This window comes from Ursus americanus, chromosome 24 (assembly GCF_024610735.1).
Source record: "Ursus americanus isolate L20-20 chromosome 24, mUrsAme1.1.p, whole genome shotgun sequence".
Lineage (NCBI taxonomy): Eukaryota > Metazoa > Chordata > Mammalia > Carnivora > Ursidae > Ursus > Ursus americanus.
In genome coordinates, this window is record NC_142150.1 from 43,799,593 (window position 1) to 43,868,858 (window position 69,266).

Consider the following 69,266-nt stretch of genomic DNA (forward strand, 5'->3'; position numbering starts at 1 on the left):
ATAGTGAATGTGTCCTGCTGTCCTTCCCATACAATGCTCCTCACTGATGGAGATGGAAAAGAACACATTCACTGTATCAATAGAGGCATTTCATCCAAATTCCATTCCTGGCTCCAAGATGGAGAAGTCACTACCAGAGTTACCTTCCCACTATAAACAACTATATAATTGGAGGGGGATACCAAACAGTTGTGTTTGAGCTTTGGATAACAGGGAGCAAAGATTGTGATTCCCAAGAGAGGAAAAACCCGTGAGGTGATCCCACCAATTTCCCTTTGTCCTCTGCCTATGGGAAATTTCCCGACTGCAGTGGCTGGAGCAGAGCAGAGTGGCAAGCTTACTGAGCTGAAGAGGCTGCCAAAATAACCCAAATCAGTGATTAGGACACCAGAGGAGGCAGCTGTGCCAAGCGGGGACACCTCAAACATTTGTGCGGTTACCTGCCAGTCCTTGGCCAAGGGTGGGGCTGTGCATATGCAGAGAAAGATACCCAAGAATTATACAAGAGCAGCTTCTATGGAGTTGGGAGGCCAAACAGTGTTGAGACATACTGGAGTTCCAGGCCAGCCAGAAAGGAGAGATTTCCTTTATATTCTAGACATAAGAGACATCAGAAAAGTCATGCCTTAGGAGTAAAGACCATAATGTAGAGTGAGGTTTCGTCTAAGTCTCTAACAGAGCCTAAACCAAGTCCCGACAAGGGCCTTTTATGTGGCTAGAAAGCAGAATCTAGAGAATGAGTCAAGTCAACTTAGAGGGGAAACACCAGAGCCAAGTCTATGCAAGTTCATGTTATCAGCCAAGAATCCAACCACCCACTAGAATAAACACCAGCAATACTCAGAGACAAGTATAAGAATCTCAGATATCTACAATGTGTCATAGGCAATGCCATATACAAAATGTAGCTCCATATAACGGAAAATATTCTAGTCTAGACACGCCAAACAGCAAGAAAATGTGACTCATACTCAAGGGCAAAAGCAGTCAATTGAAAGTGATCCTGAGATGTCCCAGATGTTAGAATCAGTAGATACAGACTTTAAAGCTATTATTATAAATATGTTCAACGTGTTAAAGGAAAGTATGGTCCTAATGAGTGCATGGAAAGGAAATCCCAGCAGAGAAATCAGAACTTGAAAAGACAACTAAAGGAAATTCTTGAACTTAAAAGCACAACGATAAATGGAAAAGTAAATGGATTTACTTTAAAGAAGATTAGAAATGACAGAAAGCATGATCTGAAGACAGATCAATAGAAACTATCCAATCTAAAAAAAAACAGATCAGGGGCGCCTGGGTAGCACAATCGTTAAGCGTCTGCCTTTGGCTCAGGGCGTGATCCTGGTGTTCCATCGAGTCCCACATCAGGCTCCTCCGCTGGGAGCCCGCTTCTTCCTCTCCCACTCCCCCTGCTGTGTTCCCTCTCTCGCTGGCTGTCTCTCTGTCACATAAATAAAATCTTTTAAAAAAATAAATAAATAAAAATAAAAATAAAAAATAAAATAAAAAAAAGATCAAAAAAATGAAAAGAAAATTAGCAGAGTCTCAAGGACCCATGCAAAAAATCCAAATGGCCTGGCATATGCGTAGTCACAGTCCCAGAAAGAAAAGGCTGGACATGAGGCAGAGAAAAATGTTGAAGAAATCAAGTAAAAAATGTCCCCAAGTTGATTATTTCCATTTAATGGGGAGGGGGGAAGCTATTTACAGATCAAGAAACTTACTTTTCTTCCAAATAAGATAATGACAAAACAAAACCAAACAGCACACAAACTGCACCTAGGTGTGTTACAGTAAAACCACTGAAAGCCAAAGATAAAGAGAAAATCTTAAAAGCAGCCACCGGAAAAAAGCACATTATACACAAGGAACAAATGATGGTTGGTGTCTCATCAGAAACACTAGAGATCAGAGGACAGTGGAAAGAGATAAAACATACTTCAAGTATTAAAAGAAAAGACTTGTCAATTCAGAATGTGATATCCAGTGACGATGGTTCTTTTTTTTTTAAATAAGAGAATTGAAATAAGGCATTTTCAGGTCAGGAACGCCTGAGACACTTTACGGCCCGCAGATCTTTACGACCAGGACGTTCGTGCTGAATTCGCACCAGTTGGAAGCAAGGCTGCAGGAAAGAACGAGAAGTGTCTGACCTGGTAAGTCAGTGGGGAAATAGCCACATGCCAGTGTCAGATTTACCGTCTTCACCAGGAGCGGGTAATTCCATTTGACTTTTCCCACCAAGGGCTCTTTTTCCACAAGTGGGGGAATCCAAGCCAGGACCTCCAACACAGAGGTCTGGCGAGTCCAAGGACACAATAAGGGGCCACGGAAATGACCGCAGGCCGAGTCCTCGGATCTGCTGTGAGATGGACCTGGGCAGGAGCCCCATTTCTCACCTGACCTCCACAAGCCCCCCACTGGAAGTGCTGGAGTTTCAGCTCTCCTGGTTTCAGACCCTACATCCAACAGTCCCGGAAAGTCTTGGCACTGCCCTTTTCTCCGTGCACGGGCGCCCCAGCAAACAGCTGCATGTCACTTTGGGGAAGGGCCGGAGAAACGATTGCTGTATAAACTGGCACTGCCAGTACAGGACCCTTCCTCAAGGGGACCCAGCTTCCCCTTTAATCAGTTAGTTAATTAATTAATGGGGTCGGGGTCTGCGACCTGACTTAGAGCCTCTGCCATGAGTATTTTCTTGATTTCCATTAACGTCTCTTGAGCAGCCCCTGCACTCCCCCCACGTAGGCCCCTTCCTCCCAGAGCAGGAAGCATCTCTGACCCCCACGGCCTTGCTGGGGACCCACCCTAGATGTCAGCCTCATCAGCCTCGATGTCTGGAGGGGTGACGGCCAGGACAAGCCTCAAGCACCGTGAGTGAGGCTTTGGGGGATCTCTCGGCAAAGGGACCTCTCCCCTCTGTTGGGGGTAGTAAGGAGGTCGTTTCCGCTGGGGTGCAGGGTTCAGGGGAGTCTGGGGGTGTAGCATTCCCCAGCAGCTCCCGTCCTGCATCTCAGAGGAGCACGCTTACCCTGCCAGGACCTGACGTGCACAAATACGCCGACCCGGCTGGGCAGGGATCTCCCTTGCACTCTGCCCTCCTACAGCCGGACCTTGGGTTTGATTTTCACCACGGTCCGCCCTACAGGAGACGAAATCTCCGAAGGCTGCCAGAGGCGCCCTGGCTTCCCCGGAGTGACTGAAATTATCAGCTGGTCACTCTAAGCCTGACGTTCCCCGTTCCAAGGCTTGAGGGGCCATTTAGCAGGAGGCAGCCTGCTCCACGCAGCCCAACGCCTCACCGTCCTCGTGCACCTCATCCCCGGGAACGACAGGTGAACCCCTTGGTCTCCCCCCTAGGAACGGGATCCTCGTGGCCATCGGACGGTGGAAGTCACACCCCCACCGTGAAGCAGTGAACTAGGGCGATTGCCTGGATTTTAAACTCAGGGACCAACGTTCAGGAAGATAATGAAGTGAAAGAGCTCGGGCATTTCACCCTTGCCTCAGTGGCCCTGACTTCGAAGGGAAGAGCAGGAAGTTGGGGCCCAGGGGTACTTTGTGACCGACCATCCATTTCCTGATGCGGGCCATACCCAGCCAGCCCGACAAACCCTATGCCCTTCTCTTCCTCCTCCTCCTCCTCTTCCTCTCTCTCCTTCTACTCTTCGTCCTCTTCCTCCTCCCCTCCTCCTTCATTCTTTGGGATTGTCCTCTTTGATGGTACAGTTTGCTAAACGTGAGCATTTTTTTAAAAAAGATTTTATTTATTTATTTATTTGACAGAGAGAGAGACAGCCAGCGAGAGAGGGAACACAGGCAGGGGGAGTGGGAGAGGAAGAAGCAGGCTCCCAGCCGAGGAGCCTGATGTAGGGCTCGATCCCAGAATGCTGGAATCACGCCCTGAGCTGAAGGCAGACGCTTAATGACTGAGCCACCCAGGCATTCCCTACACATGAGCATTTTGAAAAGAAATGTATTTAGACCTCTGGGGCAGGAGGGAAATTGTGAGTTTTCTGCCCACTGTTCTAGAAGGGAACAGAAAGAGGGGAGCTGGCAGCATCTCCCTGCTCTGGGAGCCAAACAGCTCTGTTTGGCTCTGTGAGATCTCCCTCCTGACACCAGTGTCCTTGGCCTTTCCCAGAGGCAGGTTCCTGGTGTTCACAGGCCCCCAGCCCGGCTGCGGAGCCCTCACAGACAGAGGGGCTCGTGTTATAAACATGACGCACCTGTCCCAAGCCCAGCCCTTGGGGCTCACACCTGCGGGGTCACCAGCCTTTGGACACTTCTACTGGTGAAGAAATGAGGCTCAGAGAGGTGGCACCACGTAGAAGGGACAGGGCTCAAGTTCAATGCCAGCTCTTGGGATCCCAGATCCCCTGCCTCGTTTCTGCTCCACGCTGGCCCAGCAAAAACGCTGACCACCAGAGGACATGGCTGAAGGCACAGGGAACCCCCAGGCTGAAGGGCTCACGGATGGAAAGGGGTCCTCAGCCAGGCTACTCCTAAGAGCCTGCCCAGGCAGGGGGTCTGGGAGTCCTTGGGGAGGCTGGGGGGGAAGGGCCATGGGCGGTTGGAATACTTGAGGGGTCTGGGGGTTCAGGGCTTGTGCCCCAGATTCAGGTCACAGTGGGACGTCCCATGCTCACTCATAGCGACAAGGCACTTCACACTCAGTCTGAAACCTTAACAGGACTGGCTCAGGGATGGCGAGCAAGGCTGGGGGTGGGGGGGGCAGGCAACACCCCCAAAGAGAGGGTTGGTGGCGGTGCAGCCTGGGAAGCGAGCACTTTTGCTTCTCAGTGTTTACAGAGTGGTCGTTTCCCGTCTGTCCTGACTCCTCAGGTGCTCTTGACCATGGGCCAGCTTTTCCCAAACCTATCACTCCCATGTTCCTACACACTTCAAGCAGAGGGTAGGCACTGGGACCCGGAGCAGGATCCCCCTCTCCAGGGATCACTGGTCAGGACAGGTCCCGAGGCTCCGGCAGAACAGCAGTGAAGTCCAGGGAGCCCTGGCTAAGAGATCAGGGCCCTTGGCAGTGAGGTGGGTTCCCATGGCCTCTGTGGGTCCAGGCAGCCTTCCTGGAGGAGGTGAGGTCCAGCAGGGCTCTGAAGGATATGCAACATTTGGATGGGTGGGCGAGGGTGGGGTAGTGCTGAGGACCCCGGGTGAGCCTGTCCCGTCAGGCGTATCCGAGAGGTGACTCTCGCGATTTCTCCGTGAGGGTTTTCAACGTTGCGCTCATCCTAGTGACCATGTCCTCCGCACACGACGCCCACGCAGAACCATCTGGAATGTTTCTGATCTCAGGGCTCAGGCTTCCACTTCTCACTCCTCAGGAGTGAAGAGATACCCAGGGCAGGGGCTCGAGCCGTTTCGGCAAAGTGGGGTGTTCGGCAGAGTGAAAAATGCTGCAGGAATCTCAGAATAACTTGTAAATACAAATATGACATGTATCGAGTTACAAAAAAACACAAATGGTGCCGAAACTGGTTAACTGAATATTCTTTTAAATTAATGTGTGCTACAGAAACGGCTCTACTTCACTGATGCGTAAAATAAACCCCACAGCAGGTTTAGAAACGTCCACGGTTTTGAGGGTGCTGACCACACACAACATCTCAAGCCTCGGCAACAGCCATGATGTGATTTGAAAACATCCGTGATTTTTTTTTTTTTTTTGAGAGAGAGAGCTCAGAGGGGGAGGGGTGGGCGAGAATCTCAAGCAGATCCCCGCTGAGCGCGGAGCCCATCACGGGGCTCGATCTCAGGACCCCGAGACCATGACCTGAGCTGAAACCAAGAGTCGGACGCTCAACTGACTGTGCCCCCCAGGCGCCCCTAAAACATCCGTGATTTCTATCCGCAGAAAGCCCCCCACCCCACCATTTCCACCGTGGTCTGCTGCCGCCTGCAAAACGCCCAACTGCAATCAGAGGCTGGTGAAAACAAAGACACCACTCTTGTCCCTTCCGAGTTCACGGACCCCAGGTGAGGGACCCCTGACCTAGAAGGTCTGTGTCGCTCTTCCCGAGCTGGGAGATGAGTGTCTGGCTGCTACCGTGCTAGCAGGTGGGGATGCCAAGAGGACCATCGCTCGTGCCTTGGGACTCAGGACGAGCTTCGCCCGCTGGGAAGACACCCCACGGCAGAAAGGTGCCTGCACGGGGCAGAGCTCTAGTCTGGTTTAGCGTCATGAGAATGGCTGTACGTGTTGGAATGTGGGGTCCCTGTAACTGACAGCAGCTAACAGAGGCCAGCTTGACCCACAGAAGACATTTGCTCCGAGGAAAGGACACAAAATGAATGAGATGCTCCCCTTCTTTTTTTGTTTTTTTTAAGATTTTATTTGTACGTTTGAGATAGAAAGCAAGAGAGAGCACGAGCAGGGGGCAGAGGGAGAAGGACAGGCAGAACCCTGCTGAGCGGGGAGCCCAATGTGGGGGCTCGGTCCCAGGACCCTGAGCTCATGACCGAGCCAAAGGCAAACGCTTCACCAACTGAGCTGCCCAGGCGCCCTAAGACCCTCCCCTTCTTAAGAAGTTTCTCATTTCACTGTTTAAGAAGTGTTATCCTCCCACGAGGATCCAGAGAGGCAGCCAACCTGGGCTGGGAGCCTGGCCTTCCACTGCAGGGTCAGAATCCCTCCCCGCCCCCAACGGGACTTCCTGTCTTCAGCCCCATCCACCCCACAAGTCTGCCCTACAGGAGAACCCTGGGCATCCCTTCAGTGGTCCCTGAAATAAATCCCAGGCTCCCTGACCTGGTGCCCCACCTTCTCTGCTCTGGCCCAACCCATCCTGAAAGTCATGCCTCCCCCTCCTCCACCCTCCTTGCCTTCCCTACCCTCTCCCCACCACCGGGGACTCTTGCCCCTCCCCACAGCTTCCAAATGCTTTCACACAACAATGTGCCCATACCCCAAAACCGGCCTGCCCTCTCCACGGTGCTCCGCCCCGCCCTCTTGATCATTGCCTGTTGGTTTGTGACGGTTTGTAGAGATGCTGGCCCCCACCTGGTTGGAAGAGCCAGGCAGGGAAAAGGAAGCGATAGGATGCAGGATGACGCTGAGTACCTGTTCGGTGAGTACTTGCCCCCAGGTTGTTGGCAGACTGTGACACAGAGCGGGGGAGAAGGGCAGGGGGCATCAGAAGGCCCCCCGAGCAAGGTGAGAGAGGGCCGCAGACAGAGATCTCGGGCCCAGCAGTAGGGGGGTCCCCAAGGATGGACCCGCCATTCTCAGGCAAGCCCTCCCTCAGTTAAAACCTCTTAAGCCATGAAAGCCGTAAAATAAGACAAAAAAGAAGCTTGGTGCGTCTGTACTCTGCTCCCCCACGACGCATACCCTCAATCAATTTAAAAAAAAAGTTCTATCTTGGGGCGCCTGGGTGGCACAGCGGTTGAGCGTCTGCCTTCGGTTCAGGGCGTGATCCCGGCGTTATGGGATCGAGCCCCACATCGGGCTCCTCCGCTATGAGCCTGCTTCTTCCTCTCCCACTCCCCCTGCTTGTGTTCCCTCTCTCGCTGGCTGTCTCTGTCTCTGTCAAATTCAAAAAAAAAAAAAAAAAGTCCTATCTGAATTTGTGACCGCACCTCTCGCAGAGGCCTGGACCGGCTCCCAGTGGAAACTTCGCCGAGCAGCGAACGCTGTGGTCTATTGACCAAAACAAGCCCATTTGCAAATTGGCAGGTGGAATTTGCTCCGTGAGGATAAAAGGCTTGATTCGCGACCCTTTGAAAAAGTTGTTGAGATATTTTTATTGAGTGCAAAAACAGGACCGGGGGGAAATAATTAAGTTAATAAAGTTTTTTACTGAATTTAGTTAGAAACGACGGTAGTGTTTTAAAGCAATGACTTCCACTGAAGTTTTTAAAATGTATTTTTACAAGCTGGGTTTTTTTTTTTCTTTTTCATCCCCCCCCCCGCCTTGTTTTAAATCTTGCTCCGTGAAAAGCCTTCTAAATTCCTGTTAACCACATTATTTTCGGTTCCTGAACCATGGTTTTGCCCTGCGCCCAGGGGGGCCCCACCTCCCGATGTACAGATGGGGCGGCCGGTTTCCCAGAGGGCGGCTGGGCGATTCTAAGACGCCGCGATGCCGATCTGCAGAAGCCGCTGGACGATACTCAGATCCCCGAGGGGCCCGGGAGGTGTTGGTAGAAGACCTACGGCTGCGGCCCTTGTGACCCCTCAGCGGCCCGTCTGCCTCCCTCCCCGTCCCTGACCCAGCACGGAGACAGAGGGTGAGAAGGAACTCGCGGGGACCAGGGGCCATGGGAGCCCAGGTGGATTGCTGTGGACTGAATGTTTGTGTCCCCCCAAAACCAGTGTGTTGAAACCCATCCCCCCATGTGCAGTATCTGGAGCTGGCTTTTGGGGAGATGCTCAGGGTCAGATGAGGTCATGAGGGTGGGCCCCCCACCGGGATTTGTGCCCCCGTGGGAGGCAGACCTGAGCTCGTTCACTCTCTCCGCCATCGGAGCACACGCAAGAAGGCGGCCAGCCAGTGGACTCTTGAAAATCTCCCCCGACCTGATGACCAGCAGGCTCATTAAAGCCCAGCCCAGGGCTCTCCGGGGGCCCCGCCCAGCTCTCCCTGCTCTCCTGACGCCTGGCCCTCGGAACTGCCCAGCTGCTCCCCCGCCATCCTTCCTGGGCCACGTGTTCTTTCCAAACTGAATTAGGTCTAACTTTGAATCTGCAGAGGCGAGACATTCCGTTTCAAGAATCGTACTGCAGGCAGGGTCGTTCTTGAAGACACATGTCCAATGTAACAGTGAAACACCCAGGCAGCCGTGCTCAGTGCAACCGTCCACCCAGTGAGCAGGCAGAGGTCGGCTCCCCTGAGCCAGGCCCGGCTCCAGGACCCAGCGGTGGATGAGACGGGTCCGAACATACCCGGGTCCTGCCCCGCAGAGCTCACGTCCATGAGAATACCATAAAGAAGGGAATTGCAGAGCAGGTCAAAAGGCAACACGCAGGGGCGCCTGGGGGGCTCCATCGGTGAAGCGTCTGCCTTCAGCTCAGGTCATGGTCCCAGGGTCCTAGGATCCAGCCCCGCATCGGGCTCCTTGCTCAGTGGGGAACCTGCTTCTCCCTCTCCCTCTTCCTCTGCCTGCCACTCGGCCTGCTTGTGCTCTCTATCTCCCTCTGTCAAATAAATAAATAAAATCTTTTTTTTTTTTTTAAGGCAATACATACTAGAGAAAAGCAAATGGCTGGGGTGCTGCACGCTCGGCGGAAGGGAAGTACTGGGTGGGCAGGGCAGGCTGCCCTGAGAGCATCGCATCTGAGGAGTTCAAGCCTGTGAGAGAGCCAGATGTGCCGATAGCTCAGGGAAGCAGCAGTGCAAAGGCCCTGAGGCAGGAGCATGTCTGACGTGTTGGGGGACCAGCCGGGAGGCCAGCAGGGCCACAGGAAATCATAGTGGGGAAGGACAGAGCGGGTGTGAAAGGTGCAGTGGGGCAGGACCTGGGGCCATTGGAGGGATTTTGGCTTTTCTTGGAGTGACATGGGGAACTGTCTGGAGAGGCTGCAGGGGGATTGGAACCAGCCACAAATGTTCCAGCTCTGTCCCCTTCCAGGCACGTGATAGGACTGCAGTGTCTCCCCACCTAAGGCGAGTGAAATGTCAGCATCCCTGCTGAGCGGACACTTCCAAAGCCAGAGCATGCTTCGCCAGGTACGTGCCCCCTCGTGGCCCCTCGCCAGGTACGTTCCCGCCCTCGTGGCCCCTCGTGACCTGCCTGGCCTGGGACGGTGGTGCCCGGTCCCCTGGGACTGCCTTGGGCCAAGCCCCTTGCTGACCCGCTCTATGAGAATGAACAAGAAGCCTGTGTTGTCTCTGACACTGAGGCTGGAGATTTTGTTTGTGCAGTAGGACACAGCCTCACGCAGGGATGGAGGAGTCCTGCAGGAGGGCATTGCCACGATCCACGCCAGAGGCCACGGCAGCTCGGGCGGGGGAACAGCAGGGGAGGTGGGGCGTCGCCGGTGTCTCGACACATTCGGACGGCAGAGCTGAAAGGCCTTGCTGATGGACTGGGCACGGGGGTGAGTGGAAACACAGGTCTAGGTGGACAGCAAGGTTTTTGCTTGAACTGGAGGGATGGAATTCGGACCCGTCCTGATGGGGAGGCTACAGGTGTGGGGGGGGGGTGTCAGGAGCCTGGACATGTTGGAGACGTCTCAGAAATGTTAGGTCTGCAACGTGGGCTGGGGACCCGGGCAGATATCCAATGGCTGCACCATCCATGAATGTGGGGGTCTCGGGCCAAGTCCCAGCTGGACAGGTCCACCTGCGGTGGTTGGGTTACACGATTCTGGGGTGGGGGAAGGGCCGCTGGTCATCAGGCCATCTGGGTGACCTGTGAGCTGCCCTCGCTGGCCATTTGAGGGGGAGCTCCTTCCTGCCATGCCAGGTGTGGACAACCCAAGTCCCACCCCCAACCCCCTTGTGCATCCTTGACCCCGGCCCTCAGGTGCCTCCCTGTCAAAGGCCACTTTCCTGGGTGCTGCAGGGGGACAGGGCAAGGGTCGTCTCCACTCTCAGAATGCCCCCCCTTAAATAAAGCCCCCGCCTTGCCGACCAGGTCCAGCCGCCTGGTGCCGACCTGAGCCTAACCCACTCTTGAGCCACCTCAACCTTTTCCTAAAACCAGAGGGAACGAGGCCTGGACTGGGGTGCAGAGGAGTCCCGGTGTCCCCGCCTCCAGGACTTACAAGCCCTCTGGAAGGAGAGACAGGGAAGGGAAAGACGGCTCTCATTCCCAGACTCTTCTAGAACAGCAAGAACCCAGATTATTATCACAACGGCTTACTTCCACCTATGTTTACCCGCCTGTCTGAATCAGGGAAGATCATATCCTTCCAGGAATAAGTAATTCTTCCATTCCATAAACTACTGTAAAAACACATGAAAATGGGGCACGCTGTAGGGGGACCACACCACAGTTCCAGGTCGAATGAAAGTGTGTAGACCAGCGTCAATCACAAAACAGAGACTCAGAAATCCAAACGCAAGTAGGAACACCCACTAGAGCCCGCGCAGCCTGGGGTTTAGCGGACAGCAGCATACGGAGGCCAGGTCTCAGCGGGGCACGCCGCGGTGGCACAAGAAGTTAACAAGAGGGGAGCCGGCGTCAAAAGTCATTCCTAAACAAAATGCTTATTTTATTTTTTTTGTTTTTTTTTTTTTAAGATTTTTTTAAATTTATTTGACAGGATAGAGACAGCCAGGGAGAGAGGGAACACAAGCAGGGGGAGCGGGAGAGGAAGAAGCAGGCTCATAGCGGAGGAGCCTGATGTGGGGCTCGATCCCATAACGCCGGGATCATGCCCTGAGCCGAAGGCAGACACTTAACCGCTGTGCCACCCAGGCGCCCCTATTTTATTTTTGTTTTTAACTTCATCTATATATTTATGTATTTGAGAGAGAAAGAGAGGTAGAACACGAGCCAGCACAGAGGGAGGAGAGGGAGACGGAGAAGCAGCCTCCCCGCTGAGCAGGGAGCCTGGTGCCAGACTCGATCTCGGGACCCTGGGATCACGACCTGAGCCGAAGGCAGGCGCTTCACCAATTTAGCCACCCAGGTGCCCCTGTTTTATTTTATTCCTAAACCGAATCTGACATACAACAGTATTTACTTTCAGGTGCACAACAGAGTGATTCGACCCTTACACGCATCACCAGACGCTCGCTGCGGTACGCGTGGGCACCTCCTGGCACCACACAGCGTTATCTGCGACATCACTGGCTGTATTCCTTATGCTGTACTTTACAGGTCTGTGACTTACTTGTTTTTTAACTGGAATTTTGTACCTCTTAGTCCCCCTCTCCTATTTTGCCCATCCTCCACCCCTAAACATTTTTATTTAAAAAAATTTCAAACACAAGCAGAAACACTCAGCACTTAAAAAAGTGTCCCCAGCAAGTAAGCAGGGTTTATCTCTAGACCGACTGGCAATAAAGCGGGAAAACCATCTATCATATTAGCTTGAGACACAGTAAAAGGTCATTTAATTATCTCAATAGATGTCAAGGGGGCATTTGAAAAACATTCACCATTTCAAAATCCCTGTGACAGGTTTTATTCTAAACATGATGACAATTGTGAATTTCAAAACCAAAAGCCAGTATTCCTGAATTAATCATTCACTGGCAGCGAAAATCGAAATCATCCTGAGGTGTGCCCCATCCAGGGACCAACCCTATTTTAATGTAAAACCAGAAATGTTGGCGAGAGCTAATAAGAAAAAGAATGAACATTTTAAATATAGGAAAAGAAGGCATAAAAATGTCAGTTTTGTTGGAGCCACGAGTAGAAACCTAGGAAAGCCATCAAAAGTGCTAGTAAATTAATTCTGAAAGATATTGTACATTAAAGACTGTGTCTCACACAGCTAGAATACTCGTGTAACATAAAAGATTTCAAGAGCAATTAAAAATCAAATAATTGAGAGAAACAACCTGAGGCCTCAGAGGGGCGGGGGGTGGGGAATGGGATGGACCGGTGATGGGTAGTAAGGAGGGCACGTATCGCATGGTGCACTGGGTGTTCTACGCAACTGATGAATCATCAAACTTTACATCAGAAACCAGGGATGTACTGTACGGTGACTAACACAATATAATAAAAAAATAGTATTATAAAAAAAATCAAATAATTGAGTATCCATTTACTTGGGGAACACAAAACGCTTATTCAAAGGCCATGATAGGACCCTAATAAGAGGAAAACAGGAAAACGAAAAGCAGAACTTTATGGTGGTCCTGGTGGGAAGCAGAAGCGTGGTAACGGTGACGAGGGGGTCCCGCCGACATGTGGGAGCTGATGGCTAAAAATCCAGGAAATTCACAAGCCGTTGGTGAGGTCATGCAGCGCTTGAGCTCTGCCCCGTGGCATACCCGCACCACAGAGATCAGCAAAAGCCACAAATCGGGGCTTCTTTTCCCTAAAAGCCAGTTTCCCTGCACACCATCAGATGGAGGAAAGCCCAGAGATTTTCCTACCGATACTTTTAGGAATATGATAAATTCACGGTGAAATTCTAAAATTTCCCTTGAAATTCCAAAATTCCTCTTGAAGCAGTCAGAAGAAAGGACCACAGAGGGAGAAGGGTGTGTGCACGCACACGGGTGTGCTTGCTTGAAGAACTTAAAGTTCGAAAGATTCGTAAATGTGTATGTAAATGCCGAGGAAAGTCTGGAAAGAGCTACAAAAAGTATTACCAATGGATCTGGATGGTGAGATTGCAGGTGGGGTTTTTTTTGTTCCTAATTTTTTCTTATTTTATTTTCCATTAGAAACATGTATTACTTGTATGTTGGGAAAACACGTTTCATTTTTTCAGATTCACTTTGACAAGCTAGAGGAAAACAGAATAGGAGACAAATGCAAAGGAGACAAATTCTGACCAAAAAAAGGGGGGGGAAGCATCTCATTGGAGACAAGATGGAGAGGCTTGAATATGTAAAAAAAAAAAAAATTAACTTCTTACATAATCATATGGGTAATAAAATGCAAAAAGAGCAACAGCCTGTAGAAAGTAAGTAATAAACACAAATAAAGATGGTTAACTCTCCAGGTCTATGAAGGAATCATCGCTATATCCAGCTTCAACTTTACAAGCGATCAGAGAAAAAGAAAGTACAATGTCTACACCAGAAAATTCAGAAAACAAATAGGCACACGGGAAAATGCAAACCTTATCGCTAGCAATTAAAAAAAGAAAACACCAAACAGGGGCGCCTGGGTAGCGCAGTCGTTAAGCGTCTGCCTTCGGCTCAGGGCGTGATCCCGGCGTTCCGGGATTGAGTCCCACATCGGGCTCCTCCGCCAGGAGCCTGCTTCTTCCTCTCCCACTCCCCCTGCTTGTGTTCCCTCTCTCACTGGCTGTCTCTCTCCATCAAATAAATAAATAAAATCTTAAAAAAAAAAAAAAAGAAAAGAAAACACCAAACAATATGCAAGCATCATTATTTGGGCTCTGAATCCAGCCAAAAAGAAACAAAGTGGTGGGACCCTGTATGGGGGAGCGGTGGGAAAACAGTGCCCCTCCGCACGCTGGCGGTGCCTGCTGTAATCTGCTTCTGTCTGACAAGTCCTCTGACTGCCCTTTTTCTCCTACTGAGGAGAAAAGACAAGCTATTTGTACTCTTTTATATGACTTTCAAAAATATGATCCGAGATAGTGTTTCCCAAGTAAACTTTTTGGAAACCTGCCCCACGATGTGACATAAAAAGAGTGTTCTGGTCATAAGCAAGCGTGGCTCTGTACTGCAGGACTTCTCAGTGCCTTTACGTGCAATGTGCATTGCATATCTCTAAGAGCAAGTAGCCTTTACCCGATGGATTTGACCTCAGAATCCTTTTATGATAACTATTGACCTCTTACGGAACACAAAGCTGCTGGGAAGCAGAGAATAAGAGAAGTGTTTTTGTATAAAGACGTTATTTATGAGAGCAAAACTTTGAAACCACCTGAACTGACCCCAGCATTCAGCTGTATTTAGTAAGAATGCTTTGAAGCTAAGTCCTCTCTCATTGGGCGGGTAGCTAAGCAGGCTTTTTCCACTTCTTAAAGTCATTGTGCAGAGTTGAGCAGGAGAGAGTGCTGTGGTCGTTCACAGGAGCCCAGTTTCCCCGTTGCCGTTGCTCAGGGTCCCTGTTTAATTGGGAAAACCAGAGATGTTATCAAAAATCACATGGCCTGCCAAAGTCAAACCGGAAAGCATACTTAGCACTGGATGTTCGGGTATCTTTGTTAACCTTTAGGAAGGGGAAGAGGCAGAGCCTGGTTCCCCAACGATGGTGTCAGCTCAGCTAACCGACCAACCCCTGATTAGATCTGACTGTGAGTCGGGACCAGAAACTTGCACCAAATAAACTCATTCATGTCTTTTTCAGTCTCCTGTGTTGTGGGCTTCTTTGCCTTCTGTTTCCTAGGAAGTGTTCCTGCTTACAAATTTTTGATCTTCTCCCAGGCCAATGGAAGGGAGTAGGGAATTCACCCCCCACATTGGTCCCATTGTAGGGCGAGGGGAGCTGAACCAGAGAAACACAGGTGTAAAACCAGAGCATCAGAGACTAGACAGATGCCAACGGATGAGGGACGTTCTCGAGGGCAACGGTGGTGAATGCAGGCCCAGGGGACCCTGCAGGGACAAAGAGAGGGTAGGGACCCACAGCCGGATATTGATTCCTCCACCCCACTCCCACCCTCCTCTCTCTCCCTCCCCAACCGTTTCCTCCTTCCTCCCAATCCCCCCCCCCCCAACATTTAGCACACACACTCTCTCTCTCTCTTTCTCTCTCTCAGCAGCCTGACCTTGGTGATTGGGGAAGCAAGAGAAACACACTGAAGCCAGAGAGAGTCCATGTGTTCCCAGTGACATTCAAATGACCCTGACCATCAGGGAGATCTCTTGGGCCAATGCCTGACCTGGACTGGCCTGCAGGCACCACTCTCTCTTCAAGCCAAAAACAGATCTTTTTCACCCTCAACTTGGCTGATTCCTTCATTCCTTGGTCCAACGTATCTGTGCGGAGCCCCTACAACGCGCCGGACCCCAGGGTAGGGTAGAGAGGGGAGGGTTCTCGTCCTGCCCAGGACGCAGATAATCTCAAACACCAATGTCTAGCAAAAATGAGAGTCGACAGCAGTGTGCGTTCAGAACTAAGTGGTACACGAGACCAATGACTTGTATTTCCAGATTTTCAAAGCCAGCCATGGAAGGGCCCAGCCCCGGGGGCGGTGCGCGGCCTCCGGGCCAGAGCGTTTGCCCTGCTCCGGGATGGATGGCTGTCTGTGCGGGTCGCAGTCGGAGGTTTGCAAGTTTATCACATTAACGGTGCCTGAGCCCGCGAATCCAAATTACAGGCCAAAGCCACAAAATTGTCTCCCCATCAAAGGCCTCTTGCTGAACGCCCCCACAAACACCAGTGCCCCTTAATCAGGGTCGAGGGGATGGGCCAACGCGCTCTGCTACGGGGAGCACGCTCATTTTCCCAATTTTGCAGAGTTCCTGGGCAGTCTCCCTGTAATTTTCCTCTCTGTATTCTTTGGAGGGGGTTTTGTGCATCGAAAGCCCGAGTCTACAACAACAAATACCCACGCTGAGAGCCCTGGCCGGGGGCCGGCTCTGCCTGCACCCGAGGCTGGCGGGCACTGCGAGGGGGCTCTCCTGCGGCCCCAGTGCTCCTGTGTGGGGCCCCTCGGCAAGAGGAGCCTCTGTGCTTTTCTGACTTCCTAGAGCTGCCTCTGCAGACAGGACCCCCCTCCCCATCCCTGCCCTGCAGCCCACCTCTGTGTCAGAGCTCAGAGCTGGTTTCCCAAACTCCGAAGACTCCTGAGAGAGGTCTTCCCTGGGAGGCCAGCCACGGGGGGGTCTCTCCCATCCATGAGCTCCTGGGAAGGCTGGGATGTGGTGGAAGGCAACAGGGTGGTCACTCCGTAGGACAGAACTCCTGCACAAAGCAACCAGCCGAGTGAGAGGCGCGTAGCGGGAGCCGGTCGGTGCAGCTGAACACAGAGGAGGCCCTTCAGAGTCCGCACTGATTGTGTCTTGCTTTGAAGGCCAAGGTACAATGCACCTGGGGGCAGGGGACACCATTGCACAGGGCAGCTGAAGGTCAAGGGCAGAAATAGGGGAGCGGTGGGCGTTAACGACGGGAGTGGCTATTTTACGGGGATGAGTGGGAGGTCAGGGGGAAGCTGACTCAGGCACATGGTCTTGTAGTGCGGGGCTGGTGACTGTAGAGCATCTTCAGGAGGCCTTGGGGAGCCACAGAGGGCCCCTGAGCGCAGAGTGGCATCAGGAGGGAGAGCCCTCCCGTGTGTCAGGCGAGGCGGGCGGGCAGAGGGAGCAGTCAGGCACAGAGCCCGGGGACCATTAGAGTAACGGGGCTCTGCTCTACGAGGTGGAGGTGACTTTATAGGAAAGCTACACCTCGAGTGACGTCTGTCTCCCAGCTTGGTTCTCCTTCAGCATTGTGTTGGCAATGACGGGTCCTTTGCCTCCACACGAATTACAGAATCAGCTGGTCAACGTCCACAAAATCAGTCTCTGGGACTCGGACTGTCACTGCACTGGCTCTGCAGGCCACACTGGGGAGAGCCAACATCGGGACCACATGGTGGCTCCCCGTGTGTGGACGTGCTCATTTGGTTTGTTCTCTGATTTCACGATTCAGAGTTCGGGACTTTTCGCCATGTAGATCTCGTATTAGACCTACCCTAAGTATTTCACTTTCGGGGGTGCTAAGGTAAGTGGGATTGTGTTTTTAATGTCCAATTCCACTTGTTCCTTGCTGGAATATAGAAAAGCAACCGACCTTCGTACGTCAACCTCACAGCCCGCAGCTCTGCCACGTGCCCCTGCGTCTTAAGGCCACGACCCAGATGTTTCCCTCATCACTTCCACCCACAGCCCCCTGGCTGGGACTTAGTCACTCGGCCACACCCAGGTGCGGGGGGGAGGCCGGGAAGTGTCGTTGGCTGAGTAGCGACTGCCCTTAAAAATTCTGTGTCTACGGGAAGGAAATGAACATCAGAGGACCCCACGGTGGTACCTGCCACATGACCTCCTCTCCAAGGACCTCTCCCACGGGATTCCATCTAGGCAACGCCGCCGCTGGTCCAGGGCTGGGGCGCTCTCTAGGCCTGCCTCCCATCGAGGCATCCTTATGGCTCTGACAGCAGTAACGGCTGAATCAAGCAACACACGTGTCTCCCAAGGGCCACATGAATCCTCAGGGGACTCTTTCGGCCACTGGCCCCAGCCCCCCAAGTCATGGCCTCGATCCTCACAGGACCTCTCTTCTAGCAGATGAAGCAGTGGAAGGCTGGGGTTTTGGGTAGAGCTTCCTGGGCCCCCGAGGAGACACTGCTTGGAAACGCAAGACCAGGCCTTCACGGCACTGCGTGGTGACCACCGAGGAGCAGGAGAGGCCCAGACTCTGCCTCCTAAGACGCGGGGCAGATGGGTTGCCAGCAGGACGAGGGGCACACAGTAACCGCCGGATACACCCGAAAATGAGAAGCGCTCTCCCTTCTGCGGCCGGCCGGGCTGGGGCCGACGAGAGCAGCTATCTGTGTGTGAGCACCAGGCCTGAGGCAGACTCTCCCGCCTGCCCATGAAGGCAGCCCCGCTGACAACTCCCTGCAGCCTCCTGGCCCCCCACCCCCACCCCACTCCAGAGACCAAGCTTCTCCTGTGTCGCATTCGTTCCTTGCGCAGCAGTAGATAACTAATACACCTGTCAACAGCCTGGGCCGTGTTCCGGGGAGGGGGGAGCTCCTGCTCCCCGGCACCGGCCACTGCCCTGTTGTAATACTCCGCGCTGGGGGCCCAGGGTCATGCTCATGTGTCCGGCTGGAAGGCAGGCTCCTTGGGAGCAGGGATGGTGCCTGTTCTGAGCAGAAGCCCCGGGAACGGGGAAGACACAGGCACATGGCAGGTTCGCTCTAAGCCTCTACTGGCCCTGGGAGGGACCACCTTCTCCAGCTGCCCCCCTTGACAAAAGACGAGACTCAGGTCCCCGAGTGGAGTAAGGGACGCTGGAGGGAAGGGAGGAGATTGGGCTCCTAGCCCCACTGAGCTTTCTGATGTCATGGGGCCAGCTCTTATTGTCTGCCATGGGGCAGGCCAGCCCGCGGCTGGGGTGCAGGACACACATCAGGGGGCCGACAGGACCAACACACCCCCAACCCCCTAACCACAGAGGGTGTGCGGTCACAAGCGCTCTGTCCTAGGGTGAGTCAGCTGCCCTGGGGTTCCTGCGGGGACAGAGAAGGGGAAAGCGTCTGGACGCATGGCTAAGATTATTTTCTCCGTGAGCCCCTGAGTTAGGTCTGGGGCGCTAAAGGTAGGTTGAGTCGGTGGGAGTCAGAGCTGAGACCCCACAGACGTGGTTGCCAGGGTTGCTGGTAATGCCCACCCTCCTCTCGGTCTTCATGGAGCCCTGACCTTCACACGGCTCCTTGGGCCACGTGCTGCTCCTACGGAGATTCTTACGTCACAGCAAAAAATCTTCCCCTGTAAGTGCCTGTGGGTCCAGACTTGATGAGCTCCCTGCAGAAGGAATAGGAGGAAAGACCGAAGGACGGACGAGGGCGAGTCGGAAGGCGGGAAACGGCTGAGAGTATCTCTCCGAAAGCGTCCAGGTCTGTCCCAGGTCTCCTGGGTCCCAGAGAGCTAAAGCCCCAAGGTGCTCCCCGCAGCTGGAGTGCACTCGGGATGGGCCCGGCGACGCAGGGGACGTGGGAACGCGTCCACATGAACTCGCTCAAGACCGCTCACAACAGCGCGATTCCGACAGAGGAAGGGGAGAAGGAGAACCGCCTGACTGCCAGCGGGCACGGGGCTTCGTTTGGGGGTGAGGAAAATGTCCTACAGTTAGATCTTGGTGATGGTTGCACAACTCTGGGAATACACTAAAACCACTGGCTCGTCTGCCCCAAATGGTAAGCTTCATGCGATGTCAATTGTATCTCAATAAAGGCGTTGTGTGAAGAATGAACCTTGCAATATCCAGGTGCTTCGTCACTCGCCTCTTCCCTCCACCCCCCCCCAATTTTAGAGTGAGCCAGCAGGCATCCCAGCTCCACCATGGCCACAGGACCCTACTGGCCCCCACTTCCCCATCTGTAAAATGGGGATAAAGAGACTGTCCCCAGAGTGGCTGGGAAGGCACGGGTGGGAGCACTCAGTCAGCATCTGTCACGGCCCTGCCGTCCCCTGTACCGGGCACCGTTCCCGGCTCTGGGCTCAGCCTGGGCAGGAGAAGAGGGGCTGCTTCCCAAGTGCGGCGCCACACTTCCCCACCTGCCCCTCCTCTTCTTACCCTCCTGCCTCCATCCTCACCTCTCATCTCTTCTTTCCAAACAGCCTCTTTCTATGACCTTGAAACTCGTGTGCGAATTCACTGGGGGCAGGGAATCTGGGCTGGGCCTCGCTGGCCAGTAACCCAAGGGCAGGGGCAGGGGTGGGTGAGGCCCGGGAAGGGGGGATTCCTCTTCCAGGGGCCCCCCACCCTCCCTCGGGGGCTTCCCCCTTACAGTTGTGGCGCTCACCGGACAAGCCACAAGGGGATTCGAGACCTGTTGCTTTTCGACAACTCCAAAAGCACAGAGAACAAAGGGAAGGATGCCTGCCCAGGACAGGGCAACGAAAGGAAAACTTCACATACAATTTCCCCTTTGGCTGGAGGAATATCAACCCTGCTCATATAAGCCTTTGATTTTTAAAATAAATGGGAGGGGGAGTTGGTTGGGACCTAATGAAGGAGGTGTGCTTCACCCCCACTCATGAGTCCTCGGGGTGCGGGATTCAGGGTGGGTCTTTGCTAATGATGATGGGTTTTACAGGTGAGGGAACGGAGGCTCAGAGAGGGGGAGGTCCCACGCATGGGCCTTGGGGAGCCGGGACTAGGAAGGGCTGCTTCTGGAGCCCACACTCTCCACCCCTTTGCTTTGGCACTAGTGAAACCCTGGCAGAGTTCAGACTCTTCGATTTTGAGGGAAGTGTACACCCTGCACTGTCTCCCTTCAGGGTTTTGTCTTGTGCTGTTCCAACATCTAGAACATTCTCTCCTCCCTCTTTGCCTGTTCATTCTCTACCCTCCTCATTCTTGGGTGAAGCCTTTCTCTTCACCCCCATCAGAAGCTAATGGCAATCAGACTGCTCGGGACTTCTACGCGTCTACCTCCGGAGCGGAGTGAGCAAGACAAGGACGACAGTAGCTTGCAGAAGGCACCTGCCCGTTCGGCCATGAACTCCTGCGTAAAACCAGCTGTCCAGGCATTATCTCTCAGGTGCCCATAGGAAGCCTCTGAAGGACAGACACCGTAACTCACTCATGTTTGGGGCCTGTCTCCCTGCCCCTAAACAGCTCATAAGGCCTGACTCAAACCAAACACAGGCATTTGCTGCTACGAGGCACATCCCAAGTTTCTCCCTCTCCCAAGCCCTAGCGGGCTGGACAGTGTCCTCCAAAAAGCTATGTCCACCTCCTAACCACCAGAGCCTGTGAATTTGACCTTATTTGGAAGAAAAGGTCCTTGCAGATGTAATCAAGTGAAGGATCTTGAGATGAAATCATCTTAGGTTACCCGTCTGGGCCCTAAACCCGATAGCAAGTGTCCTTGTAAGAGACAGAAGAAGAGAGCACACAGAGCAGAGCGGCCACGTGAGGGCAGAGGCAGAGGCTGGAGGGGTGCGTCCAGCAGCCCAGGGAGCCCAGAGCCCCCAGAAGCTGGAGGAGCAGGGAGGGTCCTCCCCTAGCCCCTCCGGAGGGAGCAAGGCCCTGCATCTTCATTTTGGACTCTGACCTCCACAATAAATGTCTGTCATTTTAGGCCCCCCTCCCTTGTGTGGTCCTTTGTCGTAGGGGTCTTGTCAGGGCTGAGGAAGGGTTGAGGCTCCAGGTGGAGGGTGAGCATTCGGCTGGCCCACCCCGCCTCACCCCTTCTCTTTGGAATTAGTAAATCTTTTGCGGCCAGTCGGGGCTGGATGTAAAACTGAGTTCTTTACTTAGGACCCAGCTTGGGGTCCTAATCCCAATGCCTACCCCCCTAGGGCTTAGGAGCCCCTCCCTGAACCTCTCAGCCTCTCCAGGTCTCCCTACTGGCTCCCAAGTCACATGGCTGCCCTGGCGCCCCCATGAGCCGGCCCCGCGCCTCATCAGTGCCTGCGGGGTACGGACTGCACCACCAGGCTGGCAGGTCCAGGAGCCCTCTTTCCCCACGAAGCTCCAGTCATAGCTAAACGTTTAAGCCAGCCTCCCCCCACCCTCCCCACCCCTAACTGCAGCAAGACCCTGAGGCCAGGCTGTGCCCCGGCCACGGGCTCCCACGGTGAGCCCCATGGCTTCCTGAGAGTTGTGCCTCTGCTTGCAGCCATGTCACTGACCCACACCTTCGGCCAGTTTCACTTGGGACTGCCTCCCCCCTTCCCCTTGAGTAGAGAGTGGCTCCTTCTATGCGATGGGATGACAGGCACAAACTCTGTTTATCCAGACACCTGAGCAGAGCCGTAGGGTATCGGCCCTCTTGGACGCAGCAGAAACCCCCCCCACTTTTATATCTGTCCCTCATCCTTGCATTGACACTTGTGCCCTTAATTCATGTGCTTACCTTTTTTTTTTTTTTTTGGAGATAGAGTGCACGTGCACCTGTGCGTGAGCGGGGGGAGGGGCAGAGGGAGAGGGAGAATCTCAAGCAGACTCCATGCTCAGCGTGGAGCCCGATGGGCTGCGGATTTTAGGACCCTGAGACCATGACCTGAGCCAAAATCGAGATTCCGATGCTCAACCGACTGAGCCACCCAGGCACCCCAGTGGACTTAGTTTATAAACCTTTTTACCACTTTTCCAGGATGAGAAGGAAGAAGCGAAGCTTAATGTGGTTCAACTTTTTTTTTTTTAATTTCAAAATACATTCTAGGATTTAAATCTCACCTCCACAGACAGCTCAGGAGAAGTCAGCAAATAAAAGCAAGTTTATAGACCAGAAAGCCATTTTTAAAAATCCTCTTTCTGAATATAAACTGAAGTGTTTAATCAATTCCACATACACCGTGCATCACATGGCCTTCATTCTGCACGAGAACAAATACATGAATGAATACATTGAACAGGCCTTGACATACACCAGGCCCTGCTGCTAACTGCTTCACACATATTACCTTAATTACTCTGCTCCGTGGCCTTGGGAAGAGTGAAGTCATACCCCATTTTACAGAGGAAGACAAAGATTTACCCGAGACCGCACAGCTCCTGGAAGATGCAGGTCTGTAGGTGACACTCTTGGCACTTTCACAAATAGGGCTGCAAACTTCCTGACTTCTGGAAAAAATGCCTTGGTTTTGCACGAATTCTTGAAAAAATAGATTATTATCCTTATCATCTTCAAAGGGCCCTGAAATGGTTCTGACAGTGCCCATGAACACTGAGGAAGGTACGGCCTAAGGGCTGAGACAATGGGACATCACGGTTGCCAGTAGTGTGAGCCTGGATAAAGTGCCTCAGTTTCCCCACCCACCAAGTGTGTTCCTGGGGTTTGTTTCGACAGTGATGAGATCAGGGGCAGGGTAACTTGCAGGAGAAGTGAGGAATGAGGATGGGTCCATGAGTGGAGGCTTGCTCTCCAAACCCTGCAGTAGCCCAGATTCTGAGCAAATGGGCATGTCTCACCTGGGGGGGTGGGTGCTGGTACTGCTGTGTTCCCAGTAGCCTTTTCCACCCCCTCCCCCCCCCCATCCCTGCTTGGATGATTGCAAGTGAGCCCTCTCTCCACTCCGAGAGATGGCAATATCTGGACAGCGTTTGGAATTCCTCTCACCCCTCCCAGCCTGGGGGACCTTGGCGGAGCCGGGGTCCTGTGGGCACCAGTGGGATCCAGGGGCAGAGGCAGATATCCTGTTGGTTAAGGTCAGCGGCTCAGGATCCCCGGATGTCCTCAACTCTTTATTACCTTGAACTCATCTTCAGAAAAAGACCCTTCAGGACTTGTCAAAAAACAGCTGTAGCCAGCTTATCGGGCCTTTTCCTACCAGCTAAGCACTTTCCAGACTGGGCTTCCCAACTGTGCAGGGCATTGGGCTGTGCCACCCACTGCTTTTGAATAATAAGGAAAAGGAGAAGAAACCGGTAAGAAGCTGCAGCTCCTCTTCTGAGCTCTGTCACCGCTGGGAAGGCATAATGGTCACTCCTGTTCCTCAGATAGACAGTCACCTAATTACAAATAAGGGGGCCTGAGATGCTTCCCGTCTGCCTTTACAAACGAATGTCATTACTCCAGCAGCACAACTCTCCTTATATCGTTTAAAAACAACAACAAGAACAACAACAACAACAACAGCAACAACCTCAATCTATGGGCGCGGGCAGGGTGGCCGTACCATGCCTCCGCGTCCCGCACCCTGGGAGGTCCGCACGCGCTCGGGCGCAGCGAGTGCGCGCCTTCTCTAAGCCTTACGGTAAGCGCGGCTCTCAGAGCAACCACGTGGCGGCGGAACCGAGGCCCGGCGGGAATGTGCGGAATGCGCAGCGCGGCCGCGCGCTGCTCAGGAGCCAAGGCCCAGGTTCCCGCGGCGCGCGCCCTCGCCTCCCATCTCTACCCAATCGGACCGTACCGCAGTCCCCGCTGAATCGCCCGGGGCTCGCAGGAGTAGGTCCAGCCCCGCGCAAGCACCCTGGAGGGGTTTGAGGACAGAGCGCGGCCTGTCGGGCTCCTCGGACTCCGCACGCCCAGAACTCCCTAGAAGGTCTAAACCCGGGACTGCCGCCACCAGCCCCGACGGCACGAGGTCAAGGGGCCTAAAATCAGGGGTGTAGGGCGTTGGGTATGCAACCCCCCTCCCTGCACCTGGAAAAGAATTTCCTTTTGCTTTTCCCCTCTTGGCAAGTGTGTGGAGCCCCAGAACGCGGAGGTTCCCCATAATAAAGACCCCGGCCATCCCTCCACCCACCCCCGAGGCCAAGCGAAGGATGGAACCTCTCTCGCTCTCGGGCGTTCCAAGGGCACAAAGAAGCAGGCACGAGGATGTGGTCACATCCCGAACACAGTCTCCGGGAAAGCGCGGGAATGGGGATCGAGTGACCAATCCTCCAGGCGAATGAGGGGGCGTCGAGCCCTTACCGGGAGGAGGGCAGGGAACATTGCGGGAGCCCACAGGGACTTAGCACGGCCCCTCTTCCGGAAAGGTCAGCTCCAGCTAGCTAGCTGGCGGGCTGGGTACAGAGGCCCCTCCCGCGAGTCTCCACTGGGGCGCTCCGCGCGCTCTCCAGGGGCGGGGTCTGCTCCGCCTCGAGTAGGCCGCAGCCCAGCTTGGCCAAGGGAGACGCGGATGGGACTTGGCCTCCTAGGTCATTACCCCCACCCTTCAACCGATTTCTTTGCTTCGGTTGGAGGTGGTTATCTGCTCAGTCTGGGCGCCCCCTCTGCGGCTCTTGGCTAGAGTCGGGCCAGGGGCCTGAGCCAAGAGGCCAGGGAATTCCTAGAGAATTTTGGGGTTTCATATTGCTCAGGGCACCAGGCGATGCTTTTTGAGGGCGACGTTCAAGGAGTTAGATGCTTTCCCCCCTAAGAGTGCACCTTCTCCCTGGGGAAACTAGATGAGTTAGGAGCCGTCGCCCACCCCCACCCCCGCACCACCTCTTGGGGTTTGCTTTTTAACTCCGGGCACACCTTGCCCAAGACCTTCGGAGCTGGGGGAGGAGTGTCCCGTCCCCGCATCCTGCCAGGCCAATGATTGGGGCTTGGGTAGGGGGTTGGTCTGTGTGTGGCTGAAATTCATTGATCAGGGGCGGAAACAAGTCCGTGGCTTGGGACGGTGGGAGGTGCGGCTGCCCGGGTTCCCAGCGTGTGGCTGTCCCAGGTGGGCGCCGGATCCAGAGTTCGTCCCGGGGCTCCCCGCAGCTTTGGAGTGCCAGGGGTCCGCACCGTGTAGCCCTGGCGGAGCTACTGCAGTGGGTGCACCTCCAGGAGCTCCCGAGGCGAGCAGGGTGGGGGAAGGGGGGCCCCGGGTCCCCGCGGCCCGCATTCGGAAGCGTTTTCCTGAGCGACTTAAGGGCTTAGTCCTTTCAAGTCGCCGCCGGTATGCGGCTGCAGGTGACCCCACCTTGGTGCGCCCCCTCCGGTCCTGTGTGGGGTGGGCGGCTGCGGGAGGTCGAGGTCAGTAGGAGATCTCCACTGGGCCCTGCGCCCCCTCCCCAAAGTCCCCGGCCGGGCGGTGCGCAGCCGCAGTGCGTGCAGGGGTCGGCGCCGCGGCGGGCAGGTTCCTGAATGAACGCGCTCCCTTCCCCCGCCTGAATGAAGGTTCCCACAGCCAGGGACGGTGGCAAACGCGTCTGCCGCGGAATTCGCCCTCTCGGGGCCGGAGATCCGCCCCGGCCGGCTGCGGTCTCCCCTGGGGACGGGTGGGCGGCAATGAAAGCGGGAAGGTGATTTAAGTTACTTTTGGATTTTCTTTCCAACCAACTAGTGCCTTCCCGATTGGGTCGCTGGCCCTTTGTCTCCACATGGTCACCGAGAAATAAGCGCAGAGCACTTTAAATGACCCCAGAATTCGCAGTTCCTGCCTCGTGGTGGGTTTTTAAAAGGCACTGTAAAATTAAAACTGCAACAGAAAAGTTTTTAAGAGTTGCTTTTCTCTTTGGAAAAAAATTTAAAATAAAAACGCGTCGTGGGCTCTCCTAGAAGCAGCCGCCCTCAAGGGCCCAGGGCTGGCGGCCCCCTCTGCAGCTCCAGGGACGCGTATCTAGGCTCCCCGGGGTGGGGGCTGGGCCGCTGGCGCTCCCCGCCAAGGCCCCAAATTCCTGCGCCTCCCCCGCGGGTTCCTGGACGGCTCTTCACGCTCGCCGGCCGGGCTTGCACTTTTGCGCCCGTCCCTGAGCCGGGAAATCAACGAAGTTCCTAGTCAAGATCTGCCCGGTCCGCCTAGTAACAGCGCCGCGCCCCCATTGGCTCATGCTAATTCCAGTTTCCTCTGTCTTTCTCCCGGGTTAGGGGGAAGCTCCCTCCCGGACCCCGAGCCCGTTTTGCCGTAGTGGGCGAGCCTCTTTATGACCCGCTGCCCCTCGCTGTCGCCGGCCGCCTCGGGCCGGGCCGGGGCGCCCGCGGGGCTCGCGGCCCTCGCCCCGCGGGGCAGCAGCCGCCCGGTGATAGCGCGCAGCCCCATAAATCATCGGGGCAGCCGCCCGGTCCGGATTTTATGAATGAAAAAGTAGCCGGGCCGCCCTCGTGCGCGGGCTGCTGCTGCTACGAGGCACCGGCGTGTCCGGGGCCAACAGGAGCCTGGGTGCCCGGGGAGGGGGACACGGCGGTGGGCGCTCCCTGCTCGGGCCACCCACCGCTTCCGAGGCGTGAGCGGGGGTAATTAACCTCCTGGACTCGGAATATTAGTAACCCTAATTCCCGGCGGGGGAGGGGAGCGGGAAGAATCAGCCCTGAGAGGGGGGTGTCTGTCTTGCTGCGTGCACCCTTGCGTAGGGGAGGGGGATTTTCATCCGTTTTTGAGCCTTTACTGTTAGGGGATCCGGCGGTTTGATGACGCTAGACTATATTCAGAGGGAAGTAAATGAACGGTTTTCTTAATTGGGGGCAAGTAGTGTAAAAACTTATCAAAAAAAGTTGAGATTGGGCAAAATGTCCTTTTATTTTAAAAAAAAGTCACCAAAGAGATTAAACCTGAACAAAAAATTTTAAAAACCCACTTTTCTATATTCTTTTATATGGCTCTTAAGGGAGCGGTAACATTGGGTTCCCTCTCGTAAAAACCACTAATATATATAGATGTTGTTTAAAACCAGATCAATAACACCCATTCCTTTAACTTAGAGTTGTTCTAATTTTTGCCAACCCCTGCCATCCCCCCACAGGCTCACGAATGCAGCCCCGGGCTAATTGTAAATGTGCAGAGATGTCCACACCCCCAACAAAACCAATTAGAAAGCTTCCGGTGGTCTTGTCACAGGCAAGAGAAGCGACTAATATTTCCAGCGATTTAATTTTTTTATTATTAAAAAATAAGTCAGGACAGAGACCACTATTTTGCAGCCTTCCATTCAGGGCGTTTTTCTAGCTCTTAAATTGCCGGGATGGGGTGGGGGGCTGGGGGGAATAGGGGATCCCTGAAAGGATGTATTGGCCAAGGTAGGAAGACGACCGGCAGATCCCCCAGGCGGAGGACAGGATGAAGGAAATGCTGGCCACCATCTTGGGCTGCTGCTGGAATTTTCGGGCATTTATTTTATTTATTTTATTTTTTGAGCGAGCACATGCTAGGCTGAAATCTCTTTATGGCTTAGGGATACCCCCTCGGGCATTTGCAACGACCCCCCCTGGCGCGGGAACGAAGCCTCCACCAGGGTCGCGGACTCTGCTCCGCGTCCCTGAGTGCTAAGTGGTTCCTGAAATTAACACGTGTTAATGAAAATGAAAGAAGATGTAGACGCTGAGGTCCCTTGGCCGCCTCTCCGCCCGTGGGTGCCCTCGTGGCGTTTTCGGAAATGCGCCCATTCTCCCGGCTCGGATATAGGGTGTCGCTGAGCCCCAGAGTCCCCCCTCCATGCGGTCTCCCCCGGCTGCGGGTGGCCTGCTCGCCCCCCCACCCCAGTTGTCCCCCCTGCAGAGCCACCTCCACCCACCCCCAAATCCCGGGGGACCCACTCGGGGACGGCAGACACCACTGCACCCCTCTTCCACGGCGGGGAGAAAGGCAGCCTCGGCCGATTTGCATTTCTATGAAAACCAGGCTTCGGGGGCAACTCCGCCGCGGGGCAGGCGCGGCGCCTCCGGGATGGCTTTTGGGCTCTGCCCCTCTCCGCTCCCCGGCGCTCGGAGCCCGCGCCCCCTCCCCCTGCGCCCGCCCGCCCCCCCTCCCGCTCCCATTCTCTGCCCGGCTTTGATCTCTGCTTAACAACAGTAACGTCACACGGACTACAGGGGAGTTTTGTTGGAAGTTGCAAAGTCCTGGAGCCTCCAGAGGGCTGTCGGCGCAGTAGCAGCGAGCAGCAGCGTCCGCGCGCTCCGGCGAGGGGCAGACGAGCTCGAGGGAGCGCGGGGCAGCGGGAGCTAGAGCCGAGCGCGGACCGACCCGGGACCCACCGCCGTCCCCAGGCCGCCCAGTAGAGCCCCAGCCATGGCACACCAACTCTTATGCTGCGAAGTGGAGACCATCCGCCGGGCGTACCCCGATGCCAACCTACTCAACGACCGGGTGCTGCGGGCCATGCTCAAGGCGGAGGAGACCTGCGCACCCTCCGTGTCCTACTTCAAGTGTGTGCAGAAGGAGATCCTGCCGTCCATGCGGAAGATCGTGGCCACCTGGATGCTGGAGGTGCGGGGCTTCGGGCGGCTCTCTTAGGACTTTCCTGCAACTTGTTGCCCAAACCCACATTTCTTTGCCACTCACCTCCCTCCCTTCTCTCCCACCCCAACTTTGAAGTTTGCCGGGGTGCTGCTAGGAATCGCATTTTCAAAATATATAGATATTGTGGGTGTTTTTTGAACGAAAAGGGGGTGGGGGTGGGGTCGTTTGAAATTCCCTATCCTGGCGGGGGTAGTGGGGGGGGAGCGGTCGGGGAGGGGACCCTTAGAGAAAAGCCAGTTGCCAGGGGCACCCCAGTTGGTTCGAGGGTGCGGGCCGGCGGCCTGGGCGCTCTTTGTGGCCCCCGCCTGCGCCCGAGCGCCGCTGCGCCTCCTCTTCGGCTGCACTGCCGCGAGCCGCCTGCTCCAGAGGGAGGGGGCATAGATTTGATTTTTAAATTAATATCCATGGACACGTATGCAAGGGCCGCTCGTGCCAGTATTATGCGCCATCTTTGTTCTTTTATTGCAAAGCAAAAGTGTTTATTAATAATTGGGGGTAGGGTGGGGGCGGGGAGCGGCCGGCGAGGCGCTGGGGCCGCCGCGAGGGGCCGCGCGGCCGCCGGGAACCGGAGGGAGGGGCGCGGGGACGGAGCGCGGGCAGCTTGGGGGGGACCCCGCTCGGGAAGAGGGGCCCCTTTGTTCAAGCTGCAAGTCCCGGGGCGCCCCGCACGGCCAGCCTGGGCCGGGGAGCACGCCGAGCTGCAAGGTCGCGTGGCCCCCAAGACGCTGGGGATTGACCCTGGTCTGCAGGGGTCTCAGCTTGGGGGACCTGTCTGGAGCGAGCCGGCGGCCCGGGGCACACTTTCAGGCCTTCAGCGGGCGCCCGGGGGGGCCGCAGATATTTTAAAATAATTTTTGAAAGTGCGGCGTGGTGCCCTTGCGAGAGGGAAACGGCGCCCGCGCCCAGGGGGAAGGGGGGGCCCCCAAGTTTGAATTCCTGGGGCTCTCCCCAGAGCTTGCAACGAGCTCTCGACCCCTGGCCTGGGTAAAGGGCCGCCCGAGGGTCATTTTCAGGGGTTTTTTATGTACCCAGTTATTTTTTTTATATTTTTAAATATTTTTTGAAAAGATGACGTCTGGGGAAATGCGCCGCGGCGGCCTGGGACGCCACCTTTGTGTCTCGCAGGCGCTGTGAGCGCGGAGCCCAGCCCCGCGGCCCGCCCCGCGGCCCCGCGGCCCCGCACCCCATTTGGGATGAGCCCGGGCCAGGCGGGCCCCGGAACACCCACGCGGGCCGGGGTCCCGGGGCTGGCCGCCCGCGCGCGACGCACGCCGCCAGCCGTGCCCACTCCCGCCCCCACCATGCCAGCCTCCCGGGGACTTTCCCTTTCAGTTTCGGGGTGGGTGGGCATTGGGGACACGCGGGGGAGGGGGCGCGGCAGCGGCTGCTTCTGCCGACCCCCACTCCCGACCCGCCGCGCGCTCGGGACCCGCCGCCCGGGTGCGAGCGGGGGTGGGGGGCGCGGGGTCTCCGCGGAGGGGGCCCGGCGGCGACGGTCACGGCCCCCGTGCCCCGGCAGGTCTGCGAGGAGCAGAAGTGCGAGGAGGAGGTCTTCCCGCTGGCCATGAACTACCTGGACCGCTTCCTGTCGCTGGAGCCCGTGAAAAAGAGCCGCCTGCAGCTGCTGGGGGCCACCTGCATGTTCGTGGCCTCCAAGATGAAGGAGACCATCCCCCTGACGGCCGAAAAGCTGTGCATCTACACTGACAACTCCATCCGGCCTGACGAGCTGCTGGTAACCTGGGACCCTGGGACCCCCCACGCCCCTTGAGCCCCAGGACCCCGGGGGTGGGGGAGGTGCAGTGGGCGGGAGGCCTCCCGTCGGCCGCTAACACATCCTAGGCCCCGAGGACCGGCAGCCACACCGGTGGGGCCCCTCTCGAGGAGCGGGCGGGACCCCCGCCGCCCCCCATACCCAGCGCGCCCCACCACACACTGTCGCTCCACTCCCACCTTGGCTGCGCCCCTAGCGCGGCCGAAAAGTGGGCGGCGCGCGCCCTCTAGCGACGGTGAAGCGGGCAGCCCGCGCTGCTTACAAGGGCTCCCGTTCCAGGTGTGGGTCTCTTTTGTCTCCACTTGGGAACAGTTGGCCTTTTCTACGGCACCCCCTCTTCTTGGACCTCTTTTGGGGTGACATGCCGTCCTCCATTCCTGGACCCCCAACATGTCCTATCCCTTCTCTCCTGGGCCTTGTCCCACGGAGGGGGGGAGCAGCCCCTGCACCTCTCTTTATACTGGTTCACCCCACTTCCACAGCAAATGGAGCTGCTCCTGGTGAACAAACTCAAGTGGAACCTGGCCGCGATGACCCCGCACGATTTCATTGAGCACTTCCTCTCCAAGATGCCAGTGGCCGAGGAGAGCAGACAGATCATCCGGAAGCATGCTCAGACCTTCGTCGCCCTCTGTGCCACAGGTAGGGCGTCTGGGTCCTGCTGGCCCCCGGCCCCAGCCTCCCTGGGTGACCCTTGCCCCTGGTGGAGGAGCATCTTGCCCTTTGCCTTGGTTTCCCCATCTGAGGAGCTGGTCCCCAGGCCCCTCCTGCTCTCAGAGGTGCTCCTCTATCCTTGGACTGTGTGCTGGGGCTAGGTGGAGGGTGGAGGGGGTCCCTTCCTGGGTCAGGCAGCTGAGGCTGGCCACAGCCACCACGCAGTGCCTTGGGGATGGGGGTGGGTGGTCCACCAGGCTGGGGCCACTCCGTGCTGAAAGGCATTCACCTTGGCTGCCCAGCCTGCCTCCCCTACTCCCGTCCTTCCCCCCCGCCCCCCCATCACCAGTCCTTCCCTGTGTCCTCAAGGGGCCCCCTTCTGGCCTCTCCCGGGCTGGGCCACCTGCCAGGGGCGCCTACAGGGGTGGGGAGCGCCGGCCCGCAGTGCCTGCACCACGTGCTCTGGGCGGCCAGCAGCAGCCCTTGTGCGGGGGCGGCCAGCAGAAGAGCTTAGCCGCCTGAGGCCCCGCCAAGGGGTGCCTCAGGCCTTCGCAGCTCAGCTGAGCCTGGGAGGGGCTTCAGAGCAGCCTGGGGTTGGGCTGCTGTGGTTGGCAGCAGGGGGCCAGCCTTCCCTCCCCCTGGCAGGGCTCTGGATGGTCCCTGGAGGCCCCTCCCTGACACCGCCCTGGCCCTGGCCCCTGGAGAGTTTCAGCACTCCGCGCAGACACCTACGCTCCGCATGGCCTCCCGTTTCCCCCAGCCCTAACCCTGACACCCTGTGACCTCTTTCTCTCTCCCTTCGATCGCATGGGCTAGGCCCAGGAGATCTGGAGAACCCTGCCTGGGGACCTATGCCCCCATCCCAGCCAGCTCTGCAGTGGGCCACCTCTGCCCCTGGTCAGGCCTCAGCTGTCACGTGTGTTTGGGGCTCAGCGTGGGCAACTGGAGGGCCACACAGCATCGAAAGGGGAAGTTGGCGTCTGTCACTGCCTCCCCAGAAGCAGCAGAACCCCTAGTCTGGCATCTCCTGGCACCCTCCTGATGTTGGGGTGCTCCGATGGCTGCTATTTCTGGGTCAGGCGAGAGTCGGAAAGATTCTGCTGGCCTCCCCGTCCTCCGCCTCCCACTCAAGGCATGAACCCCTCCTTCAAGCCCTTCCAAGTGAGAGGAGTAGGGGGACACCGTCAGCCTGGATGGATCTGAGGGGTGGCAGCTCTGACCCTGGGGCAGGGGCAGGGAGCCTCCCACTAGCCATCCCCTTGGCCTCCAGGGGCCAGCCCCGCAAGCAGGCAGGGAGGCGTTCTCTGGCTGGGGCGCCTCGGAAGAGAGAGGCCTCCGGAGACTTCCAGACAGCCTTTTATGGAGCTGAAAGTGGTTCAGAGAAACGGCAGAGTTTCCTGGAGATAATGCAAGGAACGGTTCTTGCACACCCTCCCCCCCCAGGATGGCGGGGGCGGCCTGGAGCTCCCCTCCCCCAGAACCCCAGGGAAGCGGGGTGTGTAGCCTGCGTGCAGTGCCTGGCAATGCGGGGAGCAGGCCCGGCGCAGAAGCTGTAAAGGGGCTTCAGTGCTGGCTCCCCAGCTGCTACGGGTCTGTGGGCACGAGCACGCCGGGCCTCTGTCTGAGATGGGGCCCAGCAAGCAGCCCCTGGCCTGCAGGGTGCAGCCTGGGCCCAAGTCCTGGGCCTCCCTGGAGAGAAGGTGTGGGGATGGAAGGCGGTCACCCAGCTTCTCTCATGCATTAACTCCAGGGCGGGGCCTTGCAGGGGGCAGGCAGGCCAGAAGGAGGAGAGGTTCACCCGCCCACCCAGGTCCCTCGGCAAGATTGTCCAGGTCCAGATCCTCCCCTGCACGGTTCGAACGTAACTGAGATGCAGCCGTGCCCTTGGTCGCGAGGGACCTCTCGCTTTTGAGTGACGTGATGGCAGCTGAAAGCAGAAAGAGGTTGGCAGAGACGGTAGTGAGGTGGAGGTGTGAGCAGAAGCCCCAGAAGATACTTCTGTCCTCCCCGGAGCAAGGGTCCTGCTTGATGGTGCCGTGAGGGGGGCTCTGTGCTTGCCCTGGTGCCTGCAGACTGGGGCTCCCCCATGTGTGCACACGTCCGCCACACCGCGGTTGCTTTTGCTTCTCTGTGAACGTGTGTGTACATCCGCGTGCACTGGAGCTTGGCGGGGTGCTGCCGTGGGCGAGGTAAGCAAACGGCCAGGGCTGCTGAGACGCTGACAAGTCATCGAGGCTGATGAGTAGGTCTTAGCAAGGGTCAGCGATGCCTCCAGGGCCTTGCTCTGGCGGCGGCCCCAGGCTCTCCGCACCGCGCGGTCGGAGCAAGCGTGGGCGCTTTGGGCATGCAGTTGGGTTCCTCCTCATTGACACGCGTAAGCCCCGCACCGTGCACACGCACATGCATGCACACACTCTATCTACACATGTGAGCCCTGCACCATGGGCGTGCACATACATGTATGCACATGTGCACACACACGTGCACGCACGCACACCCCTCCCTGGGGAGGCAGGCTTTGGAAGCGAGCCTGCCCCCAGTACGCCATCCCCTCAGACGGGAATCTCGAGGTGCAGCCACACTGTTGCTGGGACAGCAGCAATCTCTGCAGCCCTGAGTGCCTCACGGAAAAGCTCCTCCTGCCTGACTCCCCGCTCGCAGACTGGGCGGCACTGCTCCCGTTCAAAGGCAGAAAGAGGTGGCTGCCTCTGGGATTTCTTTTTCACGGGGCCCGGCAGCGGGCTCTGTCGCCCCTGCAGGGTGGCTCCCCTGCTCCCCAGCCCCCCGCCTGCTGTCTGCTCCCCCCATGCAGCCTCAGCTCTGCTGTTCCCGGAAAGGCAGCCCAGGCCCACGAGGCCCCTCCCGCTCTGCTCACCCAGCCTGGTCCTGGTGCTCCACGTGCCCCACATGAGGCAAAGGGGCTGACAAAGACGCCACGCCAGGCCCCCCTGATCGAGGTGCAGAAATCGTCGGCCTCTCCCACCAAGAATTCCACACTGGGTGCCACAGAATGGCAGCCCACGGGCCCCGCATGGCCACTTACACATCCTCCTTCCCGCTTCCCCACCTTTTCATGACAAGTGTGGGAGGTGCTGGGCTCAGCCTAGGAGCAAAGGCAGGGGTCCTCCGTCTCCCCCCCCCCCCCCCATCGCTGAGCTGTGCCTCAGGGCAGAGGTGAGGTAGTGAGGGAATGCTACCCCTGCTGGGTCCCAGGAGGAAGGTAAAGTGGGGATAAGCATCCCAGGCCACCACGGGGAGCGCTGCCCCCTGCACACTCCTGGAGGGCTGCCGTGGGGGACAGCGAGACCTGTGTGTGTCGTGTCCCCCCGCCCCCCCCCCCGAGTGCAGACCTGACGGGCCACCTCCAGTCCCTGGGTCCCAGCCGCACATCTTGTCCCTTGTAGTCTGTCACCTTTACAAGTTAGTGTGAATAAGCAGCACGTCCCCGAGGCTCACGTGCAGCCATGTCCCTTCCCCAGAGGCCTTTGCGGTTTGTTTCTGCCGATGGCTGTTTCCTCAGTTTGCTTCTTATGTTTTCAAGTGAGCATCACAAGCTCGGGTCGGGTGAATCCTCGGCCTGGCTTCTGTAGCCCGGTGCTGGGTCCACCTCCCGACCGGCCCTGCGGACCCAAAGCCCAGCCGGCCGTTGGCGGGGACGCGCCCTCATGTGGAGCTGGTGCTCAGGACTATGGGGATCACGGGGTCCCGTGGAGGGTCCCCCACTCACGGCCCCCTTGCCTCTCTCCCTCTCTGCTGCAGACGTGAAGTTCATTTCCAACCCGCCCTCCATGGTGGCAGCCGGGAGTGTGGTGGCCGCCGTGCAGGGCCTGCACCTGGGAAGTTCCAACAGCTTCCTGTCCTACCACCGCCTCACTCGGTTCCTCTCCAAAGTGATTAAGTGCGACGCGGTAAGTGATCGGTCCGCGGCGCCCGCGCTAGCTTGGCAGGACCCAAAGCTGCCGGTCACGGATGGGAAACGCTGCGGCTCGTGCCAAGGCCCCCAAAGTGATGGAGGGTGTAGGGGACCGTGTGTGGGACGGGACAGGTGCCGTGTTCAGAGGCAGGGGACCTGGCCCAGGCTGACAGGGTGCCAGCCTCACCCCACTGTCCTGGGGCTCCTTTGGGAGGAGAAGCATCTCCCAGAACTTGCGGGCAGGCCAGGAGGGTCCTCAGGCTTCTGGCGCCCCCAGGGCTCCCAGGAGCAGGCGGGCCTCCCGGGGAGCTGTCCAGGAAGAGGGGCCACAAGGCAGGCCCGTCAGTGATCCGTGCCCTAATGGCATGTGGAGTTGGGGCCCAGTGGGGCTTTGTCCGGACCACAATGCGGATGGCTCGTAAACGGGAGCTTGAAAAGGCTCCTGTGAGGTCTGCAGATGCAACAATGGCCCATGGAGACAACCCCGTGTTTTATGGCCCCCTTTGAGTGGCTGCTGCCATTGGAGCCCCGAGCCGGAGCTGATTGTGTCTTCCTTCTTCAAAATACCATTGTTTGATGCCCAATTCCTTTCTTGTCTTAGAGAAAGAATGGAAATCACAGTTGCGGGGGTTTGTGGCCTTTACCAGACTAGACCAGCGAGGTTGGCGGGTCAGCCCTTGGCCCCGCTGGTGTGCTGAGTGGGAACCAGTGACCGCCCTGACCCCGGTCCAGGTCTGGCTCTGCTCGGGCTGCCTTCTGGTGGTCCACCCTCGAGGGCCCCAGAGGCCCGATGGGCCCTAGTAGCCGCCGGCCTTAGCGCACCACTGAGGGAAGGACGGCCGGGCCGTGGGCAGAAGCCCGCCCGTCCCGGCACTGCCGGCTGCCCGGAGGGGGCTGCGTTCTTGCTTCTCTCCCCGCTGGGAGTGGGCAGTTCCTGGAGGGGTGGGAGGGGGCTCCCCCCTCAGTCTTCGTGCTTACTGGGCCTCCTGGAGGGGTGGGCTGTCCTGGGCGGCTGCTGGGGTCCCTCACCACCGTGCAGCTCACCCTCAGTGAGGGGGACACGGCACAGACAGCTGCAGATTAGAACCCAGATCGCAGCGGATGGACGGGGGAGAATTCAGTTGAGACTGAAATTTGTTAGGCTGGTTACCCGGTGACCAACGCAGCGGAGCCCCAGTGCAGAAAAGCCTCAGCCACGGAACCTTACGTGTCCTTGGGCTGCGAGCCGCGTCCCCCCTTCCCCAGAGCTGCTTCGGTCGCAAGCGTGGCTCTTCCCCGGGCCGAGGCTGCAGGTCTCAGTGGCTCTGAAGAGGAAGTTAGGGCCATGTGGCCAAGGGGAGTCCCTTCCTGGATCCACTCCTTTTGGGCAGTGAACCCCCGTTTCCAGCCCCACCTGGTTGGGAGTTCAGCGGCCCCTTCCCCAGGTGCGTCCGTGGTTCCCCTGCTCCTAGGGGAAAGGCGCAGGTCTGTTTTGCAGGCTGGCCTAGAGACTCTACCTGGTTCTAGAATAGAAGCCCAGTGTAGCACCCCAGGGGTTGAGACGGGCCGCCTGGCACCTGTACCCCCGTGCTGTGGGAGACTTGCTTCCATGAGACCAGGAGAGGCCCCTGGACTCCCAAGATTCCTCTGGGGCGTTGAGACCTCGGGGACGGCGCCGGGCCAGGCCAGTGCATTCTCCCAGGGTGCAGGCCAAGCGGGCGAGGATGGAGGGGATAAAGGGTCCCGGCCGCCCCCAGCCCACCCAACATTCACTCTCAGTCATGCACGGCCTAACACTTTTGACGGCCATTCATCATGGAAGGCTGGATTCACCGCGAGGGCTGACACAGCGGAGGTCAAGTCCAAAATGCAGGGCTCAGGGGGCCTCAGGGCAGGCCCGGGGGGGCAGCAGGCAGGCGGGCGAGGGCATCCTCGTGCTCGGAAGACGGCCAGCAGCCCTGTGGCCTGCGCGGGGCCTTTGGTCCTAAGTAGGGCTGTGTGCGCCTCAGGCGGGGCGGGGTGGGGGGCATGCGGGTCGGTCCTGGGGTTTGGGCTGTGGCTCCACGTTTTCCTTCACCCGATTTGGGGGAGGCAGCGCTTTCGATGAGGCTCGCTTCCCCCAAAATGGCCCAGGTGCTGGCATGGGGGGAGGGCCCGGCCTGCAGGCGTCCATCTGAGGACCCCTGTCTCCCATCCGGCCAGGACTGTCTCCGGGCGTGCCAGGAGCAGATCGAAGCCCTGCTGGAGTCCAGCCTGCGCCAGGCCCAGCAGCAGAGCCTGGACCCCAAGGCCGCCGAGGAGGAGGAGGAGGAGGAGGCCGACCTGGCCTGCACGCCCACCGACGTGCGAGACGTGAACATTTGAGGGGGTGCGCACGCGGCGCGGGAGGGGCCGCCCGGGTGCTCCCCTGACAGGACCGCGCTCCTCGCCAGGACCGGTCACCACCAGAAGGGAAAGCTTCCTTCTCCTTTACTGTCGGTTTTTTCCTTTGCTCTTTTCTCCCTTCCGTCTCTGACTTCAGCAAAAGAAAAAAAGTACCCGAAAAAAAACTGTCTTTAAAAAAAAAAAAAAGGAGAGAAAAAAAATAGTATTTGCATAACCCTGAGCTGGGGGGTGGGGGGAGGTTTGCTACAAAAATAGAGGACGTGATACCCCATAATCAGCTAGGTTTTCTGTGGATCGTTCGTGACTCTGTTGTAAGGCTAGGCATTAACACAAGCAACGAGCGTGCAGGGGAGGGTTAGGGTGGATTCTTTCTGTGTTTAAAACAAAACAAAACAAAAAAAAGCATAAAAACATTTGAAAAACTAGAAAAAAGCCAGCCAACCACGTTTGGAGTAGAGGAGGGTTTTCGGTAGAAGCGCGTCCCGAGGAGGCGGCCGGAAGGCGGTCCTAGGTAGCCCGCGCGTCGCTTGCCGCGCATGTAGTCACTTTATCAGCCCTTCGCGCTCCTTTATTCCCTAGGTAGGCGAGTAACCCTTCACCTGTCCGTGGCTGATGGAACCGCAGTTAGCGCAGCGCTCCGCGTGGTCGCGCGCTGACCCTCTTCCCGCCGGCGGCGCCACGCTCGCGGAAAGCCAGCTCCGATCCCGGCCCGCGCAGCTAGAGCGACAGAACCCGCCACAGCGACGTCATGTATTCTATTTTTATAATCTTCCTATTTTTGTAGTTGCCTGTTGAGATAGATGCTGGTTTCTCACCCCCACAGACCTGCAGCCTGCTCACATCCAGGTGAAATCCATGGCTCCTTTTTTTTTTTTTTTTTTTTTTCCTTCTCAATATTCTAGAACCATTCCATTTCAAAGCACTTTCAATCCAGTGGTATAGGGAATCTCTCTTGTTTCTGTTGTGTGTGGAGGGCGGGGCGGGGGGGCAGTTTCTTAATGGAATGGTTTGGGAATATTCACGTCCTTGAGTGCAGACAGGATGGCGAGGCAAGTGCATGTCACTTAGGGAGTTAGCGGGAGGGGATGTTCCTGAAGACGAGCTTCTGGTCAGGAAGTGCACTCTTACGTCGCCAGGACGGTGCACTCCTTTCTCTGTAGAGCAGTGGAAGTCCGGGAGTCCTTGGTGCCAGCTGGTGTTCGAAAGCGTAGGGGCCTTTAAAGGTGGACCTAGAGAACGCGTAGTTTAAGGGTTAGGAAGGTTTTTAAACACTAAAATATATAATTTATAGTTAAGGCTAAAAAGAATATTTATTGCAGAGGATGTCTGTAAGGCCAGTATGATTTATAAAGTAATGCAATCTCCCCTTGATGTACACCCCCCGACACACACACACACACACACACACACACACACACACACACACGCTTTTCTGCCTTTGATGTTGCAGGTTTCGTACAGTTTGTCAAATTAGGTCCTTTTTCATAGGAGAGAGAAAAAGATCCTGAGGAAAAACACGAAGAGCATGGATTTGGCCGATTTAGCCCGTACTCGGTGTTGCCCTAAATGGGAACCCCATCTGAGAGGCCTCAGAGTTCCACAGAAAAGGAGGGTACTCGGAACAAGTGCAGCCCCAACGTATTCTTGTCCCCTGTCCCCTCCTTCTGAAAAAAGAAAGCTTAGCAACCAATAGACAATTTGCACATCTTGGTTTTGTACCTTTTCGTAATGACTACGTGGTGGGGGAGTCGAAGGCGGCGAGAGCACAGGGCTGGTGCTTGGCGGGGGTGCAGGGGGTGGGGGCGGGGGGCGGAGGGCCGTCGGCGGGACCCTGCGGCGGGCAGGCTGCGGCTCGGTGTCCTGATTCGCTGCTACCGATGACTTCCCAGCGCGGTTTGGAAACAGATTTCACATCGCTTTTCTGTCTCTTTCACGTCGTTTTGCTGCTATCGGAGGATCAATTTTTTTGTTTTTGTTTTACGATGTCATACTGCCATGTTCGAGTTTTAATTTTCTCATAGAAAAATGTATTAAGGATGCCTTTTTTTTTTGTAGATTTTTTTTTTATGTGATCAATTTTGACTTAATGTGATTTACTGCTCTATTCCAAAAAGGTTCCTGTTTCACGATACCTCATGCTTCTCTTAGCCATGTGCAGACCAGGCGGTCAGGCTCCATCTGACCCGCGGCCTCCTGCTCCGGCAGACACGCGGACCGGGATCCCGAAACGGGCCCGGCGGGGTGGGCTCCGGGCCACGGTCGTGCACGCAGCCCAGCAGCCCCGGGGCCGCGACCGCCCCCTTCTCCCTGCGCCTGTGATGCCGGGCTGCCCGCCTGACCTGGGACGTGCCACCATGTTAGCTTTGACAGCCGGATCGTTCTTGACGTGTAGCTACGAAAGTTGCGTCATTATATTATTATTATTGTAACAAGTGTGTCGTCACGTGCCACCGCGGTGCTGTGCTGCAGGACTCAGTCACTCGGGATGAGCGGAGTCGCCTCTGGACTTGGGGAAAGTGCCGGTGTCGCCTCTGCGCGTACGTGCCCGTGTTCTGTCCCCTTCATTGCCGCGGCACGCTTGTTCAACAAAGACTCCGGATCTCAGTGAGGCCCACTGACAGTGCCGCACACCCGACTCGCCTAGCACGCTGCCAAACCCAAAGGATTTGCACCACGGGCGGCCCCTGCCCGGCTGGGTCAGCCTGGGTGCTCGCTGGCCACCGGCCCCGGCCCGCCCCGCCCCTGCAGGAACACCGCTTCTGCTTACCTCAACCGTTCTGGCTGCAGCATCTCTGTCTGAACCAAACGGGGTCCTTGAGGGACGGTCTGTCCTCGTGGGGGGGGTGGGGGGTGAACGTGGTGTGCGCTCGAAGGCCAAAGGCCGGGGGCAGGTCTGGGGAGCACAGCGGAGTCTGTCCTGTGACCAGCAAGGCTGTGAGGGTCTCTGGTGGGTGGGCACTTTGGGTCTGCGTGTTTTGGTTGCACACTGTGGCACACATGTAACCGGCACGTTTCCAGCAGAAGACAGAAGACGAACATGAAAAGTCTAGAAATAAAATTGGTGAACCCCCAGTGCAGTGCCTGGTTTTTCCTGGGGCGGGCAGGGAGCCGGGGTTCCTGGGCGGGGGGATGGCAGGCGGGCAGGGCCTCCGGCCTCGGCACCGCCAGCATGTGGGGCCACACCCCCTGTGTCATGGGGAGCTGATCTGTGCACTGCGGGGTGTTTGCCTGTACCCGGGCCTCCCCCCACCGGATGACGGGACGGTCTCCATTATCACAACCCACGACGGATCCTGACATGGCCAGAGGTCCCCGGGTGATCCGGAGGGAGTCTGTGATGATCTCAGCTGGGGGGACATCGGGGAGGGGGGCTAGAAAGAGGTCGGGACCCCTTGCATTGGCGGCTCCCAGCCCACATCTCCCCAGCACCGCCACAAGGCTATTTGCAGATAGGAAAATAACCTTTCTCTAACCCCTGGCGCAAACTTGCTGTTTGTTCTCGGTGAATCACTGCCCCGGTCCCGAGGCACCCCCCAGCTCAGGGAGGACAGCAGAGCGTGTGTTTGGGCTTCGGCCCGGTGGCCTTTCACATGGACCCAGTGACCTGGGAGGCCTTGGACACCTGTGACGTCTGCCTGGGCTTCAGATGCACGTGGCCGGCCTCGTTTCCAGCCCAACGTGGGGAGTGGACAGAGAAGGCGCCAGCAGGCCTCAGGGTCGGCTCCATGGGGCCTGGGCCTCTTCCCAGAGTCTGGGGTCCCCAGTGTGTCCTCAGCCCCCAGACTGTCAGGTGGTGAGTGCTCAGGAGGGAAGCCAGGGATATCACTCCTTGTCAGGTCAATTCGCCGTGGCCTTTATGAGGCTCCTGCTGTATACCAGCCCTGCCCCTTAGGGTGCCCCTCCTCCCAGCGGGAAGCCTCCAGATGGGCTACGCACCGGAGCACCTGGAGCAGGTGGGTGCGGCGGGACCGGGACTGCTGGCTTCCCCACAGCAGCCCTGTGCCAGGCAGGTGCACTCTTGGGGCTCCGAAAGGGCCTCTGACACAGCAGACTAAGAGGCGGTCAGAGCCAGGGGAGGCACCCAGCCCCAGGGGCAGGCCAGGGCTATCCTGAGGAGTGGTTTCGGGGAGCAGAGGTAACAATCTCACTGCGTCAGGTTCAAGCAGAAATCGGGGCGAGCAAATGGGGGAGCCAGGCCTGCAGAGCCCTTCCGTGGGTTCCGTAGAAAGGCAGAGGCGCAGATGGGGGGGGGGGCGGAGGCCTGGTGCAGAGCAGTGCAGGGGGAGGAGGGTTCTGGAGTCCCCCATGCCCTGTCTCGGGTCTTGGAAGACCCCAGGAAAGGATTCTGTAGACCTTCCCTGGCAAACCACCCACCCTGTCCCCTGGTGGGAGGTCTGGCTGCCCCAAGCATCTGCCTAAGGTAACAGCCAGCCTTTGAGGGACTTCTGAGACCAAGTCGCCCCCTGCTGCCCCTCTCCCAAGCCGGAAAGCCTGTCCTTGCTGGGTCCCACCGCCTCACCTGGGGTCTGCCCTACCTCCCAGCCACCTGTGCCCAAGCCCTCTGGGGCTTCTAGCTCCTTCCAGCTCCATCCAAAGTCCTGAGACCTGAGCCAGCTCTCCCCTTCACCCCTGTCTACCCCCCATCTGAAGTGCCCTCCCCTTCTCCCCAGGGGGTGGGGGGGGTGCAGGCGTTCCCTCCCCTGGCCCCGGCAGGTGGCTCTGGGAGGTCTAGGAATCATGATACCTGGGTGTTCCATGATATCTGGGCTGTGAGCCCTTGAGGACAGATGCCTCGCTGGTCCTTCTCTGCAGCCCTAGTCCCAGCCTGGAAAACGGTAGGCGCTCAGAAGTGGGAGCGGGAGCAGAACGGAAAGGGCAGCAGGCGGGGGCCCACCGGCCAGGCCCAGCTTGCTTTGTGAGCTGCAGAGGGGCGGCCCTGCCTGACCCAGGGTGCAGCGGGCAGACCCCCACATCATGAGGACACGGTGCAGAGCTGGAAGGCGAGTCAGGTCTGCAGCAGTGGGCACTGCTGGGCTCCTAGGGGCCACGGCCACAGCCACCGCGTCAGGCTCCCAGAGCTCATCTGAGCCCAGCGCTCCAGGGGGCCTCCTGGAAGCCTCGCTGCCCGTGCATCTTGGCTCTGCATTTGGTGGGGGACGACGGTCACACCACAGGCCACTCCCAGCAGCGGGCACCGCAGCATGGGCTCGAGAGGGCACACATGTTCCCCGGGGGCTGGCGGCGTGAAGCGTGCGCCCCGCATGCTGGACAGGCCTCTGCAGCACACAGGGCTCTGTCATCCCAGGAATGCCTTTGATCAGGAGTTTATGCAGAGGGGGCTGCAGCCCGGGGCTTCTAATCCGTTCCCACAGCCCCCTGGCCCGCGGCCCCCAGCCCTGAGCCACACTGAGGCCCGGGGCAGACAATAGCCGGTGGACGGTGGGCGGGCAGCTCCAGCCTGGGCCTTGGGGCCCACATCCGGGGCATTGTCACCGCCACTCACAGGGTCACGCAAGGAGGGTGGGGGAGAGGAATACGGAGCCCTGCTGAGGGGGCCTCAGTCGGCCTTGAGCCTCTCGGAGAAGGCTGGGGCCACGAATCCTTTCCATTTTCGGCTACGGGCAGTGGAGACGGGCGGCTGTCTCCACATGATCTCCCTCTGAGCTGAGCGTCCCGGCCCCTGGTCCCCAGTCCCCGGAGCATGGCTGGCCGGTGCTCCTTGCCCTGGTCCAGCACAGGGGAATCACAGCTCCCGCTCACCGAGCACAAATGGCAGAGCAGGCAGGGTGCTCAGGGCCCAACACAGTCCCTCCCTAGATCCTGAAACAACCTGGTGAGTGGGCCCTATGTTCTCACAGCTACAATCGCCGCCTTCTCAGCCAAGGGCAGGCAGTGTCTACAGAAAGGGTCAGAGCGAGGGCCCGAGGCTCTGCTGACCACCGGCTCTCCGCCCCGCTCAACAGCGCCCTGGGCAAAAGCAGCCACGGGTGACAGTAAATGGATGAGCTCGGCCATGTGCCCGTCAGGCCTTGTGTGCCCAAATGGGCAGTGGGCTGCTCGGGGGCCGAGGGTGGCGGCTTTCAGCCTCCTGCCCCAGAGGCGGAAACCAGGGCCCAGAGAGGGGCAGTAACTGGGCCAGGATCACACAGCCAGGACACGGACCGAGCCGGACCCAGGGCCAGATCTGTGTCTCTGGAGCCTGTGCTCCTATCTGTCGGCATGGCTGCTTGTCCCTCTCTGCCCCTCAGCCCCCCGCCCAGTTTCTGCTCTTTCTCTCAAATAAATAAATAAATAAAATCTTTAAAAACAATTTTTTTTAATTTAATAAACAAGTAAAACGTAGGAAGCCTTCAAGTGGCTCTTTTCACCCAAAGGCCAGCGCCTGCACTTGGGGCCCAGCTGCGCCAGGAGGCCCAGGGGTCGAGGTCAGGTCCCCCAATAGCCAAGGCTTCAAGTCAGCAGTCCCTGAAGTCAGGCCAGCGTCTTGGTCGGTGGGCCTGGAGAAGGGCAGCCAGGCGCACTGGCGGGGGAGGTGTGAGGCAGCCAGTCGTGTCGAAAGCTCACACACACTTACGGGCACGCAGTACACAAGGTGTTTTGGAGGAAAAGACCCAGGGGTTGGATCTCGGCTCCGCCACCTTCCGGCTCTGTGTCTTTCCCTCTCTGAGCCTCGACTTTCTCATCTGAAAAATGGGGATAACTGTGTCTACGAGAACACAGGCTTGGAGGAGGGCAGGGTGTTGTCTGCACCTTGCTCAGACTCTGTGACCTGGCCGAGCCCAGAACAGGGGCTTAGAAACCTCAGTTCAGTGAGTGCTTTGGGGGGTGAGGGCTCCAAGGTCCGAGTGTGTGTGCTCCTTAGCACGGTGCCCGACACAGTCACTACTCTGTAAAGGCCATCATCACCCCATGCGTCATCCGGGTGTGGAAGGAAAGGCCCCAAAACCCAGCAGCCCTCCGGGTGGCAGCAACAAATGGACCAGTTCTCGTTCTCTGTGCCAGCCCCAGTCCCCTGCCCGGTGCTGGCTGCTCTGCTCTGCGGCTTGGGTGAGAATGACCCCAACCCCAGCTCCAGGACAGGAGATGACGGGTCAAACCCAACAGCACATCCGCCCCCAGGGGTGTGGGGTTGAAGGGTGGCAGGCTCAAGAGTGAATGTGAAATCTAACAGAGCCAACGAGACATGGAGAGACATTTTCTGAGGCTTCTGAAAGACAGCCTCCCCCTCTCCTCCTCAGGACTCCCGGGACTGGTGTGGCTCTTCCACCACCCCGGGGGGCTGCTGCGGGCCACGGGGTGCTCTGAGCTTGAGGCCAGTCCTGTGGCAGAGCAGAAAGAAGGTACCAGCTCTCCGGACAGCTGTTGGACCAAGCCTCTCCTGAAGTGAGCTCCCTTTTGTTCCAGGAGGCAATCACTGTCCTCCAGTATGGGCTTCATGTCATTTGGCTTTCAAAGATTCTTAACTATGACAATTTACATGTGTTTTCTACCTTTTCCAGATTTAACAATATAATCCCCAATATAAACGATGAGGCTGAGTTCTGGAGGCTGAAAGTCTGAAATCAAGTTGTGAGCAGGGCCACACTCTCCAGTGCTGGTCAGCACCCCCTCCGGCTGGTAGCTGCATCGCTCCGATCTCGGCCCTGCCTTCGCACGACACCCCCTCCCCATGTGTCTCCTCTCCTTACGAGGACAGTCACACTCTCCCCATTCAAGTATGACCCGTCTTAACTTACGCCTGAATCACATCGGCAAAGACTACTTCTGAATGAGGTCGTATTCACAGGTACCAGGGACTAGCAAGGCGGCGTGGCTTTTTTGGGGGGCGGGGGGTAACAATTCAACTGGAAACAGGCGAATCTGAGCTCTCAAGCTGGGGGGGCGGGTTCAGTGAGCACCCCGCCATTCTAGGGGCACTCCCCCACTAGAAACAGTAGATGCTCAGTGAATCCTTGTAGAAAGGGTGGAACCAACCCGTCACTAAGGCTTCAGTGAGCAAGCATTTCCAGGGCTCTTGTGCTCCCTGGCGCCTCACTCTTGAGCAGTGGAAATGGGGTCAGGCTTGTGTATCGCCCAAGACAGCACCTCTAGCCCCGCCACCCAAGGCCCAGCTGATCTGCTACAGGGCCCCAGACAGACATGGCCAAAGTGCTGTCTCCACAGGGGCCCCAGAGGGACACACCAGCAAGGGCCTTGATGCCAGGGGAGGAAGGTTTTATTCAGAAAGGAGGCAGAAGTCCTTGAAGCGTAGGAGTGACTTTCCTTCTCGGACAAGGAACCTGCAAAGCCCCAGCTGGGCCACTTGATCACACGGACTTGGACTTGCCATCCAGCCTTCCGTGGCAGGGCCCTCAACTACAGGACTCCTGTCCTGTTGGAATTGGACACCATGCCCACTTGTCTCTGGTCAACCGTCCCTGCTTGGTGACTTCAGTTTCCGGAGTCAAAGACCAGCTTCCCACTTCATTCAGGACTGGGATTACTGTAGGAATGAGGATGACCTCACAGGGTAATTAGTTTCCAATCTCTCCAGATTACGCTGCTGTGAGAGGCATGGTCTGTGGGGCTGAGGTCAAAGGAAAGCTCACAAAGCAGTAGGGAGGGTGAAGGGCACTTCCTCTAGGAAACCCTTGCCCACCTTCCCCTTCCCTTATTCTCAACACCCCACTTACAGGCTCTCCAAGTGCCTACAAATCCTTTTCTCATCCTGGGTGGAGAAAAAGCACGGTGAATATGAAACAGAAAGTGAACTGTGGCCCCTTCCTAGGACGGTTCGGCCTGTGCACAGGCATTGCCCTTGGTCCCGACTCACATTCCAGAATTCGATGAAGCAGCTCCAGGGGAAACGTTTTCTCCTAAGTCCTAGGTCAGCGTTCTTTCCCAGCAGCTGCTGGGGGGTGGCTGCTAAGGGCTGAGCCGCGTCCCCCCAATTCCGACGTGGAAATCCTGACCCCCAGCACCGCAGAACGTGGCTGCGTGTGCAGACAGGGTCTTTAAAGAGGTGATCAAGGTAACATGAGGTCACCGGGGTGGGCCCTGATCCAGCATGACACAGAGACACGCGGAGGGACGACCCCATGAGGACCCAGGGAGAGCACGGCCGTCCACACACGAGAGAGGCCTCAGGAAGCTGCCTTGCCCGCGCCTGCATCCCGGGCTTTGGCCTGCAGGACTGGGGGGCAGTGCTCGTCTGCTGGGTGAGCCTCAGTCTGGGGTGTCTGCTACGGTGGCCTGCGTGGACCAACAGTGGCACAGAACACGCTGGGAGTTTCCAACGGGGAGGAGGGAGCAGGCCAAAGCCTTGGGAAACCGATGTTTTTGTTCCATCAGAAAGGAACAAATCCCACACCGGAGAGCTCCCAAAGTCAAGGCCAATCTGGACAAAGGTCAACATCCAAGAGCAGTAGGTGCGCAGGACGGGACTGGGACAGGGGAGAGCGAACAGACACCGTTCCTGCGAACGACAGAAACCTCTCCCAAACAGCCTTGAACTAGCAGGACATTCATCAGCTCATGTAACGTGAAGTCCGAAAGCAAAGCAGCTCAGGGGCTGGCTGTCAGCGGCGGGAAGCCACCAGGGCCAGGTTCTCTTCAGCGCTCCGCTACATGTGCCCAGGTGTGGCTTCGTCCGGAGCCAGGTGTCAGCCGCCTGTAGTAACCCCAGGTGTCACTTCCACGGGACAAGTGATTCCAGCACACAACTTCCAAAACAGATATGCTCTCTCTTCAGAGCGATACCACCTTTCCCAGAGGCCCCCCAAAGACTTCTATCCGCTACCATCTCCTCGGCCAAAAGGAGCCATGCGTAGGCCTGAGCTCGTCACCGCAGATGCCATCACTTGGGACAGAGCAAAGGAAGCGCTGAGGTGGCCTGCTGGTGCCGTAATCGGGGTCTGTCGGAGGCGACCAAAGGTTCCTGGAGACCAAGTCCAGGCGGGCACACAGAGGTCAAGCCCAGTGTCCAGAGGAGAGTTCTGAAGGAGCTCAGTGAGGCAGCTCCACGACCTGTGGCTGCCCGCAGCTCACACAAACCCTGGGAACAGGACAGGCCAAGACTGGGGGACAGAGAGGGAGTCTGGCGCAGGAGGGATCCATTGCAACTGCTGACAGGTGGCTGGGCCAGGGCCCTCGAGGAGGAACGGACCCCTGCTCGAACATCACGGAGCACGGCTCTCTCGCAGGACCCATGTCTACCACACATTCTGATGAGACGCGTGGACAGAAACGCAAGAGAAAGCAGCAGCGTGGCCCACTCCCACGCGCCCGCCCTCGGACCTAGATCCCAGCTAACTTGGAGTAAGGAATAAATTTGCTGGGTATCACGTTATAAATGCTCCCAGACAGCCTTTAGCTTTAAAATGGGCTATTTTTCTCTCCATTTGTAAAAGGAAACCACCACCACAACACAGACCTTAGAAAACACAACAATCCACCAAGGAAATCCACCACAGCCGCCCCCTCCTCACCCCCCTGCCCGTCCCACCCACGAGGGATGCCCGCCGCTGGCCTTTGAGGCCGCAGGATCCGACCAGGGGGTCGGCGCCGTCCGCAACCGTAAGCACACCAGCTCCCGGGAACTCCGGGGCCGAGACAAGGGCCGTGCTCGGGGATGCACACGCCAGCGGCAGCGCGCCAAGACCAAGCCCCAGTCTCTTCCTCAGCACACTGGCCAGGGCAACCCAACGAGAGGGAAGCAAACCCCCAAACCCCGCTCATGCAGGCTGTCCGCACCACCAGCCTGGACAACACAGCGGCAACTGCTCAGGCGTTCCAGAATGATGTTAGGAATGTTAAAAACTGGAACAGATTCACAATTAATGCCTTTATTCACTTCACACATGACTTTCAGACACGCTGCCTCAGATGGGAGCAGGCAGGACCTGCCAGCAATATGGAGGGTGCCCCCCGGAGGGAGCGCACGGGGACGGGCAGAGGGACACCCAAGGATCACGGTGGGAACCACCTGCCCCATTCATCCATAGCTCCCCGTCGATACAGATGCCTGCAAAGTACAGGCAGAAGAGATACGCAGTACCCTCAACGCAAGGCTCCCTAACTCTGCAGAGATAACAGCAGCCCAACATGTAGTCTTTGGCCTAAAGTATTTCCCCCCTTAGCCATGTGAATGCTGCAAAGCCCCACCCCCACCCAGAGACAGTGCGACGAGCGTGTCCCAGCTCCCTCTGAAGCCCCTCTCAGCCAGATGCCACGTCAGCTGTCCAGTGACTCCCTGTGGCTCCACAGAGCACAGTGGGGACCCATGCACCCTAGGCCTGACAGCAGCGAGCAACTCTGTGGCTGTGAGCTCACGTTCCAGAGCAGGCAGCACAAGACGGCGGTGACACGGTGGTGACAGGTGGGCGGAGGATCGGAGTCCGAGCTGGTCCCCGTGGGCCGTCCCCGCGGGTCTCGGTTTCCTCATCTGTAAAGTGGGAACACTGAAGGGATTACACAGAACAGGGGAACGCATCACCCAGCGCCGGCACGTCCTCGGGGTCAGTGAATGGCAGTCCTGGCACACTGCCCACCAACTCACATCACCTCAACCCAGGTGCTTTCAGTTTCTAAAAAACTATTCCACTAAGCACCGAGTCCAGGCTCGGGGGTCAGGGTAACCCTAGCCAGAGCCACCCCCAGTCCAGAACCAGCCAGGCCCGCCCAGCTGGAGAGGACCACCGGCCAGCAACCCTGGATCGGGAGCGAGTGGCCTCATGAGGGCTCTGGCAGGGAGTCACTCAGACTGCGGAGCAGACAGGGCCCAACAAAGGCCGGGCCTGTGTGGAGGGGCCACGGGGGGCCCCCAGGGAGAAGGAAGCCCTCTCGCCGGCCACACTGGGGCCCCCCCACAGAACAATGAATACTCCATCATTGTTTCGCCTTGAATCACATTTTTAAACAATTAACATACGGACATCTGTTCCTTGATGTTCCGTCTTTGTTCATCTGTCATCCTCAAAATGAAAGTCCGGAACCTTCCACACTAATCTTAAAGTCCGGCTGAACATTTAGTAATGAACAAAGCTGAAAACACAAAAGAAAAAAGATGAATTTTTTAAAATCTTATTTATTTCTACTGACAAACTAGAACAAAACCTTCTACCTGCAGCTTTTCGTGTCTACGACACCAACCCCTAAAGAAGTTCTAACGACTGTCCGTTCTCTAGGCCAGCTTCGGTTTTCTTAAACAGAAACACAAAAATGACGTGCTTCCGTGGCCCACGCGCAGGGCACACGCAGCCCTGAGACCACAAGCGACGTGAGTGCCTGGGACTGTGCGTGGCTGGCTCGGAGAAAGGCTCTCCTATCAGAGAGAGAGGCAGTGGACAAACCTGTTTAAATTTCCCTCTAATTTTGTCTAGGTCCTCGTGAAGTTTATCGTAAGTAGGGTCATCGTAAGGGAACTTCTGAATCATTCCAATCAATGATTCTAAGGCCTTCATCTTTTTGCTGTAAAGCACAGAAATAAAAGCTTTTAGTCCTCTGTACACAGTGGGCTCTGCTTACGTAACGACGATCCGCATCACTTACCTGAAAGCCGTGGGTGTGCTGAGCATGCCCGGGTCCAGAAGCCGGATGAGTAATTTTCTCACTACACACAATAATATTTTCCTAGCAACGTGCTCGCGCCCACACCCCGCGCTCAACATCAGGTGCGTATCAAGCTTACGGAGGTACCTGTATCCCAGCCAGGGAGCAAGCGACCGAGGCAACCCGCCGCGACCTCCCCTAGGTCACAGATGTGGGAACAGGCAAAACCAGACAAGAACAGAGCGCTGGGGCACGATCAAGCCTGCTGTGGGCCGGGGATTTTCCGGGACCCAGAAACATCACGCTCACAGCCTTGGGGAGGTCAGCGGCAGGTAGACCAGCAAGCCCCTCCCTCCAAAGGGCAGGAACCGGTGTCTGGGTCCACTTCCCTCTCCCAGGAAAGCAAAGCTCTGCTGGGAGGCGAGGGGGCTCCAAGGCACTCGGGTATTTAACTTCTCTGTGACGTGCAGACTTAACAGCCACCTCCGGGCTTTCAAGAGAAGTAACCTCCATCAAGCCCAAAACCCAGCCCACAGCAGGTACTCAGTTAAGCGTTAAGTCTCCTTGCTTCCCCTGGACCCTGGAGACCGGGGCTCGCACCTGGGGGTGGGGAAGACCGTTCCCAGATGTGCACATTGGGGAATGCACCGTGATCCTGACGGGCACCCTCCCCTAGACCACACTGGGTCATCGGAGTGTCAGAAGGATGCTAGGTATTGATTAATGGGAATCCTACAGAACTCTTCCCCAGGATGAATCCAAAGCAACCAACATCGCCTAAGAACCGGCTCGGAACCGCTGCTTTTAGGTACACGAGGAAGTCTGCCGATGGCAAGTCGGTTTACGAGAACTACGACGGCTACCTCTCTGAGACAATACAAACTGTAAAAGGTCAAAGGAAGTAAATTAAAGCAACGAAGCACTCAGTTTCCAGGGCGAGGGAAGGCAAATGCCAACATGTGGAAACGGCTGTATTCCAGCATGGTAAGAATACCACCCACTTTTAACTTGGCAAGTAGCAACTTATTCTTCTGTGGTCAGTGAAACTACTCGAAACACACCCGGCCCGTCACACCGTCAAAGTCAGTGCCTGTCAGGAGGGTGTGCCCACTCCCGGCTGATCCACCAACACGGACGGCGCCAGAGCTCGAGCTCTGCCACGGCCAGACGCTGGTCTGCACACGGCTCCACCAGGTTGCTGGGGGGGTGGGGGAGGGGTGGCACCTCCGACTCCATCAAAAGACACGGCCCTCTGATGTAAAGCACCGTCCTCCAGTCTGAGATATTGCCTCCCGTGGCTTCTCTGGCGTTACAAGCCCCTTATTTTACTGAATGCAGATCGGGCTTTTCCCTTACTTGGAACATAAAGAAGCAAAAGACCCTCTATCAGCCTTCGACCATTATTTTAAAATTATCCTACCATAAAAATGCAAAAAACTGACAACAGCTCCACAAGACAGGCTTCTACGTTGTGTTCTAAGGAGACCGCAAGCTGCGCTGGTGGGGGTGGCCGCGAGGTGCCAGACGGCTTCTACCAGTCCCAAGCCCTGGCCCGGGTCCTCCTCTAGCTGAGACAGACAGGGCGCGTGGCTTTAAGAAATGAGGGAGCCCCTGCTCGGGGGCCAGGGTGGCAGCCCCTGGGTGTGAGACCCTCCGGCCACCATGCAGCTCTCCTGCAGGAGCCAGCACGAGTCAGTGGACAGGGGGAGGCTGAGAGAGAGCTCCAAGAACCACCTCTGCTCATCCTCTCACAGACCGGCCGGGGCAGAGAGCCAAGCTCAGCTGTGACTGCCACCCAGTGGCGCCACAAGTTGCCAAACGCCATCCTGACCGCTCTCTCAGTCCTCAGAGGACCATCCCTACCCTGGATGCGCCTCGGCTCCCGTACACATCTGGTCCTCTGCCAGTGACTTGTGCCAATGGAGCAGCCCAGGGACTCAATCGAGGTAGGGCAGGCCATCTCAGCATCACTCACAATCAGCTGCGAGCACTCCCGTCCTCGAATACAGAGGCGCCCAAATGCTAGAAATTCAAAATATTTCAAATAAGATGACGAGTCACTGGGACAGGGGAGTGCCACCTTCCCTGCTGTCATCCACTCTCCTCTCGGGCCCCTCCCAGGCCAGGTGAAGCCAGCAGACATCAGAACGAGGCAGAGCCCCAGCCAAAGCTGACTCTGGGCTCCCAGGAGCAGCGCGACGCCAGGCCATGTGTGCCTTTCACTTCAGGCTTCGTTCCCAGCTTAAGAATGAAGACAGATGTGCCCCAGGGTCCCTGGGGCTTCAGCAGGTAGCACATGGCGAAAACAGTCTAAAAAGACTACAAACGATCCAAAAAATAGCTAGCATTTACTCAGCGCCCCCAAGTACCAGACACGTGTCACACACACACCGACTTCTCTCACCAGCACACCTAGCTGGGTGCACGAAAAACCTAGCAACAACACAGCCACCACTTCTGACCCCAGTCACACCAAGCCCACTGCACTGTGTTTACTAGAAGCTCTGGGGAAGATGAACGAGAAGATAAAATCCACTCCAACGTTATTTTACTGGCAGGCGATCTAAAATCCACTTGGTGTTCTGATGCCTGCAGGGAAAAGGCAGAGGGCTCCAGGGAGGCTTGACAAGTAATAACACATGTTCACCAGACACGGAAAATGAGCTCTGTGCTATTTACAATTTCCTGTGACTATCGTGACCATATTGAAGTTTGGTCTATTTTCTCCATGTGATAGATGAGGAAACTGAGGCACGAACTGTCCAAAGTCAGAGTAAGCTATGGAACCACACTCTTGCTCCACACAGTGAAAAAGAAAGAAGTCTTAAACTTTACCTGTCTTTCTCAGTGGCACAACTGTGCAGGAGACATCTCCAAGCAGAAGCAAAGCCTTGATAGCACCCGATCTGTGAATTTACAAAACAGTTAAGAGTGAAATTAATAAGCAACAAGCTACACTGTATCTAATTATCAAGCTCTCGAAACTAAAGTGGGACGGAAGGCAGTGGTGCTTCTCATGCCGCGGTTCTGGGAGCACCTGCTGGGCATCAGACCACAGGAGTCAGGTGGCCAAGCCTTCAGCAGGGCGGCGGCCACCTCCCAGAAGTTCCCACTGGCCCTGCTCCTGGCCCTGCATGTCCCATGTGGTCCCCTCTCATGCAGCGGGATGGCCCGCGTAGCCAGAACACAGGAAAGGCAGCGCATGGCTTCTGAATTTAGGCATAGCGGACATCACTCCTGCCTTGCTGTCTTGATCACTGGCTCAACTGTCATGAAACCACTCAAGCAGCCCTACTTTGCAGTCCACGTGGCAACAGCAGCTGTGTGACTGAGCCATCTCAGAAGTGGCTCTCCCAGCCCCAGGGGAGCCTACACATGGCTGCAGGCCTGACTCCAGCCAGCACTGTGTGGCCCGGAGCCAGAACCACCCAGTCCAGCTGCTCCTGGACTCCTGCCCCTTGGGATGTGTGAGAGATAATTGGATGTCGGAGGCGCCCCCAGTTTACGGTGACCCGCTCTGCAGCAGCAGACATCTACTGCAGTCCCGACTGCCACAGGCTCTGCCATTCAGAGCTGGTCCTCCGTAGTGAGGGCCCATTGAGGGCAAAGGGAAGAGAAGACGACTATGGCTTTCAAGGGACTTCAGTGGGAACGGGTGACACAGGGTAAGGACTGAGATGGCTGGATCACTGTGATACGCCAGCATAAACTGAGGTGGCCGAGGACCGGCTTTCTCATTCCCCAGACCGCACCACTTCATTCCCTCTAGGCAGGCACACCTCAGAGGGATGCGGGTTCGGTTCCAGACCACCGCGACAGACGAACTGCTTGGTTTCTGGGCGCATATGAAGGTTAAGTTTACACTACACTGTGCTCGAAGCGGGTACAACAGCAGTACGTCTACACAACAACGTACGTACCTTGGGTAAAAAATGCTTTATTGCTAAAAAACACTAACCATCATTGGACTCTCGGCGAGTCATAATCACCCATCACCAAAGTGAATATAACAATATTGAAAAGGATTGAAACAATGCAAAAATTACTGAAGTGTGACACAGAGACAAGAAATGAGCAAATGCTGCTGGAACAATGGTGCTGACAGGCCTGCCCGGCACGGGGGTGCCCAGACCTTCCAGCCGTAAAAATCACAGTGTCTGCGGAGCGCACGGAGATGAGGCGGGCTTGCACGGCAACATGCTCTGTCGGTCTGGACAAAGACTGTCGCTCCAGCAGCTTCCTCCAGGCCACAGCCATCTATCTAAAGAGGCCTCAAGTTCCAGCTCTACCATACTGATCACCACAGCAAATTATAAACTGCGAGTGAAAAGGACACACTTCTAAAAATGGGGGGGGGGGTCCCCCACTTACCTCAGATCCAATTTTGGCTCCATGTAACGTGCCATACTGTCTTCCTTCGATGATGCCCAAACTGTTGCCTTCTTCATAGCCTTCCTGATATCCTTCCCCGTGAAACCTGTGATGGAGAAGCAAGCTTGCTCAAAGAAACAGGAGAAAGAGTGTTTTTCCTGGAAAAAAAATTTCTCTCCCATATTACCCAGACTCGGCAAGACAAGACACGGTAGAGTAGAAACAGTACCAAATTTAAGTCAGAAAACATAGGTCACGGGGCGCCTGGGTGGCACAGCGGTTAAGCATCTGCCTTCGGCTCAGGGCGTGATCCTGGCGTTCTGGGATCGAGCCCCACATCAGGCTCCTCCACTATGAGCCTGCTTCTTCCTCTCCCACTCCCCCTGCTTGTGTTCCCTCTCTCGCTGGCTGTCTCTATCTCTGTCGAATAAATAAATAAAATCTTAAAAAAAAAAAAAGAAAACATAGGTCACAATCCCAGATCTACCCCTCAGTCTCTGCTGGCAAATCACCACACCTCACGAAGCCCACTCCGCCTCTTCTACAAGGAGGGAGTGGCCGAATTCGTGAATCCCAAACCTGGTAAGATACCAGAAAAACATGGGAGAGTTTTAAAGATACAAATTCGAGGGCCTCAGCCCCTGATACTCAGGAAGTCTGGAGGAAGGCCCAGGAATCCACTTTTTGAAACCCCCAGTTTGCAGCGACTCCAGTCTGCAGACAGGTTAGTGGGGCAAAGTTCTGAGTCTAGCCTACACGACTGTGTCAAGTGCTTCAACACACTCCGCCATATACACAGGGCTTTCCATCACAACTCAGTACACCAGCAGGGAGAAATGCCATCAGATCATCACAAAATATAGGAAGGCAGTGGTGCCCGGAATATAGGAACGGCTAGGACTCAACAGTGGGAGTGGGACCATCCTAACCTGCAGTCACCAAAAATAGAAGTCTGCTGGAGCCCCCTGTGAGGCAGTGTATGCCCCCACTTATTGGCTGTGTGACCCTGGGGAGTGATCCTGCCTCCTCATCTGTAAAACAGGGTGGATAATAGGATCTAACTCACAAAGAGGTCTTAAACAGTTAACCGGGATACAACACTGAGCTCACTGTTGGGTTCACACAAAGCTCTAAATAAATGTCAGCGGCTGATGGTTAAATGTTCGCTCTCTTTCACGAATGATGTCTATTGATGTCTCAAGTGGGCCGGGCACTGGAAGATGGCCACAAAGCAACTCGTGGGTCGCCACCGTCACAGCCCTAGGCACTCCCCAGGGGCTCTAGAGGGAGAGGGATGACATCTGACACATTTATCAGCATGTCCATGAATGCTGCCGTATGTCCCACCAGTAAGGAACAAGGAAAAGGGGCAGCGCCCAGATGGCAAAGGTCCGTCCCACCCAAGTACGGGGCGTCCCCGGAGGAAGGCAGTCATCAGGCCGAGCAGATGCTCGGGGCCGCCCCGAACCGGGAGGCGGGTCGGGGGAGCAGCTGGGCACGTGGCGAGCCGCCGAAGAGTAAAGCAGCGGCCCCAGCACCTCGGCCCCAAACGTGTCCGCGACCCCAGGGCGCCCCCCACCCGACGCCCGCGCCCGCAGCTCACCAGGCCCGCGCTGCCTCCAAAGCGAGAGAAGACGACGGCCCGGCCCCGCCCCGCCACCCACCTCTCGTCCGCCATCACGATGGCGTCGAACATATCTTGACTCCCGGCCATGGCGGCTCCCGGCCCGAACCGCCCTGCCTCTCGAGCTCCGCAGCCCCGCGAAGACACCGCCACCCGCGAGGATCGGGTACCCACTCACCGCTTCTGCGGAGGCGAGGCCACTTCCGGAGGCGGCGGCGCGGGGCAGGCCGGGTAAGGACGGCGCGCGGGAGGGCCCAGCTGGCGCCCCGGGGCTCGGACGCATGCGCGCCAGGGGCGGGGCCGGCGAAGCCGAGCCTTGCCTTCGCCGGGGGGCGGGGGGGGGTGGGAGGCTTAAAAGTCTAGGTGGGTCATCCAGGTGAGCTTGCAGGTGCAGTTTATCCACAAGAAGAGCCGCGGAGGAAATCACGAAGGGAAAACCAATATATTTTACTACGTGAAAAATGCAAACTCGTGCACGCCCAAAGTGGTGATAACATTAAAAGCCAAGGAACGATCTGGATGTGTGTTTGTCCTAAATATTCCCAACTAAGGGAATAATGTGTCTGGTTTATAAAGAACTTACTAAAAAGGATAAGCAATGGGTGCATCCTAACAGGGGCGAAGAGATGGGCCAAAGGCTTGAGTGCGAATTCACTGGTCAGGCAGGCAGAGGGGAGAAGGGGGTGTCTGTGCCCGTGACCTTGGAACGTCACCTCCAGGACTTGCTCTGATGTTGGCTGTAGCACCGTCTGCCCATGCACCCCGAGGACTCCAGCAGCCGCCAAAAATCATGTTTGAGGCAAAAGTGAAGCCATACAAAATGTTCCCAATGTTCAAAGGAAAAAAAAAAGTTTACATACCCTCCAATCCCAACTACATTAAACAATTACGCTCTTAAAAAGAATGGAAGTGCACCGAAATGTCCACAGTAACTAGATCCAGAGTTTGGAATTACATTAGTTTTTAAATGTCCTCTTTTATATTTTTTTCTGAGCAGTCCGTGTTTGCACAGTGAACGTAAGGTACTCTTGGAGCATAAAAAAGCCCCATAAAACAGTTTTTTTCAGAAGATGAAATTAAATAGACTTCGTATATTTTGTTCGATGAGTATCTTTTTGTTTTTAGGTGGGTTTTTTTTTCGTCACCAAATAAAATCACAAAACATTTTGATGTAGGAAAAAGGGCAAAACAAGCAAACAAATCCACTTTCCCATCATTCGGCCACCAATTAATTTTTTTGAAAGATCAGGTACATTTCTTTTTTTAAGAAAAGATTTATTTATTTATTAGAGAGAGCGCGTGAGCATGCAAGAGAGCACATGTGTGAAAGCGTGGGACAGAGGGAGAGGGAGAGAGAATCCCAAGCAGAGCAGATGTGGGGCTCCGTCCCAGGACCCAGAGACCACGACATGAGCCAAAACCTAGAGCCCGAGGCTTAACCAACTGCACCACTCAGGCACCCTGCCACCAATTGATTTTTGCTAATTTTGTTACATTGTTCCCCTTTGAATTTCCACATACAAATAATCAGATATGTATAATTTTATACCCTTATCCCCGCCTATTAATGAGTTAATGAAACTTAACATTATATTACAAAAATATCCCAAATAAGGGAATGGTTCTCTCAGTATTACATATATAAAGCAAATTTTTTGAACATAAACCCCATCAGCTGAAAGAAAACGAAACAAGCTGTACCTTTTGGAATGGGAAAACAGTGTGTGGTAGAGAAACAGACCATTACAGGATAAAACACATGGATATAAAGACATATACAGGGACGCCTGGGTGGCTCAGCGGGTTAAGTGCCTTCGCTCAGGTCCGGAGCCCTGCATCCGGCTCTGTGCTCAGCCTGGAGCCTGCCCCTCCCTCTGGCTTGGGTTCTCATTCTCTCTCAAATAAATAAATAAAATCTTTAAACGAAAATGAAGACATACATAGAAGAGTAAGAGTCTTAATTTCAAACTTTAAATAATTGTGCAAAGTTTTGAAAGATTACCATGTGCTACAAAAATCAACAGTGTTGATTCAAACTATCATTTTGAAAATAAAGCTTTGGAGAGATCTTCCCCTCATGTGTTTCACGGTTATGTTCCTAAAATACTGTCTTGAACCCAGATTGCTTTAACATTAAAGGGTAAAAGATTGGTTGTGTTATCTTGGATTTTCAATACTTGTCACAAATTGCTTCATTTTCAAATAGGATCAGACTTCTAAAAGAGGGCCTCTAAGGTAGAAAAAGGGAATTTTAGCATACAAATATAATTTATTTCAAGATCCTTAAATAAGTTTCAAATTCGATGTCCTTTTTAGCAACTGAATTCATTAAAAAGTAGGTAGAAAAACTCAGAATTAGTATTTCTCCTTGTTATCTGAGTTTTTTGAGGAAACATTCCGATATTTGCTTGTGTAGAGATCTTAGGAACTGAAATTTCTGCATTTAATTGAATGGAATAAGAAATGATAAATTTGTACAGGTACCATGAAAACTAAAAAAGTTTTCAAAGGTATAGAGCATTTTAAGCCTCCATATTTAGGATCTCTGAAAGCTGCCTTGATTGTATTTATTCTAATGGCTTCAATACACTATTTAAATATTTAATTCATAACAAAAGGTATAAAGGGATGCTATAATCAGCTTCCAGGAATCTACCATATCAACAAATAGAATACACTTCAAAACATCGTAATGATTCTCATATTCTTGTTCAAGTTCAAAGAGCACTAAATCAATATAACTAAAGTGAAAAATAAAATTCCTCAAAGTTCATGGGAAAGTATTCATTTACTGGAATTGATCTTTTTTTAAATTTTACGTGTATCTGCCACAGAATACACGGCCTGCAAAACTAGCCAAACCAAACCTGAACACGTGCGTATTCTGCTAACCCGGAATCACATCCATTCTATTAGCGAGTTAAAAACAAAACGTGTCATTCGTTCCCGTGGTGGTTAAAGAGGAAAACTGCCGCCCTCTCAACCGGTTTTGATTTATGTTTAAAAATAATCTGCAAGGGTAGGGGCCCTGTAATGCTTCAGATTAATTCCGTCCTTAGCTACGGCGCTGTAGTGCTCACGTCTGGCTAATGGACTGCTGAGATTATGAATAGTCTTTCTCTTCTCCTCTAGGTGTTCCTGTGTTTGATTTTTCTTTTAATCATGGAGCAAAAATGCCTTTCATAATCAGAAGAAAAAACAAAGAATTGACTTCAAATTCTTAAAAGGAAGTCATTAGATGACAACTTACTTCCAGGAAATAAGTCTTCCTTTCATTCTATATTCATCAAAAATAAATGAAAATACAACTGGAAAAAAGAGGCATTTGGGGGCTTTAACATCCCAGTGTGACCCCCTGGGACAGGAGGCAGAGAATCCAAGGATTGGGTCCCTTGCAGGTTCTGGGGCTAATTCCCCTCTGTTCCTTCCCCAGAGTGGAGCCCTGGGAACCTACGCAGAAGGTCCACTTTCTTTTTTCTCTTTCTTTTTAACCCACTATTTTTTTATTAAGTTTTTATCTTAATTCCAATAATTTTTTTAAAGATTTTATTTATTTATTTGACAGAGATAGAGACAGCCAGCGAGAGAGGGAACACAAGCAGGGGGAGTGGGAGAGGAAGAAGCAGGCTCCCAGCGGAGGAGCCCGATGTGGGGCTCAATCCCAGGACTCCGGGATCACGCCCTGAGCCGAAGGCAGACGCCCAACCGCTGTGCCACCCAGGAGCCCCCTTAATTCCAATAATTAACATACAGTATAATACTAGTTTCAGGTGTACCATATACAGATTCAAAACTTCCGTACGTTATCACACACTGTACCCAGGGCTTGCCAGGACAGGTGCACTCCTTCAGCCCCATCACCTGTTTCCCCCAACCCCCCTCCCACCTCCCCTCTGGTTACGGTCAGTGTGTTCTCTGTAGTTAAGAGTCTGTTTCTTTGTCTCTCTCTTCTTTTCCTTTGCTCATTTGTTTTGTTTCTTAAATTCCACATGTGAGTGAGATCCTATATGGGGCCCTTGGGTGGCTCACTTGATTGAGCCTTTGGCTCAGGTCATGATCTCAGGGTCCTAGGGTCGAGCCCCGGAGTCAGGCTCTCTGCTCAGCAGGGAGTCTGCTTCTTCCTTTCCCTCTGTGCTCTCCCTCTCTCTCTCTCTCAAATAAATAAAAACCTTTTTAAAAAATGAGCGAGATTCTATGGTATTTGTCATTTTCTGACTGACTTATTTCACTTAGCCTAATACTCTCTAGCTCCATCCACTTCATTGCAAATGGCAAGAATTCTTTTTAATATTTTATTTTATTTTATTTTATTTTATTTTTATTTGTTTGAGAGAAAGAGTGAGTGAGTGAGAGAAAGAGCACGGGAGCAGGGGCAGAGGGAAAGGGAGAAGCAGACTCCCTTGCTGAGCAGAGGGACCAACGTGGGGCTCGATCAGGACCCCAGGATCATGACCTGGGCCGAGGGGAGACACTTCACCGACTGAGCCACCCAGGTGCCCCGCAAATGGCAAGATTTCATTCTTTTCGATGGCTGAGTAATATTCCATCGTACATATACGCCACCTCTTCTTTCTCCAGTCATCAGTCAGTGGACGCTTGGGCGGCTTCCATAGTTTGGCGATTGTGGATAATGCTGCTGTGAACATCAGGGGGCACGTATCCCTCTGAACTAGTTTTTGCATTTTGGGGGTGAACACCCAGTAGTGTGACTGCTGGATCACAGCGTAGTTGTGCGTCCTGTTGGCCACAGTGACTGCACCAGGGTGCCTTCCCGGGAGGGCCAGTTTCTACCTGTCTGCTCAGGAATCTCTGGCAGCCAAACGGCAAGAGACCTGTGATGGAACTGGGCGTCTGGTGCTGTGACCAGTGACCACGAGGCTTCTCCGAGCATTCACACCCAACAGAAGGGCCCCAGCCAGCTGGGGTCAGCCTCCACCCCGGGACAAGCTCTGAGATTTGGGCCAGAGCGGGTGACCCCAGCCCCCCACCCAAGCTCCTCATCACTCCATCGTCCTGACTGCCCTGGGACCCACAGGGACACAGGCAGTGCTTCCAAATGCAAGACAGAGAAAAGGTGAGTCTGGGCAGGTAGGGCCCACCTGAGTTCCTTAAAGCTCGGTTGGTCTCAGGGGACTCATATGCTTATGCAGAAGCGGACTCTTTGGGCAAAGTAGCACAAAGCTCTGGCAGCGGTCCTTTCACTGAGAGGGGACCAACTTCTCCCGTGCACCCTTGCGTTCGCTTAGGCTTTTCTGTGCCGCAGTCCCAAACACACACCCGGACGTCTCCGTGGCTTCCCAGGAAGGGCTCATTCCCGCGTACAGAGTCCAGTATGGGCTGGGCGGGGGTGTCTCCAAAACTGTGATTTTTAAAGTAAATACAGTTCTAGAAGAAAATATGAATGTTTGAATGTTAGCAGAAGCCAAATTTGTGAAGCTTCCTTTGCAAAGGGCCCATGGCAGAGTGGGTGCTCCGTAGATGGTGTGAAGTAAGTGAAAGAACTGGGCTGGCAGGCGGCTGGGAATGCCTCCCACCCCATCCCCCACCCTGCTGCCATGGGGCCAGGGGAGGGAGCAGGGGCCGGAGGCCAGCAGGGCTGTGTTTGCCTGGCGTGTTTGACCACGGCATGTGGGGTCATCCCTGTAGAGGGTGGCCTTCCACCGTGGCCACTCAGAGGGGGGAGCGGTCCTGTCGAGCCCACATGGGACAGTGAAGGCAGGACCCAGCCTGGCTCCCCCCCACCTGCTGTCCCTGGAGAGGAGGTGAGAGGGTTCAGGAAGCCCTCGCAGAGGCTCTAGGGTGTCTGCAGTGTGGCACCCCTTCCTTTCTTTAGAGGGGCCTCAGCTCTGGTCCTCCGGTGTCTGCCTTCCCAGGGCTGTGGCTCCTTCTGGCCCCAGCACCCCTCTCTGGGCTTTCCCTCCCTCTGCCCCTCCTGGCATTCCCCCATTCCTCCCCTGCCTGGGAGAGCTCCCTCCTTTCCACCCTCTGTGGAGCAGACCTTCCTTCTTGGGCTCTGTCCGCAGAGCCTGGATTGCCGGATTGCCGTGGGGCCAGCCCTGCCACTTCCTTCTCCTGGCCTGACTATCCCCCTCCCAACAGGGCGGTGACATGGGAAGGCAAGGCTGGGGCTCCCTGCAAGCCTTGGGGCATGGAGGGGAGACACCCAGTATGGGGTCTGCTGCAATAAAAGCCAAACCCCTTTTTCCACTTCTCCCTCTGCTCAATGTGTGGTGCTGCTCGAGGAAACCAGCTTTTCTGGGCATCTGAAATGCAGCCTCACAGCTGGGAATTAGTGGAATTCAACTCCCCCGGGGGCCTCAGTTTGCTCATCTGTAAAATGGGAGGAATACTGGTACCCACTTGCAGGGTTGCTAAGAGAATGAGTGTCTGGCATGCAGGAGATGCAGTAAATATATTAATAACCATTAGCAACATGACAACTTCCTGATGTATAGCTGATGCTGGGGCGCAGAAGGGAAGGAGTCTTCCCCTCCCTTTGTAACGCTCCTGGGGTCCAGTATCCGAGGTTTTCTTTTTTTATGGTATGTCAGTGACCATACAGTACCTCATTAGTTTTTGATGTGGTGCTCCATGATTCATTGTTTGCTTATAACACCCAGTGCTCTAGTATCGGAGATTCTTGACTCCACCGAGAACGTCCTCCTCTGGAGGGCCGAGACGTGCCAGGGCATCCACCACTGGGGGGCGCTGTTGCGCTTCAGGCCGCTCCTCTCAGCGCGGCTCCTGGCCACCTGCCGCCTGCCCCGGCTGGGGAAGCTCCTCCCGGCGGCCCTTCCACAGGGCTGGAGCACTCTTATCCCGAACTTCCATTGCCCCAGCCAGGCTCCAATAACGATGATAAGGACGCACTTATCTCTGTGTCAGACCCTTTCTTAGGTTATCACTTGGAATTCTTAAAAACGTGGGTTGGAGAGGGATTTTATCAGCGTTTCTCAGGGTGGACACCGAAGCTGGGGGGGAGGGCTGCTTGGCTTCTAAGGGGCAGATGTTAAAGCCATCCCAGGGTTGGCCACCCCAGACCACATGGCCTCCCTCCATTACCACCTGCCCCAGCCTCTACCTACCCAGCCCTCATTAGAGCAGGTCCTGGCCCACAGCCCATGTCCAGCTCTGAGCTCTGAGATCACACATGGAGGATACTCGCTCGGGCCAACGGACATTACCCAGCTCTGATGGAGGAACGTGATCTTGGAACTGCGTCCCAGGTCCCCCAGGGAGAGCACTCAGGCTCTGGAACTTTCCCCCATCAGCCTGCTTTGGTCTGGGCCCAGCTGCCCGCAGCTCTCAGACTCCTCATCCAGGGCTGGGGTGGGATCTAGGCTGCACATGGGTCTGGGCTCCCCCTGCCACCTGGCAGCAGGCACTCCACCTGCGGCCCAAGAGCCACAGGGCAGGGCAGCTGGCAAGGAAGAAGGTGACCCCCGGCCTGCCTCGGGGCTCTCCCGAGCCCACCTGCCCGGGGCCCTAGCAGTCCCAGGCCAGTGTCAGTGAGTGGTGAAGCCCCCGGCCTGGAGCCCTCCCCGTCAGCTCTCCGTCTTCCTTACAGTACATTCAGTTGCGGTGGTTGTGAGGACTGACTGTGCCTGGTGTGCTTTAAAGTTGCCCATGGATAAATTGACAATGCAGCCTCTGGAAAGATTTGTAACGTGCATACCCTTTCCAACAAAGGAACTCCACTCCTGTCTTTCCATCTGTCATGGGTTGAATGATGTCCCCGAGAAGCTATGTCAAAGTCTTAACCCCCAGAACCAGAGAATGTGACCTTAGTTGGGAAAAGTATCTTTGCAGAAGTAAGGCTCTTGAGATCATCCTGGATTACCTACCTGGGCCCTAAATCCAGGGACAGGTGTCACGTTATAACACAGAAAAGCAGACACAGAGGGGCCACGTGAAGACAGAGGCAGATGCTGGAGGGATGCAGCCAAAGCGCAGGGATGCCTGGGCCCCCCAGAAGCTGGAAGAGGCAGGAAGGACCCTCCCCTAGCGTCCTGCAGGGAGTGAGGCCCTGCTTGCACCTTGATTTTGGACTTCTGGCCTCCAGACCGAGAGAATAAATTTTTCTTGTTTTAAGCTTCCTGGTTCTTTGTAATTTGTGATGGGAGCTCTAGGAAATGAACACTGGATGTTTGGGGTGCACTGCTAGGAAGCGGGGAACAGAGCAGCAACCCAGGGCCTTCGACAGGACAGGCCAAGAGGCCAAGCGCTGTCCTCTGTGGATGGGAACCTGGGCCTGGCGAGGCGGGCTAGCTTAGCTGGTGTGACTGGGAAGGACTGGATCAAAGAGACGGGCAGGGTGGGTCCAGGCTGTGGGGACTAAAGACTCCATGGTGAGTGGTCATCGTGGAGAACCGTGAGGAGGCCAGAACGTGGAGCGGAGGCCAGAAGGTAGACAGGGGAGGCAGGAGGTGAGGGCAGCGAGAGCAGACGGGTGCAGAGGGATGTGTGCCTGGAACCACGGAGGCACCCAAGTATGTGGCACACACGCAGCCAGGGGACAGGGGACAGGGACAGGGATGGGGACAGGGACAGGGACAGGGTGGGCTAGGAGGGACTTCATCTCTGCCCATAGTTGGCTTTTTCACAAGGAGAATAACTCACGCATTGGCATTAGGATGATTAAATACACACCCCTTTAAAAGGAACCTCATGTGGAATCCAAGGATCCCCCCCATTCAATAGGCTGGAAGGTGGAGGCCCCCAAAGGGCCAAGGGATTCTGTGGCTGGTGTGAGAGCTGGGGCCGGCGAGGACTCCTCCCAGGCTCCACCTTGCCCCCAGTGTCTGTGAGCCCCGACTACCACCAAGACTGCACCCCGCCCACGTGGCCTGGCGGACTCCGGCGATGTGTCCCCCATTCTGTACTACACCCCGCAGCAGTGCTGGGTAATCCCCGTGACCCCCCGTGGCCCTCGGAATGAAGTGCACCTTCTCCATCTGGCCTAAAGGAGCCCTCCCTGCTGGGGTGTCCCTCCTCCCCTCAGCTCCGGGAGACAGGACCCAGAGCAAGCTCCCCAGGGCACTCGCGGTCGGGGGACTTGCGAGCCTCCTGCCAGCAACCCAGGCAGGGCACGCGCTCCTTGCACAGCCCTCCGCGAGCCCGTGGGGGTGCAGGTTCAAGCTCTCTCTTCCAGTCACTAACAGACCATCCGGGGACAGATGAGTTGCCGAGAGCGCCGCGCCAAAATCCCAACACCCATCTGTCGTCTCAGGTCTCCATGGAGGCTGAAGTCCGCGGTTTGGGGGTTCCAGAGGGAGGCTTCTCTCCTTGGCTTGCAGAAGAGGGGTCTTCCCCCTGTGCGTCCCGGTCCTTCCTCCCTTCTTATGAGGACACCCGTCAAGGGTGACCTCCTGTTGCCTTAACCACCCCTTTAAAGGCCCCATCTCCAAAGACGGTCACATTCTGGGGTGCTGGGCAATGAAGGGAGGGAGGGGGAAGAAGAAAGTGGTTGAGCTCTGTCTTCCTCCGCAGACCAGCCGGGGCAGAAGGAAGAAGAAATAGAGCCATTCTCAGAGCACGAGAACGTGTTGCAGCCCCCCCACCCCGCCCCTCAAGAGCGGTGAAAGGAAGTTCTCTGAAGAGAAAGAAATTATAACAGAAGAGGGCTTGGAACCTCAGGAAGGAACGAAGTGCGTCGGACTGGGAAAACCAAGGGTTAATCTGTGAGACCTTCCTTCTCATGAGCGTTTTAAAGTCATATTTGACAGTTGAGGCAAAAGTTGTAACAATATGTGATGGAGTGCTTAATATATCTGTCTGTCTGTCCGTCTTTCTCCCTCCACCCCTAGTTGCAAAAGATACCCCTTCTCTCCTCTCCGCATCCCCTAATGGAGCCTCCCTTCTCATGACCTTGATAGTGCCCTGAACCCGAGGCAGGGGCCGCTGTTCTCCTGCCCTCTGTAAATGGATGACCGATTCCTGGGTCCAGGGAAGCCTTATGCCCACCGCCCCCTTATACTTCCCTGTCTTTTGGACCATTTCTAGGTGGCGTTTCCTGATCCAGAGGAGGGAAGCTCGCCCAGTTTAGCGCGCTGGATGGTGAATTGACAGACGTAGGCATTGTAGGCATTTCGGGAGAATTCTGTCCCCTCTGGGGTTTTCCTCTGGGGAAGCACCCTGCTGTCAATCCCTGAGCTTCCCGGGGCACTCCTCCAGGCAGAGAGGGGGTGACCCAGGGCTGGCCAATCAGAACAGCCCGGCCCCTGGCTGCCGAGATCAGGTGGGGAATGAACAGAGATCAGGTGGGGAATGAACATGGGACAGGAGAAGGGTTCTGGGACTCTCGTAGGAGACCTTGGTGGGAAAGGGCCGTCTGTCACCCCTGCTGAGGCTGCAGGAGGACGGAAGAGAAGCTGCAGCTGCTGGGGACCATCTGTCATTTCGAGGGGAGAAGATGCGAAGAGACAGATGCGGTCCAGCCACCCCGACCCCCACAGCCTGCCCGAGGCCAGGCACACCTGGCCCTTCAGGAAGGTGAAGCACCCCCCAGGATAACAGCCTTGAGGCAGTGCAAGGATTCTCCCGTCACAGGTGGAGAAACAGCCCAAAGAAAGAATTCTTTTGCATTCTGCTTCTGGGATCTCACCACTGGACAAGCTTATCCAATTGAACCACTTCCTGCCCCTGGTACTTTCTCATTATTTGACCCCACATCGGTGCCACGGAGCTAAAGCTGGGGCTGCCAGATAAAATACAGGACACCAGGTTAAGTCCGAATTTCAGACGAACAATGAATAATTTCGCAGCCTAAGTATGTCTCATTTTGCACAGGGCTGACTTCTCCTAAAAAGTGTGTTGCTTGTCTGAGATTCAACTTTTACTGGACATGCAGCGTTTTTATTTGCTAGACTTGACAACCCTGTCTGAGGCAGGGAAGGAAGATGCAGCAAGAGGGCAAAGCCGCCTTCCTACGAGGAGCAGAGGCAGGTCAGGGGAGTGACTACCAGGTACAGCCTTGAAGAATAATCTTCCCCGTCTCCTGCCAGAGTGTCCACATCAGCCATAGAAATGGCCATCACAGCTTTCTGGCTGCCAGGTCAAGTGAAAATGTGACCCAGAGTGAAAACGTATTAACCATCAACACTCTAGTGTGAATTAGTGCACAAAGATGTGCATTTTCTCATTATCGTCAGCGGTGCTGTGGGGAGGACACTCTGACTCGTTTTCCCCTTAAGTGTTTGTCTCCAGAGCACGAAAGATCACATGTAAACAGTTTCCCTGTGGCTGTCACCCTGGTCTTCACATTTGAATCGCTGGGGAGCGTCGCAAAATCGTCCATGTCCAGGCCGCACCCATTCCAATTAGACCCAATCTCTGAGGACATGGCTAGCGACTGGATTTTACCCTAGGTGATTTCACTGTGCAACCGAATTTAAGAACCCATGGAGATAACTGCCCTGGGCCATAAGTTCTAGTCCTGGCGAGGGCTGCTGTCTGGCAGCCTGCTCTGTACCAGGCATCTTCACAGACAGGATTCCATGCGATTCTCCCAACAGTCCTGCAATGCACACCTTGTTTAGCTCACCGTCCACACGAGGACGCAGACTCAGGGGGGGTGACTTGACTTACTCAAGGCGATGCAGTTAACGGCCCTGGGGGGATTCGCTGCCTGACCCCACAGCCCTTCCGCCTTGCTGCTTCCAGACTATGCAGCTCTGGGCTCGTGCCTTCCCTCTGTGGTCCTACACTCCCTCACCTGCAGAACAAGGGGTAGAGGATGCTGGTCAGCAAGTGTCACTCACTCCATGTTGTCACCTGGGGCGGAGGGGGGTGTTCAAGAGTGAGGCGGCCCCGCGATGAGCGAGTGGAGGGTCCACTCTGGGCACGTCCCCGGTGTGGGGTGCCTACCGGTTCAGAGTGGGGAGCCCTTGCAGGGGGGTTGGGAAGCGCCTCATGAAATGGCCTTGGCAGACTTTTAACTTTGATCTTCAGTGGACTAAAGGCCGACCCAAGCGCCCAGTAACTCCCCACTGGTGGAGTGAACCGGACCCTTGTCCGTACCAGGCATGGAGTGGCAGCTCCACTCCTCGCTGCTCTCTCCATCCTCGTCCTGTTTTACAGGTGAGGACGTCAAGGCTCAGAGAAGCCGATGATTTGCTTCAGAATGAACAGCTGGTTGGGGAATTTTGCCCAAAGATGAGCAACTTCTCTCGCAATTTTTGGTTGTCCTGTTGACTGGTTATTACTGGCAACTAGTGGACAGAGAGCCCGGGGTCCCTGTTCACCATCCCAGCGCACTCAGGATCACCTGCCCCCAGCAAAGAGCTACGCGAATACGCAGAGGGGCACACTACGAGTCGGGGTCTGTTTCCTGCACCCGACACGCACCTGCACTGTAGCTGTCCTAAGCACGCAGACTCCCAGCAGACGTGGGAGGAGGAAGCCGGCACCCAGGCCCGGGCAGCCTCCGCCTCTGGGCTGTAAGCTGAACTAGCGTTCCACCAGAGCCTCAGCTTACCGGCTGGCTGTAAGGACTCGGAGCTTTGGGAGAAAGCGCAATTTTAAATGCAGTGAACACACGGAGCGTCTCCTCTGAGCTCGGCACCGCGGGTCTGCTTCCCTTTCCTTCCCGCGCTCCCTCACAGGCATCCAGATGGATAACGAAATGCCACTTTTGGTACAAATTGTGCTTTAATGTAGAAAACAAAACTCACGCACATCATAAATACAACTTGGGCGGTATAAATAAAGTAAGAAAATAGAGAGATGTACATATCAAACAAAATAAATTACTCATAAATACCACGTTGGCAACTAAGTGCTGGGGAAGGGCCCCTTTCCCTGCTGCTTCTGCAAGTTACTGGCAAGACCGGGGGCTTCCAAATCCAACCTTTCCTGGATTTTGAATGAGATGCAGGTCTACCTAAGGGGGGAGGCTGCCAAGTCCGGCCACCCGGCAAAGGGCTGGGAAGGTGGAAACAGCCCCAGAAGCTGTGTCCGCTCCTCTCTGGTCCACTTCCATGGCACAGGAGGAAGGTGGGAGCGCGCCAGAGCCTCAGCGTTGTGCAGGAGACCGTGCGGGAGACCAAGAACGGGGCAGGCCTGTGGGGTTCTGTCCAAAGGGGCGCCCCTGTGAAACCCACATGCCCGGAGCAGATGGGATCCCAGGGAAGGAGGGCTGCTGGGGCTGTCCTCGAG

The 69,266-nt window shown here is 55.9% G+C and overlaps 2 protein-coding genes across 2 annotated transcripts; one reads left to right on the forward strand and one right to left on the reverse strand.

Annotated features, from left to right (window-relative positions):
- The first annotated feature begins 28,446 nt into the window (after positions 1–28,446).
- On the forward strand, positions 28,447–40,660 carry CCND1 (cyclin D1). Its single transcript, XM_045775801.2, has 5 exons — positions 28,447–28,850; positions 30,403–30,618; positions 31,140–31,299; positions 35,071–35,219; positions 37,406–40,660. Exons 1-5 carry the CDS (start codon positions 28,653–28,655, stop codon positions 37,565–37,567), a joined length of 885 nt encoding a protein of 294 aa, XP_045631757.1. The 5' UTR covers positions 28,447–28,652; the 3' UTR covers positions 37,568–40,660.
- Positions 40,661–48,395: 7,735 nt separating this feature from the next.
- On the reverse strand, positions 48,396–56,326 carry LTO1 (LTO1 maturation factor of ABCE1). Its single transcript, XM_045775763.2, has 6 exons — positions 56,152–56,326; positions 54,488–54,593; positions 52,952–53,022; positions 49,918–50,035; positions 49,497–49,609; positions 48,396–49,010 (listed from the first exon to the last, which is right to left on the reverse strand). Exons 1-5 carry the CDS (start codon positions 56,199–56,201, stop codon positions 49,541–49,543), a joined length of 414 nt encoding a protein of 137 aa, XP_045631719.1. The 5' UTR covers positions 56,202–56,326; the 3' UTR covers positions 48,396–49,010; positions 49,497–49,540.
- Between the last annotated feature and the right edge of the window lie 12,940 nt (positions 56,327–69,266).

Excerpts from the sequence above, each read along its gene's own strand:
- CCND1 (XM_045775801.2), top strand. The coding sequence starts at position 28,653 with ATGGCACACCAACTCTTATGCTGCGAAGTGGAGACCATCCGCCGGGCG. Across the intron at positions 30,619-31,139 it reads TCCGGCCTGACGAGCTGCTG|CAAATGGAGCTGCTCCTGGT; the intron begins GTAACCTGGGAC and ends CCACTTCCACAG. Across the intron at positions 35,220-37,405 it reads AAGTGATTAAGTGCGACGCG|GACTGTCTCCGGGCGTGCCA; the intron begins GTAAGTGATCGG and ends CCATCCGGCCAG.
- LTO1 (XM_045775763.2), bottom strand. The coding sequence starts at position 56,201 with ATGGCCGGGAGTCAAGATATGTTCGACGCCATCGTGATGGCGGACGAG. Across the intron at positions 54,594-56,151 it reads ATCGTGATGGCGGACGAGAG|GTTTCACGGGGAAGGATATC; the intron begins GTGGGTGGCGGG and ends TCTCCATCACAG. Across the intron at positions 53,023-54,487 it reads GAGCCAAAATTGGATCTGAG|ATCGGGTGCTATCAAGGCTT; the intron begins GTAAGTGGGGGA and ends GTAAATTCACAG.